Below are 72,089 nucleotides of genomic sequence, written 5' to 3'. Positions count from 1 at the left end.
AGCATTAGCCAGATGACGTGGCACTCCTTTGTCAGGTATTCTTAGCCTGTATTTTCCCCCTTTTCAAAAGAAATCTGTTCTTTATTTCCAATTTCTCTGCCAGTGTTTCACTCTGTTTTCTCTGTTGATACTCACAGCCTGTGCATTATGAAGAGAAGAACTGGACCATGGAGCAATATTCAGGGGGCTGCTACACAGCCTACTTCCCACCAGGCATAATGCATTCCTATGGAAGGTAAAACAGAGAAAGCTTTGCTTTCTAATTCACATTTCTTAGCTCACATACAATGCCTGTATACCTGATGTAACACACCTGTGGCATATATTGAATACTGGGGGAGCCTCAACCCTCATTCCACTCTCCTACTCCCTGGCTAACAAGGATCTTGCTATTTACTTTATTAAGAGCAGAGTTTCTCTTGTGGCTTTCAAGGAAACAAAACACAGTCACAAAGGGACCTGCTAAAGCCACAAAACTTTTCCCCACTGGACTATTTACGATTGTTTGTGCTATGCAGTATTTGCAATGGATCCCTCTAGAGACACCCAAGCCCTTGAGAACACACATCTTGGACAGAGGAAGACTGTGTAGGTGGAGCATCAGGTTCAGGAGATGCCCAGGAGCTCTTCAACATGTCCAGCATGGGGTTACACCCTGTCTGAGCCAAGATCATGTGGGGAGGAGTCATCCCATGCACAGTCTCTTCTCTTGTCCTTTATCCAAACACTTGGGCAGTGATGGGTGAGGTATATGGCCCAGGGAAGCTGCTGTCAGGCAGACTGGGAAAACCTAATGGGGGACTAAGTGGGAGCCATTACACCAGGCACATTCCCAGGGGGAGAGGGAGCTCATTACCTACAGCTGGGTTGGCTGGGATGCTTGTGCAGCACTGCAGGGCTGAGGGAATGGATTTATGACCCTACAGGGTGAATGCAGCTCCCTGAATGCCAGGCCTTCAGCAGCCAGGCAAGTAAGTCCAGCCTCCAAATAGAAGCTGATATTAGTGATCCATCACTGCAAAAATGTCATTCACATTCCAGTTAATGGAAGGATAATAGCAAAGCTGCCCTGCAGAAGACATAAATCTATCAGCTGCGCGGCATTGCTGGAGGCTGTTAGGATTATCCCTTATCCCAGCACTAAAATAAGGCCTGTATTACTTTGCATGGAAGCTGGGAACACTGATTTATGCCTTAGATTTTTCTCTCTCTCTGATGTTGAGTTTTGTGTACAGAAGCAAGCAGGTGGTCCTGCAGGGACAGCTTATGGCACCTCAGCCCAGGTCTGCGGGGATTCTGGAGAACTGAAGCCACGCGCTCCATCAAAGCCATAAATTGCTTTTAGAAGGATCATCGCCTTCCTGTCACTTGTCATCTGACATTCTCCACTTGTTTTGAAGGATCATTCGCCACCCTGTTGACAGAATCTACTTTGCTGGCACGGAGACAGCAACCCAGTGGAGCGGATACATGGAGGGGGCCGTGCAGGCGGGAGAGAGAGCAGCCAGAGAGGTACAGACCGTTGCTCTGCTTTCAACATCTCTATCAAAAGGCTAGAAAGGATTAAGTACAGCTTGGAGGGTCTGATTTTGTGCAAAGGCTCCTAGAATTGCCAGGGAGGGATCCCATAAAAGAGCAGGAACCAAAGTATTTTTATTTTTTTAAACTTGCTTAGTTTGTTATTGAATAAAGTGAAGCCAAGAATCTCAACCAAATCAGAATATTACTGCACTGGAGACTTAAAATAAAGCTTATGCCACGTACTGCATGTCTAGAGGAAAAAAACCCCCAACCTGATGCTGCTTGTAGATATACTACCTCAATTTCTAACAGATTAATCACTGCGTGTTTTAAAACTACTCTAAGTCATTTCAAATGCTCACAGCTATTTCCTGTGCAGCAATCTGGAAATCTGAACATTGTTCTTGTGTTTGATCTATCCCTTCTGCTTCTCCTTTTACAAGACAGTCCTGTTAGCTGAGCTTTATGAATTGGTAATGTGCAGCTCTGATAATGTCTAAATCTCCTCAGAAGGACACACATTGGGCTGGGCTCCCAGTCACAGTGAAATCCCTTTACAACAATCTAGGGGGAGGGGAAAAAAGCATGAAAGGGTGCACATTACAGTTACAACTGCTGCATGGCAAAGCCACAGAGTTGTTACTTAGGGAAAATCAGTCTTTTACTTCCATTTGGCACAATGTCATATTCACCTTATAATCCTTATTACTTGCTTTGTTTCAAGTCACCTAATTTCTCTTTTCTCCATGCCTGTGAGCAGTAGTTACAGAGACAGTTAGCTGTCTCTTCTGGAGGCATTCTTTTGCCCCCTGGAACCTCCATGATTGTTACAATCAGTTTATTCTCAAGAAAAATCCTTGATGAGCTTTGTACTGCCTGAATAGGCGAGGGATGACTGCATAGTTCTGTGCTGTGAGAGCCTCAGGGTTGTATCTTTCCTGTTTCTATATCCCAGCAGCATCACTCCTAACAGGTTTTGTGTCCCAAGTGCGTGGCAGTAACCTCACCTTGGTATTTCTCAAACTGCCTTGAGAAAAAACATTTTTACTTTTATTTAGGAAAAAAAACCCAACAAAACAAAACAACAAAAAAAAACATAACTAAAAATCCCCCCCCCCCAAAATATTTAGAGAAGCTCTAGTAGAAATCACTGTATTTTCTGGTTCAAAATTTTCTGGTTCAAGAGACTTTCAACTACTCACAGTTACGCTTTTTATCAGTCACCTTGCTCTGATTTCCTCTGTTTTTCCAAAACTGGAAGTAGTGTGGGTTATAATTTTTTCATGTGGTACAAACAATTTTTCCTTCCAGGTACTGCACAGTATGGGGAAGATCTCCAAGAGTGAAATTTGGGTGCCAGAGCCAGAGTCAAAGGTAAGCCAGTCAGGCACACACCCCTCAGTCCCACGTGTCCCTATTTCAGTGATGCCTATGCACCCTGCTCCCAGGCAAGGCTTTGGTCACCTCACATGCTGATGGTATTAATTTTTGTGACTTGTCCAAGGAATATCATTACCCATGTCTGAAGGGTGGATGGCTAAGAGCCAAGGACAATGATCTCAGGGCCTGGGGGACTGAAAAATGCAGCCTAATTCTGCCCAGTCCCAGGCCATGGTTTAAAGCCAAATATAACCTCCTTCCAATCACAAGTAACTCCATCTTCACTGTCCTGTGGCTGTTCAGGATGACAGAAAATACTTCTCACAGCCATGACTCTTCTTCCCTGCACAATCCAGCCCTTGGGAAAAACCTGTGACATCCCCAGCCTCGTGGGGGACGTTTGCCACCTCCCTGCTCACGTGGTGAGGAGGGACCCTGCAGTTACCATCTCCTCTCTCCCCCAGGATGTCCCAGCCCGACCATTCACCACCACCTTCTGGGAGAGGAACCTGCCCTCAGCGCCAGGGCTGCTGTGCCTGCTGAGCTGCACCCTGTGTCTCACCTCTGTGGCTGCTGCAGGGCTCTTTGCCTGTAAAAAGGGACTTGTCGCTCGAAATTAGTGGGGACCACACGCCCAGTGGAAGCTGCATACCCCCTCTCCTTCCCTTTTACCAGATGAGTGTTATTTGGAGAAAAGTGGCATGGACAGCTGGAAAGAGCATAAGTTATTCTCCTTGTGATTTTTCTTTTTAGTCCCATAATTAATGCATCAAATCTACTGCAGTTGCTACCAGCTAAACAGAAATAAATCAACTGTGGGGGCATTTTTCAGATTTGCCTTATTCTTGTCCATTTGTTTTTGATTGGACATGGTAATATCAGTATATATCAGTAATATCAGAATATATTCCTAATAAAGGCAAGGCAAAATGCAGATCACACCTTTTCTGAGTTGCAAAGAGGTCTCGGAGAATGCTTTTGTTTCCACTCAGTGTTTTATTTTTCTCCACATGAGATAGTAAATGCTCTCATGCCTTCACCTCAGTCAGCAGCTCAGAACATCCAAGGTTATTCCCATAACGTGCCTGCTGCATAGAAGAGATTAGCATGCCAATCAGTCATAGAATTGCCAAATTAATTTTCAAATGCATTTGATTAATTATTAATCATTGCAACGTGAAACTTAACCCGAGCTGGATGAAAGGAGGGAATTAGCACGAAGCACAGCACTGAACAGAGAGAGAGGAGGCATGGGTGGACTTTATTCTGCCCACTGCCAAGGAAACATCTGTGCACATCTGCTCTGCGGGGTGCCTGCCCCGAGAGCACCCATCCAGCCCAGCCTTGTGCTGTGCAGCACAGTGAAATGAATTAGCAAAGTTAAATCCCCCCAGCTTGCAGCAGGTGGTGGCTGTTATTTTCCAAGTAACAGCCAGCAGCTTCCTGGCTCCCTGTCAATTCGCTGCCCCTCATTTCACTCCTAATCCGTAGCCCCTTCTTCCAATAAGGAGAAATGTATTTGAGGCTCGAATTACTGCCTTGTAAATTACAGTAATTGGATGCATCTGCCTGTGCTGCTCTTATTATGTACATGATACACTTAAAATAATCACTTTAGTGTTTTACTGAAGTCAGGAATGTATGTTTCACGATGTACCATCATTATGTGGTCTTTTTGCTATGAATTTTGAGCATTGTACTTGTCCATGAACTCAACTGTTGTTCAACATGGGTGAAATGTGCCTTTCAATAGTTCTGAAACCTTGATCTTCTTATAAACTTTTCCTCAGATTCTTTCTTGCTTGGTTTTTTGTGAGTTACATGAATTGCTGATTGACTCGAGGGCTCCCTGCTGAATGTGCTCTCCCCAGCTCCAGCCATTACTGAGCGGGGATTCCTGTGCCCAAGGACTAGCCCATGCATGCAGCTTGGCACAGCCACGGTGTCTCCTCAGGGAGGGAGGACAGGCTTGCTACTGCTGAGCCTTTTGTGGTGTGAAACAGTTCTACACCACTGCATGCTTCCTCCAGGGGGATATTTCCACCACCTGAAAAACACTGCCCATATTTGTTCAAAAATAATTTATCCATAGGTGTATTTGTAGCAATCAGAGCCATTCATTTTCAGGCTTACTTTAAACTTGACATCAGAACTTCTGTGTGCACATAGAAAGGGACCCCAAATCATTTGGAATACACTCATGAGCCAGCACTGTCCAGCTTCACTTTTCACCTTATTCACGCACATGTATATTGCAATTAGTTTGGGGTTTGGAATACCAGTTCAATTCAGCTGAACTCATCTCAAACTGTTAAACAGGGCCAGGTACAATGTTCTCCCCTTCCCAGGGAAAGGCACATCTCACCACCATGGGATTGGCAGGCGGCAAGTGAAATGAGAGAGATTGATTAAAATTGGCATTTCTGAAACTCCTGCAGCTCCCAGGCACCAGGCTGCTGCCGAGAAAGGGCAGCATTAGTCAGAGATTATAGACCCGTTCCCATCCTGCTTTAATGCCCTTTCTGACAATCAGACCAATTCCCCTGTTTAAACATTAAACATTTAGCTTAAATATTAACCAGCCAGGCATCTTTCTTAAACCAATTTTGAAACAGAATGGAACCGAGTTTATCACTACTGACAACTCCTCAAGCGAGCTGCTGCTGTGGTATTAAAGCCATGAGGATGAAGCACCAGGGAAACACCTCTTTCTTCTGGGGACCAAGCAGAGTCCTCACCCAGGCTGGGGAGTGGGAAAGCCTTAGGACACCTTCCCTAACCAGGAGTGCTCAGTGCCCCAGGTTTTGGAGGAAGAGCCCTGCACTCCCTTGGCAGAAGTGGAAATGTTCTGTCCTCTCCTAAGTGAAGGGTGGGATGGGAGAGGTAAAATTCTACACCATCAGCACCAGTGTGGGAAGTAAATTGCAATTCCCTGGAAAATGGGAAAACATTAGGTGAAAGGGCTGCTGGAAGTAAAACAAAGACCAGAGCAAGCACTGGCAGAAGGAGTAGCAGAGGGGAAAGAGAGAGAAAAGACCCTAACCCTCCACAGTAGCAGTGAAATAAGAAGCACCACAGAGCACATAGATCAGGCGGTCCAAAATAAGCAAGCAGGGATGATACATGTGAGAAAATCTGCCTCTTTTTAATCAAGTTGCTGGGTTTGCTTACAGACAGCATAGCAGCTTTGCCCAAGCCCTGGGGATGGAAGAACACTCCTTTGAGACTCTCCCTGCTTCCCACCTCCTTTCTGGCCCACTCCCCTTGGCTGCAGCTCCTGCCTGTAAAGGGTGACATGCTTGGTCCCTCCCTTGCTGCCATCAACCAGCCCATGGGGACAGGGACGCTGAAACGGGATGGGCTGCTGGGCCAGCAGGAGCTGGACAGGCAGGAGGGGCAGGAGGAGAGCCACTGGCTTGATTTTAGCACCATCAGCCCAGCGAGGCTTTCCTTCCCTCGTTACCTGACCAGCCCACAACCTCCTGACACAGGAACTGACAACCCAAACCTCTCAGGTTGGAAACCCACTATGTGACAGGTCTGGGAAGGGGCCACCACCCCAAGGAAGCTGTGCCAGGTCGCAGGGGCTCCATGTTGTGGAGCAGTGAACATGGATGTTCCCCAGGGCAGGCAGTGGCCCTCCAGTTGTCCTCCTTGTGCAGGACAAGGGGGAGGTCTGACAACACACACAGTTTGCTAAAAAGGTACATGCAGCCTCGAAATGGTGAGGGACAGGGTGCCCAGAGAACTCAGGCATGTCCCATCCCTGGAAGTGTTCAAGGTTTTCTGGATGGAGCTCCGAGAACTTGTTTTTGTCAAACAGGGATTGGAATGAGATGATCTTTGAGGTCCCTTCCAACCCAAAGCATTCTATTACTCTATGAAAATCCACTCTGGGGAAGCAAGAAGTTGCTGTCTTCCCTTGGTCTCTTTGTTAGTCCTTCAACAGCAGTACTTTTCAACTCACATTTCATTCAGCCCCCAGGTTCACACTTGATCTCTTTTCCCAGGATCAAACATATCCCCCAACTACTGGCAAAATTAGCTTTATATATTAGAATAAAAATATCACCCAGGGTGATGTGCCAACATTGCACAGTCTGGCACATCTAAACATCCAGGTTTTCCACCTGGATTCCCATGTCCCACTGATCAGGTTCTGATGCCTGACAACAAGGGTTTTCCCCAGCCAAAAACCACGCCAGGATCAAGCTGGGGACTGGTTTTATGCTCTCCGCACAGAGTTCAGCTCCCAGCTCCAAAAATAGAAAAATAGACAAACCAGAGAGTCCTCTTCTGTGGAAATGTGGCCATAGTGGGTTCTCTTCCTCGTGGGCTGTTTGTCCCCTGCAGCAATTGCTTTTCACACACACAGAGAAAGGAAATTTCATCTTGGTGAAAATCCAGGAGGAGAAATCAAATGTGCTCTTTGTGAGTGAACTGTAACTTTTTCTTTTCCCACTCAGCTCCTGCACTTGGCAACAAATGCTTTGGGCTCCAGCTGCAATTCCTATTTTGCTCTTTATTTGTAGCACTTGGCTTTCCAGTTTCTGTTCCCTGTTTCTTGCTCTCTTTGTTTTGTTTTTTTTGACTCATCTTACATAACAGAGACAGAATAACCCAGGACACATAGAAGGAACAGGGAAAAAGTTTCCCAAGTGAGAGCCCATTGCTGATGATAGGAGAGGGAAGCTTTAGCAGAGTGGTGCTGGCACCTTGCTGGGTACCAAAGGAGGTCAGCAGTGCCTTCAAGCCGCACATCTCTTCTTCCAGAGTCCCAGGGGTGTGGTGATCCCTGGCCTATAATGAACAGATCCAACAGAGGCATGAATTTGCACGGCCTATGACCTTACCAAACACAAGAGAATATAAGACAGATGCCCTTTGCCATCTGTGTCTTCCCACGGTTGTTCTTTATGAAATGTGCCTGACACTCACAGTACAAGAGGACAGCTGCCACTTGAGATGGGGTTGAAAATGAAGCAAAGGATGTAATTAGTGCTTGTGTTGGCATTTGGACTTCCATGGCCAGTCCATTCACTTGAAAACTCCTTGGATTATAGCCTGAGTCCCATCATTTTCATCAAAACCTTGGTTAAATGCAGGACACCTGGCTGAATTCCAAAAGGCAGAGGCTAGCATTTGAGGAGGACTTCTGTCAGCAGACACCAGCTGCAGACAGCTGAGCTGAAGCCCGGCCAGCTCAGCAGCATGGCACAGCAGGGCTCAATGCTGAAATAAAGGCTGTCATCTTCTGGGCTACCTCATAGCAGTATTTTATCACCTCACAAAAAAAAATGTGGCAGAAGCTTAACACTTTGGTTTGCAGAAAGGTCTCTGTGGGTATTTCTGGGCTGGTGCTTAACATTCCTGCCAGCTACCCAAAATATTGATCTCTGTAAGGAAAGCACACTAAAGGAAAGGATGTAAGTCCCCAGCTTTCAACACCACTCCTCACCCATCTCCAAGCTCTGATGTGCCACAGTGGAGGAAGCAGAGAAAGGCAGGCTCCATCCCTGTGGCCTCTGCCTCCTGGCTTTGGCCAGTCCCTGGCAGAAACCAGGGCAGTGAAATGGCTGAGGCACCACCCCTCTGCCAGCATTGCAAAACTTCCTGCAAAGGGCAGCTCAAGTCCCTTCTCCTGCTTGGCAGCATAAAGGAGCTGGAACAAAAGCGTGAGCACAGATCCTAAATGCACCTGGACACTCCCCTCCTCCAAGAAGGGGGTTTCTGTGGGGGCAATTTTCTTGGCAGAGATGGATAAAGGTGCTGGCTCAAATATGCACACTATGAAAAATTGTTCTGGCCAAACTCCATCTCATAAAGAATTATTGGGAAATAATATGGTTTCTAATTTAGTTAAATATTCTTGTTCCACTTTGGACTGAATTGGCAAGTGGAGGCTGGAGTAATGTCTTCCCTTGATTTTGATTAACTACAAGCATGCATTTCAATTGTTTAAGATAATGACTACACAGCCCAATGGGACACCTCCCTGCCTCAGACCTGGAATAGAAGTTTCCACATCTGAAATTATAATGTAATTTCTGCTAAATGCAACACTGCTGTGCAAAGTGTTTTCTTACAGCTTGGAGCGTATGCAAATTGGGCACAGCCTGAGGGCTGACAAGGATGCCTCAGTGCATTATTGATATGTTTCCTTTTCCCTGCTCCTTCCCAGCCAAGCACTGGAGCACATTCGAGTGCAGTGTTGAATCCCATTAGACAGAGGGGCAGGAGCAAACAGAGCCACTTGAGAAACCAAATCATCCAAAGGCTGGTGTTTCTGCTGGGTACCACTTCCTCAAGTGCTTCTTGGAGTCTCTGCTGCTGCAGGGAAATGGCACTCAGAGACACTCCCTCTCTCAAAGATACCACTGAAGTTCAATGACATTATGCCCTTGGGCAGATGGGGCTGGTCCGTGTTTGCTCAGCCCCTTTCTGCTGCAGGTCGGATGAATGGATCACTTAGATTTGGATGAGGTTTTTTCTCCCCCACAAAGCTGGAGGGATGGTGGGAAGGAGTCTACAGAGCCTGTAGATGTCAGAGTAAATGGAGCTGGATGGATATGGATTATTTTGTTAGGGCCATTCTGCTAAGAAAGGATTAGAAACATTGCTATCAGAAAATTCACTGTGCACCCAGCAAAAGCCAGCCCTGGAAGAAAGCTAATACCCTTTGCTTCTAAATTAGAAACAGTGTCTCACCTTCTGTCAAAACACAGAGTGAGACACGCTTGGACTCAAACCAACTTGGTTTGCCTCTTTCAGCAGTGCCAGGAAGAATGGAAAACTGGGATGGGCCAGCATGGCACTGGGTACAGTCCCAGTGGATGAGACCGTGTGTGTTTCGCAGGTATTTTGACAACAGGAAAGACATGGACCTGTTGGAGTGGGTCCAGAGGAGGGTCACTGAGCTGATCTCAGCACTGGAGCACCTCTCCTACAACAACAGGTTGAGAGAGTCGGGGCTGTTCAGCATGGGGAAGAGAAGGCTCTGGGGAGATCTCAGAGAACCTTCCAGTACCTAAAAGGGTTGGAGAGGGACTTTTTAGGAGGGCTTGTTGTAATAGAACAAAGGAGTTAAAACTAAAAGAAGATAGATTTAGACTAGATATAAGGGGAAACAATGGAACAGGTTGCCCAAAGAAGTTGGGGATGCCCCATTCCTGGAAATATTCAAGACCAGTTTGGATGGGGCTCTGAGCACCATGGTCTAGTTGAAGATGTCCCTGCCCATGGCAAGGGGTTTGGACTAGATGATGTAGAAAGATCCCCTTTCTAGATCCCCTCCAACCCAAACTATTCTATGATTTTTTTTTTAATTCTTTTTTGAGCTTTTTCTAGCCTAGCTTCAGAATAGCTTCTTGCTACCGACTGTACAAATTCATGCACACTAAAATCAACTTACAAAGCCTCTTAGTCAGGTGTATTTTTTTACAGCTTATCTTGGCACTCAGCTGCTAACTGAAGGCTTTTCTAGCAAACACTGTTAATATTATGACTAGAATATCATGGCTCTGTTTCCAATGACAAACAAAATTCATCTACAGCCTGCCTGGCTAAAGGACAGCTGTGTATTAACATATTAAATATGCAGCTACCTAGTAACACGCAACACATTAACTTGCAATGTGTTAGATCCACAGAGCCCACATCATCCCTGTTGGCATTTCTTCAAAACTAAATGCCCCAAGAAGTACCTAATTGCCATCAGCAGTCGGTGGGAGTAGAACCTCCCCAGTTTGGTACCCAAAGAGCATCTGTGCCACCAGGCAGGGCTGGTTTAGGACACACATTCCGTCGGGCCTCCGGAAGAGGTGCCTCCTTTTGGGGCAGCAGCTGGAGGCTGAGCAATGTGTCTTCAAATGTCTGAGAGGCACAAGGCTTTGGCTCATGAATTGCTCTCTAGGTGGGTAAATATGTGCTCTTTGCAGAAAAAGTGAGATGCAAGTAAATTCCATCTGATAACTGAATTTAAAAACCCATCCATCCCTCCTGCCGGGACACAGAGAGAGAAGGACATATCTGTAGGAGTCCTACAGTACCTGCATGGGTTAAAATGAGGAGTCCCCCTCCACACCCACACCACAGAGCAGAACCAACCTGAAGAAAATGTCTTGTTTCCAGCAGATACCAAACTGTACTTTGGTTCTACCATCTGAGGTCACTTTTGCCTATCATTCTTGCATGTTTTGTTTTTTTTTCTTCTGAGGCAATTCCACAGGCTCAGGGGGAATTTATCCTGTCTTGAGCCAAAAGGCAAAACTCATCAGTCCCTCCGACATTTTGGGATTTGCTCCAGATGAGCAATTGATATAATTACACAAGACGAGGAAAAAATGATCCTCAGCTCTCATAGTAGCAGTGAGTTTTGCATGATTTAGCCAAATAATTTGCACACACATCCTATCCTCTTCTGAACAATGAGTGGGATTTCTAATTGGTTTCTTGGGAAATCATATTTGTATCTTCTATAGATGTTAAACAAAATAGATTTCTTCTGTATTAATCTGTCCACATTAATTTTCTGTACTCTGGACTGATGGAAATAATGAAGTGCCCCTTGGCTGACACAGTCTCTTAGAAATGCACACTGAAAGCTTTGTAAATAACTAAATTAATAACAATACCATTTCAGTTGTGTCCTCTGGGATTCTCCAGGATATGTCTGAACAAAGGATTAAAGAAGGTAGGTCAAATCTGACTCCACTTTCCACCCCTCACCCGTGTAAATCATATATTTAAGCATTTAAGAATTATCATTAAAATCCACATCTATCACACAATCTGCACTCACATCAACAAAACCAACCAAACAAAGCAAGACAAAAATTCCCCACACAAAAATCAAAGTAACTCCGTCACAACACAGAGCAAAAATGGGAAATTTACACAAAATCTACCCCTTGTCCCTTCACCATAATTACAACAAAAATTCCCCACAACCATTCTACTCTCTAACATTGTTCAGTTCATGTTTTGCCCAACCTTTCCCAATTACCATCCTTATCTCAAAATCCTCATGATCCCAGGTTTCGGCACCAAAAAGGCTGTGAGGGGTTGACCCTGGCTGGATGCCAGGCATCCACCAAAGTCACTCTGTCACTCCCCTCCTCAGCTGGACAGGAGAGAGAAAATACAACAAAGGGTTCATGAGTCCAGATAAGGACAGGGAGAGATCTCTCACCAAAAACCATCACAGGCAAAACAGACTCAGCTTGGGGATATTAACTGAATGTATTAGTAACAAAATCAGAGCAGGATAAAGAGAAGTAAAAATAAATTGTAAAAACAACTTCCTCCCACCCCTCCCTCCTTCCCAGCTCTTCCTCCTCCCCCCCCAGTGTCACAGGGAGATGGGGAATGGAGGTTATGGTCAGTGCATCACACGCTGTTTCTGCCACTGCTCAGGGAGAGGAGTCCTTCCCCTGCTCCAGTGTGGGATCCCTCCCAGGGGAGATACTGCTCCATGAACTTCTCCAATGTCAGTCCATCCCATGTGTTCTCCACAGATCACTCCAGTGTGGGTTATTCTTCCCTGGGGTCAGTCCTTCAGGCACAGCCTGCTCCAGCCTGGGTCCCCACAGGGTCACAGGTCCTACCAGGAAACCTGTTCCAGGGTGGGCTCCTCTCTCCATGGGTCTGCAGGTCCCTGCCAGGACCCTGCTTCAGCACAGGCTTCCCACAGGGTCACAACCTCCTCTCAGCATCCCCTGCTCTGGTGTGGGTTCCTCCACAGGCTGCAGGTGGATCTCTGCATCCCTGTGCCCTCCATGGGCTGCAGGGGTGCAGCTGCCTCACCACGGTCTCACCAGGGGCTGCAGGGGAATCTCAGCTCCGGCACCTGGAGCAGCTCCTGCCCCTCCTTCTGCACTGACCTTGGTGTCTGCAGGGCTGCTCCTCTCACATATTCTCACCTTGCTCTTCTCTGGCTGCAATTACATCTGCACAATAACTTTTTTCCCTTCTTGAATTTGTTATCACAGAGGTGTCACCACCATTTCTGACTGGCCCAGCCGTGCCCAGCAGTGGGTCTGTCCTGGAGCTGTCAGGGATTGGCTCTGCTGGACACAGGGGAAGCTTCCAGCAGCTTCTCACAGAAACCACCCCTGTAGCACCAAAATTGGCAGCACTCCTCTACCAAAATCAGGCCATGCAAACCCAGTACAGCAGCAATGTTTTAGAGTCATAACCACTCGCTGGCTGCTTTGAGGGCTGTGAAATGCATTGCTGGTTCTGACACATTTCTTAGGGGACAGATGCTTTATAGAGCGTGTGAAGGATTAGTTGTGGGTATTTGCTTTCATTGTATTTGTGCTCCTTTGTAACTTCTAATGCTGAAAGTTAAGCCTATACAAAGAGCACTGCACACTTTAGATGGTTTTCACATGGATGGTTACACTTTCTCCAGTATTCGCGGCCAACAGTTTTGTGCAACACAGGTCCCTTCCCAGGAGCAAATTTGTTCTTCAGTTGCATTATCTTGCTAGCACTGACACTGAGCCAGTGGGTGAAATTAAGTGATTTTTGTCTCCCTTTTCTTCCAGGGTTTTTATGTTTACATCCCACAGGATTTGGTATAAGGTCTGCTTCTTCTTATGTTCAGTTTGAGCCACTTGCCCTACCGTAATAAAAACTAATTCTTAAGTGTAAGACAGTCAGTCATCTATACTACTACCAACTGTGGTTTGATTTTTTTTTAATTGTGTATTGGAGGGGTTGACTGGGATTTTTTGCACTGTTTCGGGAGGTTGCTTGAGTGGTTTTGTGTTATATTTTCTTTTATCCTCTCCTTTTCTTTACAGAGCTTTCTTTACTAAGAAAAGCTGAAGGTATCTCACAGGTTTCAGTATGAAATACAAAATGCTCTGTCAGTTAAGTAATACCACTACAACCAAGTCAAAAGGGGCTTCCACGAAAGAAAAACCTCAAACAACACATGTGACATGACAATATTTATTGATTCTAATTAAGGTTAAAAAAATTTCACAGCTGTCAGATAAAAATATCTGCAGAGCCTATTGAAAAGGGAGCTGAAGAAGGAAACCAAGGGAGACAGTCACCACAGAGGCACTTTAGAAAATGCTACGGTTATAAAAGGCACAAATTCATCACACACACAGCATATATATTCCTGCAAAGTGAAGTCACTCTTTTTTTTTTTTTCCCAAAACACAGAGGCAGGCACCACTGAGCACTGACCTGCACATGAGCACAGCAGACACGCTATAAGCGGCAGTCTATGACAACACCTAAACGAATTCACTGGAGAGACACTTGGAAAGCAAGGCTGCTTTGGCTGTCTCATTTTTACAACCTGTTCTTCAACAGAAGGAAGATCAAGGTGATCTTAAGGTGGTGGAGATGGGAGAGGGAATGTTAGTTCATTTGAACACAGGTCAGGTTTATTTGTGAGCATTTGTAATCTGTGATTTGACGGGGTTTGCTTCTTGCCCAAGTGGCAGATCTGCAACTTAATCTTGACTCCCTAGTACTTCTGGGGGTCATACAATTCCTTCTTCCTCAAAAATATTTCTTTTTCATGTCTCAAAAAAGGGGAAAAATCTTAAAATTTCTGCACATCTGTAAAGCCTACTTCAGTGAAACAACAGTCCCACTGTGGACACAGAAAGATTTCTTTAAGCCCCATAGCTTCTTGTCCAGGCCATGGGTTCCAGTGATGGATAATGCTCAGACATATACTTAATTACTTGATTAATGTCTTCATATTGAGAGCAGATGTGCTATTTGGAATCAAGATCTGCACCGGGTAAAAAAATGCACAAATTAAAGGGAAGACAAGGGGGCTGCCTCAGGTTGTTCACATCCTTGTTATTGTTGAGTAGTTTACACAATTAGATTTCAAGTACTTTGGTTAACACAGATTTTTATGCCATGACCTGTCATTCCTTGCAATGTATGGTGGCTATCAGGACAGAGTATAAGAAAGTAAATCTCTTTTTTTTTTTTTGTAAACTCTTAAGAGCATTACAAAATATGCATGGTAACACAGTTCAGTTCGTAAGAGACAAATACAATTATTTCCATAGTTGTTCCTATAGTACATTTTACAAAGCTGGTAAACTGTTGGAACTTTCATGATAGCAGTTGTCTCATCAAGTGTGTTAATAAATTGAGAATACAGCACGACTGGTTATCCATTAAAACAGACTTCATTCCTCTCTTCAAAGAGTTAGCATGAATTTTAGTTTCAAAAACATAAGCCAGTGCTAACAGTTCCCTCTACCCATAGGGAAGCAGCTTGATTCTCTACCTACATTTGTCAATTCACTCATCCTGCTGGCATCCACGTACACAAGGTGCCATGTATTCCTTTTGTGTTGAAAATGTTGAGAAAACAGCAGCAAATCCTTTTTTTAATCCCATAGTGGTGGTAAGGTCCACAGCACAATCATAGCAAGACACGGCTTTAAAGACAAAGAGAGCTTTCCCAAAGCTTTGGCAGTCTGAAAGGAAGAACACAGAGACTTTAGAGTGCTAATACAGATGTCACAATTCAGACCTCCCAGCTCCAACCAGATTTGATTAGAAAATTTCAGGGAATCCAAATTTAATTTGACATTCCAAGTCTCACCTACTTCAGTTGTGGCAGAATAAGATGAGAAATGCTTTGTGGGATTGCTTTATTTTTTTTTTCCTTTTTTTTTTTTTCACTTTGAAATGAAGAATATAAAAGGTTTGTAAGTATAGAAACTTTTCAATATTTTTTTAATTGGTCAATCTCATGAAAAGGTTAGGTTATAAATCAGTTCAGTTCTAACTACCTAATTTCTGGTTTTGATTGGAATTTCTGCCCCTGTGGCACACAGCAAGATCTTGTTAAATGGGGAAAAACTTCTGCCAGATTCAGGAGTAAAGAAGAGAGAAATACATTTTGGATGTGAATAAAACTGATTTATCCTCATTAATTTCATGAATCTGCTCCTCTTTAGAGAATGTGGAGTATTTCTAGGGCAGAAGCAGGACCCGAATTCCAAATAGTTCTGGCAGAAAAATCATCTGCAAATGCAGTAGTTCTTTATATGTAAAGTATGTATTCACTGTCTAGCACTTACAAATATTGGGGCCAAGACTTTAAAAATGTCTTCCCAAATTTAGGTTCCTGTGTTTATTTCTGGCCTGAGAATTGTGTGAGTTGCAAAAACTCTGAACTTCCCATTCAGCTTTCAGTTCCTAATTCATTTAGTAAATAAATCACAGGGACAGAAAGCCATGTAGAAGCTCTCTGCAGTAGGCAAATGTCCCAGCAAATTAGAGCTCGATGTGATACAACGAGAGAGGCCATATGTACACTGCTGCACTCTTCTTCTGCCTTAAAGATCTTTATGCCTGAAAAGTTCCCCCATGCATTTTAAAAGGCTGTTATGAGGATATTCATTTGTGATAAAATCCAAGCTGCTGCTACAAGATGATGTTTAACTGGCACATCAAGTTAAAAAGAACAAAACCTAAGGGCCGGAAAGCGAGGTGCTGCTCACAAATATTACAGCTTTCCAAGCAGTTTGGTAAATTTCCATGGGACTATTTGGAGAACAAAGTACTGCTCTACACAAGCAAGATCAGATGCTAGCCAAAAAAGTCTGCCTGAGACTGGTGATACAGTTCCTCCACCTTCTGCTCGCACCAGTTGCTGGATTTATTATTATACTTCCTTCCATGGCTCTTTACTGCAATCCATTTTCTTTACATATAAATTGGTACTCAGTGAAGGGAGAAGTGCAGCAAACAGACTCTGAAAAATTCCAGACATCTCCAGCTTCATGTGCACCAGATCTTGTTCTCAGCCATACCTATGTCTTCCTGTTTTGTCTTGTGCACAGGTAACACAGCAGAAATATCTAGAGCAAGGTACCAACAGGCTGACAAGTAGGCACTGAGATCTTGGTGAGTGGATTTTCTTTTTACTTCCCCCCCACCCCTGCATCCTGCCTTCTTTATATCTTCTTTTTCTCCACTGTTTGAACAGCACTAACCTGTGAAGGGCAGAAGCACTTGCATGTGACTCTCCTATCCACGGCTGTCTTTGAGCTCACTATCATTTAGATCATTAGTTACCAAAAGTGTATAATCAGTACAACACAGCACAGCAGGCAGAAGTGGAAGTGCTAATCCCATGAATATGGTTGTTAGGAGAGACCAAAGCTCTGGATCAGCAAATCTGTGCTCGGCATGAAGCAAGAGTTTGGGCGCAGATAAGTTGGTGGGTTTTGTTGGTAGTTTTTTAGTTTTTTGTTTGTTTTGGGGGGGTTTTGTCTTGGTTTTGGGGTTTTTTTTTGGGGGGGTGGGGTTTTTGTTTGTTTGGGTTTTTTGTTGTTATTGGGTGGGGGGTGCTGTTGTTGTTGTTGTTGTTATATTTTGCTTGTTTAATGCTAACACTACATTTTCAAGCCCATTTTGCCCTACCAGGCAAGAGACAGCCTCAAAGCACCCACAGGGACAGACTGGACTGGACCACATGAGCTCTGCTGTGCCAGGCAGTCGTGAACACAGCTGGGGATCCTGAAATCAACCACACTGCCAAACACAGCAAAATATTGTCCTTTAACTCACTGTAGGACACATAAGCCACTGGAAATGCCAGCATCCTATGGCTGCACTTGCATAGTTCAGGTGGATAAATTCAGCCTGACTCGTCCCTTAGGTGCTCCCCGGGCTCTGGACATCTGGGCAAAAAATAAAAATACTAACAGTTTTTTACCAGTAATTTGCATGAACTATTTAATTATCCTGTAAGTTGTGGATTTCTTTTCTCAGTCTACCACACAGAAAGGCAGAAATCCTTTGTTTACAGCTAGAGATTTTGTTGTACAATACAAATAGGGCCTGTGGAGACTTGGAGTTCAGGGTCTGGTTCAGACGTAAGAGTAAAACCAACTAGAAACCTCAAGGTGATAACACCTGATACCTCAGAAATTCAACAACCAGACAGTTACTGCTAGAAGTAGGCCTGGACTCTAGGGGCTCTTTTTCAATATGGGTCCCCTTTCTATATCCCTTCCCTCCAACCTATTTCTCTACTGTTTTCACCTCTTCCTCAGATTTTGGAGACAGGAAAGTACATGACAAAAGAAAACCTCTGAATAAAAAAAGAAAATCCCTCAGTTGGGAGGCTTTGAGTTGGCACCTTTTTTTAGTTTCGAAGTCCCTTTTTGTAGGCAAATAACCCAGCTGCAGCCACAGAGGTGAAGAAAGTGGAAAATCCAATCAGCTTTAGCAGTCCTGGCACAGATGGCAAGTTCCTCTCCCAGAAGGTTGTAGTGATGGGCAAAGCTGGCACATCCTGTGGGGAGAGCATCCATTATCCACAGAACATCTCCACTGTGAGAGGCAGGATATAAATGGAGAGATTCTTGCAGCAGGAACAGAACTGGGTTGAAGCAGTTATATCTTATCAAGAAGCAGTATATCCAGATTTTCTCTCAGTTAAAGGGAAGAACACACACATGGAAAGGATTCACAGCCCAGTTAAAAAGCGCAGCTCTTTCCAATCCTGCCTTACAGACTTGTCGGATGGGTGCCCTCTCTGAGTTTCTATCCTCTTCCTTTTTTAGGGAAGGGCAATTTTGGTGAGTAAGGGAAAGTTTATTGTGGCTTTGATTTAGTGAACTTATATAAAAACAGCCAACAAAATTTTACCTCATCAACAAAACAGCAGAAAAAAAACCCAATCCATTTTATCTACATAAATACTTACAACTGATTCAGGTTCTGGCTTCCAAATTTCACTGTCTGGGATTTTCCTCATAGCAAACAGTATCTGAAAATAAGTAACACTCTCAATAAGTGCAATTGATTCTTCAGAATGGAAAAAAAAATCTGGCTTCAATTCTTGTTTATAAACGGCGTGATGACTGAGTGCATAAATCAAAATGTATTCAAATTTTAGAAGAAAACTCAACCTTTTACGATGCATTTCTGGAGGCTTGATATTAATAAGACACTCCTCCTACTGGAACACAGAAACAGTAACAGAAAAATCTCTTTATGCTTAGTCCATGCAGGATATTGGAATTTGGCTAGTCCCACGGGAACAAGGTAATGTGATTATGACTAAGAGTTAAGCAGACACTCATGGCACAGTGAGGCATGAAGACACCAGCTACAAGGAGTCACTTGTTTTGCAAATTTTATCATGATGTAGGAAGAGGAACAGCATCCTGGGAGTGATGACAGACCACTACTTCCAGACAAAGAAAAGCAAAACTAAAATGAAAACTTTCTCAATGGGAAAGTTACCAATTTAAAGTATCAAAGCTAGCAGAGATCAGAAGGATAGCAAAGGCTATTTGAAGTGATAGTCAGGGAAGATAGCAAGATTAGCTTCTTCTACAGTGAAATAAAATGGAGATGGTTATATTAATGTTTTTCCTATTCCAGGCACTTGTAGATTTAAGATTTAATATCTTTTACAATGGGCTTTTACTGTAGACAAGATTCATGGACCCTGTCAACCCTTCAATGCAGAAGAGTGAGAAGCACTAAATTTTCAACACATTTTCCTCTCTTAAGTAAATGAGGAAAGGAAAACATCAAAATTTTTACCAGTCAAGTGCACTTACCAGCTCTTCTGCTGACGCCTATGGAGGCTCTGCTGTAATGTCCTTAAATTAGAGAGGTCATGAGGCACTGCCTCTGGAGCCTTTCAGGAGCAGTTCAGGTATAACTTTCCCAAATGACAATTTAGGAACAGTTAATCCCTGTTTCTAGGGGCAGGGGTATGGGCTAGATGAACTCTCCACATCCCTTCCAGGACAATTTGTGTTCCATGACTGTAGCTTTTAGCCACAAGGTTCCCTTCACCTCAGAAAACAAAAATTAAATTTCTTTTGCTGTTCCCTAAACTGTAATGTTCCTGAAAATACTTGGGGAATTGGCATTTTCTCAGAAGAAAAATATCTATGTCCTTGTTTAGTGACTTTATGTTAAGGCTGTCTCGATGGAATAGCACTGCATTGGAAACACTGAGGAAGGGAGTGGCTTGGTGTGCAGAGCTGCAGGACTGAGCTGTTCCCATGCTCTAACAGCCAGGATCTCTCACTGTGATGATTAACACATTTGGGAGAAAAATTACTAGGGGAGAATTTGGCATTTCTGCAAAAGAAGAAAGAATTTAATCCTAGAAACAAGGGGAGAGTTTGACAAAATAGCCAGAGCCCTTCCTAACATTCCAGATCTAAGTGCAGAACCTTTATCCTTTATGAAGTCTGCCCCCTTTGCAGGGATTTGCATCAAGATGCAGAACACCCAAAGTTGTCAACACTCGGTTTTCATTTCCCCTCCAACCACAAGATCTTTCATTTTCCACAGGACATTTGACAGTGCTCCCTGAGCATCTTCTGTACCTCTCTGGCTGCTCTTTCTCCAGCCTGGACAGCCCCCTCCATGTATCCACTCCACTCTGTGGCTGTCTCTGTGCCAGCAAAATAGATCCTGCCAACAGGTTGCCGAATTATCCTGGAAGGGACCAAGCAAAAAGTCACGTCAGTGTCAGGAAAGAACTGAAATAGTTGGGTTAATGTTGGAATAAAGTGTTTTAAATGACAGCAGGAACTTGAAGATAATTGCACTGGGTGAGTGGAGCTGGAGGAGGAGTCTGGGTTGCATTTAACTTACTACAGTGAACACACATTTTCTAAATGTTTACACTGTTCATAGGTGAAAAGGACTAGTTTGAGATGAGACTTACACTACCTCACAATTCCAGCCTGTGGCATAAATACCAATGCCAGGCATTACTGGCACAGTGTAGTATTCTGAAATTGCTCCATAATATTTGAAGCAATAAGTAAATAAACAAAAAGCATTGTTTAAACTCTATTTTTTGCCAGAATCTGCAATAATTATCATTTTAATTACTTTAAATACTAAGGCCTCCGTAAGCTCTTTGTTACAACTGCTTTATTGCCCTAAGTTACTTTTAAATTGTAAGAACTTAAGCTTCAAAAGTAGGGCTATTCCAGCACATTAAAACCTGTGTATCTAAATCCAGTCACCAGTCTGAAGTAAATCTTTCCCTTCTCAGTAAATCTTATTTTCATGCAAAAACTGAAGTGGGAGAGGACTGTATACAATGGCACACTGTATTAGGCTTTCACTGCTAAAAAGAAGGAATGGTCCAAAGAAATCTCTCATTACTATCAATGTTGGCAAGAATTAACTCTGTCAGTATTTTTAAAACATCACCTAAAGATGTGCTTGAAATGGTTACACTGATCTCAAATACCCAAAGCCTGTTTTGTAAGCAGACTGTGAAAGCTTCCCAGCTCCCTTCCCAGAACCTACTCAGCTGTACTCACCAAATAACAGGAGTGGATAAAAGGCCCTAATGATACTGTACTCATCCATCATAAAGCCCAATGGAGACAAGTGGAAGGTTGTATTGTCTGTTTAAAACATCCCCCAGTGATCTTAAAGGTGTAAAGCGAACAGTGACAGAGGATTTATGACCCTTTCTGAGGATATTTATTAACTTGGTCTTATCTTACCACTCCAAAGCCCTCTATAAATAGGCACTGTACCTTCCATACTGAGTCATTACGCCTGGTGGGAAGTAGGCTGTGTAGCAGCCCCCAGAATACTGCTCTTCACACCAGTTCTTCTCTTCATAATGCACTGGCTGTAAAACAGAGATTAATTCACTCAAGGAAAGGACAGAGTCTCGAGGAAGTTAATAACAGAACTGAGGAGAGAGCAGAGAAGAACAGCTTATCATTTGTTGCATGTCAACGTGTGACAAAATGAGCACATTTAACAAGTCTCTTAATGCAACACAAACCCAACACAATAAGCCCTAATTTTTTAAAAATAGGAATACACTGTCTAAAAAACTGGTTAATCTGGCCATTGTAGAACACAATCCCCTTAATCTGTCAACATTAATTTATGCTTTGTGCACAAATTTATGCTTTGAGCCATGTAAAGCAAAATTAACCTCCGGTGTATACAGTTGTAATACTTGTAATGTGTACATTGGGTACAAACATACACTGTTAAAAGTGCAAAGTGTGGCACTTGTATGGTTCTGTGTTGAAAATCATGTGTTCTCCAGATTGGTGTCTACAATTTTTAACCTTGTAAAATTGTCCTTAGAAGTATAAGCAGTGTTAGTCCCATAATCTAAGTGTGAGATCACACCAACCCTAACAGTCATTTACCTTTACAGGGAAGAGAAGGCAAGGGGAAGGCAAAAGAAAAACAACCCAACATGTGCAGCAGTGGATCTTAACAACCAGTAAGAGAGAAGATACAGGATGGACAGAGGGGGAAAGCAAGCCTGTCACGTGTGACAGCAGCTGAGCTTTAGGGTGGCAAGCACTGAAAATTCCACCCATGGAGCTGGACAAGAACATACTAACAACATCTTTTAATGTTTCATTAATGTTCATAAAGCTTGTTCTTATCCTCACTGTCAAATCCAGCCCAAGACTTGCCATAATCTTCTCTCCATTCCTCTACCGAGGGCAGCAAGTGCTCCCGTAGCAGGTACCTTTTCCAAAGGTATCTTTTCCAGAGATTTTGTGCTTACATGTAAAGCTTCCTCTGATCCCAGAACCTTTGCATAGAGCTCACATAGCCTCATCTTCCTGCAAGAGAAAAGCAACAGAAGACTTCAGTGTGGGGGAAGAGAAAAAAAACCCACCTCTAATTTACTCTACTTCCAGGAGAACAAGTATTGTACCTGCTTGAATTTGAGGTTCCAGCTTCTTGGGATCTATCTTAATTCATCACCCTCTGGATCACTAGAAACAACCCAAGCTCCTGTGCTGCATAAATGCTGGTTTTCCAGCAGTTTCACAAGCTGTTTCCTTAAGATAACTCTAGCAGCCCAAACCCCGAAATTATCCAAATGTTCTCCAGGCTGTCAGGAAAGAAAGTAGTAAGGTAATGCACTTTTTTGTCTTGGCACATAGTCTAACTTAAGGTTTGTTCCTACTAAGATGCAGGTCTCGATATACTGTGGCTATGAGGGAATCAGTACTTTATTTCTGCATATATAAAATTTCCTCCTGTTTTAGTTTATGAGTCTACAAATCATTGAATATAGTTCATTCTGTAGCAAATCCCAAGTGCAATTAAGTTTGTTCCTACAAGCCCTTGGGTCTTACTCTTAGCGACGCTGCACCAATTCCCAAAAGCAAGAAGATCAGGATGAAATAACAATTATGAAAAAAACCCCTGCAAACACAGCTCTGGAAAGACATTTACTTCTGGAAGCAAATCCAGTGCTCCACAGAAAGCCATGCTGGGCACAGAAATACAGGAGTCCCAGCTCTGTAACTCTGAGGACTACACTTTCAGCTATGAAAGCACGTGAGGAAGCCACACATAATTGCTGTAAGAAGCAACCCAGCTCTACAGGAGCCCAGGTATACCCATGAGCAGCTGAACTCAAAGAATGCTATGGAAAGGGGATGAGGAGAAATAGGATGACTTGAAGGCCCTTGAAGGTGTCCTCACATTCAGGTTGGAGCTTGAGCAAGAAAGTGAAGGTTGCTACAGCTCAGGAAGAGCCATGGCCCTGGTGTGGATTTGCTGCTGGCAGGTGTCAAGCCAAGCAGCAGCAGCGGGGAGGAAACAGCCCCTTCCCTTTGCCCTGGGGCAGAGGACAATGGTCAGTCTGCTCCAGAAGCAGTGACTGGCCAGGAAGGCTCAGAGAGCTTCAGGACCTACGTATGAACATTCCTCTGCTGTCAGGGGTGACACAAATCCAGCAACAGCCATAAAGAAAAGGGTGATTTCCCAATTTCTCCGTAAGTGAGGTGAGCACTGTGCCCTGCAGACCACGAGCACCTACCCAGTGTCTGAACAGAACAAAGCCATTCCAACAGCAGGATTCAGCCAAGCCTCTGCTGAGGTCTGCCCACCACCTCTCACAAACACCATCGGCCCCAGCTCTCAGGGCAGGTCAGAAACACCACAGGGCGCCACAGGAAAGGGAGTTATCACCTTGGGACCCATCTGCTTCTGCTCCTCTCAGCACCATGGCAGGGATGAGAAGGACCCCTCTAGACCTGCCTGTGCCCTGCCTTTTTTCCACAATGACTTGCAGACCCTCCAGGGAGCCTGGAAATGGCATACCAGTGGCAGGTAGATACTGTCACTTGTGGCCAACTGCAGGGCTCCACGAAGGTGCAAGTTCACAGCTGTGTGCTGAGCACATTGCCAATATAGATTAGTTAGTTTAAGAGAGCTGTGCAAAGGAAAATATTAAGCTTCAGGTCAAGGGCATCTTCAGACTGTTAAGAAGTGTTGACATTGGAAGGAATTATTCATCGGTAATAGGGTATTATTTGATAAGAAAAACAAAACCCAAATGAGCAAACAAAAGCAAAACCAAAAGTTTCTAAAAGATTGAATTGTAGCAACAGAAATCAATCACTGAGGTCATCACCCCTAATAAGAGCAATCTTTGCATCTGTGCTGGTCTCTCTGCAAGATCTACACTTTTTGTCCTAGAGCAGTTTAAATAAATTTGTTTTAATGGACTTGTAGTTAATGCTAACATGGAACATACAGAATATACAGTGAGTAAAATATGGAATATGCAGTGAGTAAAATCCTTCTTGGCTTTGGGCTCAGCTGTGAAATTGCTATAAGCACTAAATAAGAGGAATGTTATGCCCAGAGCTACCAAGGTAGGGTCCTGTTGAGTCACACTGTGTCCAGTGTGGAAGAAGTGCACATGCAGACACTCAGCTCTTTTCCTGGTCTCTTACTCCACAGCAGTGTGTGATGCCATGGCCTTCACTGCACAGCTCTGAAAGGCAGGGCACAATCTCACTATTGGCACCTGGCCTGGGAAGACCAGCTGGAAGGCAGCAGTGATTTTTATTCCCTTCAGTCTGGCTTAGCTGTAAAAAGATTTCCATCCTCTCCCACAACTTCCAAGTCATGATTTAGGATATCTGCCACAGACTCTACATCCTACTCTTCATATCCAAGGATTACCAAAACCCTTACCCTGTCCTCAGCACAAGCCCAGCTTGTGTTGGTAGGTGAGCACAGCAAGATACACCCTCTGCAGGGAGTCACAAGAAGTTGTGCTCAAAGAGATCCCTCCCTGCAACAGCACAGCCCCCATCTAAATTATACAAACTTGCTGCACCCTGAGTGTACACTGGGAGAAGGGCTGTGTTCGTGTTCTGCCTTCTCCTGGACCTCAAATTCCACTGGAAGGAGACTTGTGCTCTTGGGGAAGACAGGAGCTGCAGTGCAAGCCCAGAAGGTTCCTGCCTTTTCTGGCTGTGGCCAAGACTACGGGAGCCAGAAGCACCCCTGCACCAGGGTACAGCCAGCAGGTACAAACCTGGGCATATTTCATAACTATTCTTTACCAAAGCAAAGTCCTAGTCTAGGGTTTATTCCTCAAAAGACAAGAGTTCAAAATTCAACAGAGTCAGATAATTGTGCCAGTGCTTTTAGTGCCCAGGGAAAAGGATGGTGCCTTGCAAACAGCCAGGACAGACCCTAATTTCATAGAAAGAAAAGCTGTTCTCAAAGACTGCAAATGCTCAGTTGTATCAAGGATATTCACACAATGTAAGACACCATTTGGTGTTTAGGATGACTCAAAATGCTGGGCACACTGGGTTTCAGAACACCTGCATGACTTTTATCATCTGGCACCTGCTGGGCCTCTATCTCAAAGCCTCAGTGCTTGTCCATTCCTGCCAAAATTAAAAGGGCTCTGTGGTACCAGGCTGTCATTTGAAAAGACTGGGACATAAACAGCTCCATTTAGAACCATTATCCACAGACTGCCAGACTATTTGAGATGACTACATCTTCTCTAGTTAGACCAGCTATTACTGTAAAAATGTTAACTTGGGCACAGTATTCCTTTTATCACAGTTTAAAATCAAATGTATTTTCTCCCCGTCAAACCAAGGTTCTCCTCATAGTCCACACTTTCTAGTTGCAGCTTTGATTTGATCAGATACAGTGAACCAGTGTGATGGAAAATAAAAAATCATTACTTTATAAATTCTATTTTAGTAATATACCAAAGAGCACTACTCTATGCAGAGATTTGTTTCAAGAAGACAGTAAAATGACGTCCATTTGTGCCTGAAGGGCATTTTTTTCCCCACACTGAGGGTGCAGAGATGGAGGCAGCTTTCTGATCCCTTCGTGATGGGATTGCTTGCTCATAGCAGCTACAGATTAAAGTTGCACTAAGTTACAGACTTCCCTCCAGGGTGAACAGAAAATAAAAGATAAAATCAAACACAGAGGCCAAGCCTTTCCCTTCTGACAAGCTCTCCAAGAGTTCAGGGCACCTGCAGGAAGCCAGGGAGGCAGCAATGGGGGGCAGGTCCTTGGCCCTTTCCAGCAGAATGTCTACACTATTTTCATATTCAGCAGCTTAGAGCTGCTCTTTAGCAAGAGTCACATAAACAGAGCAGCCCTGAGGGAAAATAAGAACCAGGACCAGAAGTTTCCAAAGGGATACCACATCTGCCACCAGGTTGTGAGAATTCTGTGGGGCCTTCATCCAAAACCAAGACAACTTCCTGCTTAAAGTGACATGTCTACCTATTGGCACAAGGTTACAGACAACTTCCTTCAAATCAGGGCATTTCTTTCCTGCTCTGGTCATTTATAAGAAAATTTTGACTTGAATTTCACACAGATCTCCCGGGTTTGTACTTACCTTTCTTCTTTCGTGAGACCCGTCAGTCTTCTGCACTTTCGAGCAAGAATGAAGCTGTAAGACCACAAACAATTTACTCCCATTATGCTGCTACATGTCCTGCATTATTTAAAATGCCAGTAACTTATGATGAGATGCCGTGATTCACAGTAATAGCTTTAGGGTCTCTAATAAAAATATCCATTTCACCTCTCTGCATAATGCTCTACCTGCTGCTTGCAGGACTCATTTAGAAAGGAACCACTCTGAAATTCATGTTAGAATATTTGCATGAGCTGTTTCCCAATTACTTTAATTTTATACAGCCTTGGGTGCAGGCATATAGCAATGACGTGAAGCCTGGGATTGAGCTGGAAATTATTTTTTAATAAAACTTCTAAGAGTGATCGTACTCTCTGATTGCTAAAAAAACCCCAGAACAAAATAAAACTTAATTCTAGAAAACAAATTTTCATTTAAAGAAGTGGAATACTTGGGAGAAAACTTTTCATTTCTGCAACCACCCTCTTTTCTCTTCTCTTTCCTTTCTTTTTCTCCAAGTTTGTACTTTGCCACACAAAAAGGCAAAAGATAACAGTGATAAAAATTAGAAAGAGAGAATTTCATTTTTTAAATTAGCAATAAAATCATAGAGGAAAATTTTGAAGTCAAACAAACATAGAGCATCACCATACACTGAGAAACTCAACCTTTAATTATTTTAAAGTATCTCCTTTCAAAAGTATCAGGTTTTCCATTTTAATTGTTGCCTCTAAGACAAAATAAAAAGCATTAACTAGACACTTTCTTTGTCCCTTACCCTATTATGGCAGGAAAGCTGCCATCAGGCTTAGTGTCATCAAGTGTCAGACCAATTGCAGCATCCTCATCTTCAATGATCATGGTACCACAATACCCTGGTAAGAACAAGGTGGAAAAGCAGTCATGATCCATGTATCAAAACACAGGAGTTTCCAAGAAGTTGTGAAATATTCAGTCACCTCCTGCTGATCCATCCCAAAAACAATAGCCAGAACATGACAGGATCCAAACCCTTAAGTTCATTAACAGAGATGGGGGTGGATGACATTTGTAGGCAAACAGATGTGGGCTCATATAGCCAAGAATGAGAAGTGGGTGTTACTACATTGCAGTTTGCCTTGGATTCAGTAAATTCCAAGAGAGAGCTGAGGAGTCATGATGGAAGCATTCAGCATGTAAGAGGAACCCAGGATGACTAGCCCAGCTGGGGATGTTTGTGTGAAGACACCTTCAATTACTGCTGCCCAGTCCATCCAGAAAGCAGAATTTTTGCAGACATTTCCATCCCACATCACCTGCACCTTTACATCCCCATACAAGTGAGAGAGACTCATCTCACACCCAGGTGCCACTCAAGGAGAGGACAACAGAGAACAACCAAGGCAATAAGCAACAGGCATGAATTCTGCCTTCATGACTACATTCTTTTCTTATTCCCTCATCCACCCTCTCCTCCCAATCAATCTCTCAAGCTTCTCTCACAGGGGAAGGCAAAAATGGCATAGAAGCACGTGAAGTCTCCTGCTAAGGTTTAGCATCCTGTGAACAAAGAGTCTGCTCTGTTGCCATGTACTCTCTTCCCTCTTTCTGTCACTACTATTCCTTTCAATTAAAATGCAATACCCTTCTTCCTCCAGAAAGTTTCCTTGTAGTACACGATGCACTTGATGACTGAGCCCATGGGGATTCTGTTGATGAGCTGGTTTCTCATTGGGGGTAAAGGTGGGTTGAAATGAATCTTCAAACCAAGAGCTGGGGGAATGGCACTGATCACGTATTTGCCCTGGAAAAGAAATTATCTGTAAGCCAAATACATTCTCCCCTACTTCAGCCTAAGTATACTGCTGAAATGGCCTTGGCAGACATCTGGGGAGGCTGCAGGGTGTATCTTGTGAAGCAATTTTGGCATTTAGCAGAAGAATTGCAAAACTAAATCCTCACAAAATCCTGCTCATTAAACAACAAACAAGCGTTACATAAACAGCCATCTGTTCAAATGATGGGCAGCTGCCCTTTCCCCTGGTGTATAAAAGAAAGCACTGTGCTCTAAGAGTCCACTGGTCTCCCTTCCATCTGGACTGCCCTGTTACAACTTGGAAGCAAAGTCTGCAGGTTTTTTCACTCAAAGTTGATTGCTAAGTTACATTTTACACCTTACAATTATCCTCTAATTCAGAAGGTAACTGAACACAAAGAAGAGATTCCAGCAAAGGAAAAGTTTGATTACACGCTTTGCTTTTAGGCATCACTTTAAGGCTCCTACATTGCAGTTACTTCAGGACAATGAGAACATGTGACTGTTTGCCATGGTCACTTCAATCTCTGCTGCACTTTTGTACAGGATTTTGGAGAAGTGAAAAAGGAAAAGCTAAAAGTTGTGTAGCCACCCATCCCACCATTAATGACTTCTTACTGGACGTGCCATTACCTCGTACAACTCATGGTCTAGGGTTTCCACGATGACGCCGTCCCCCGACTGGTCGATGCGCACGACCGGCTTCCTCAGCCTCACCCGCCCCCCCAGGCACTCCATGATCTTCTCACTGATCTGCCCAGAGCCCCCAACAAACTTCCTCTCCTGAAACACAAAAACAACAGCTCAGCAGAGCAGTGCTTGTGGAGCGTGCATCAGGACCAGCATTTCTCTTGGCATTCAAAACAAACCCCCTTCTTCCATTGTTATCAGAACATTTTTGGGAATTTTGGCAGTCTCACCTGGAAATGGACCCATTTTACTTTGTCCTTCTGTGAGCTTCTCAAATACTTCCCCTATTTGCCCACCATTTGAACTCTAGTCAAAACTAAAAGTAATAGTAACCTCATAAGAAAATCCCTTCTCCAAATGTGATCTCCTGAAAGATTTCACAGGCCTTGTGAATCAGCAGGACTTCTGAAAAGTGCTTAAACTTTCAAACCTTTCTCTGAGTTCACTCATCCCTCCAGAGCTCTGTCTATCAGAAGTAGGAAACCTGATCTTCATAATAAATAACAAGGTGTAAGAAGTAACATAGTTCACATCAAAAATGTCTGCTGCAGTACATAATCCAACCCAACTTAAACTCAAATCATCTCTAACATAGTACAGAATTCAAATAATATTTAATTAAATGTATTTAACTTAAATTACCTACAGTAATTGCTTATCTATGCATATTTATGCATTTTAATATGGTTAATGGATTTGCATTTTTATTTATGATTAAATAATTAGCATTTCTAAAAATATACCCATCTCTAATACAATTAGTGAAATTTGCACTTCTCAAGTAGAAGACCATTAAGGGAGTCTTTACTTTCTTCAATGCAGAAGCAGCTCTAACATACCAGATTGCAAACATTTCAGAACAATACCATATTTGAGCAGAGGTGTTCATTTTCTTGAGACTGATTTTAAAATTTTAATGGTGTTAATGCTTGGAAATGTGCATCTTAGGAACCCAGCTCTGGATTACATTTTCAGTATTAACTCACAGCTGACATTGCCATCTCCATTAAGTGATTCTGCAGTGCTAAGGATGGCTTCAGCCTCGTGACAGAAATAAGCATAAGTAAAATTTTCTCTTTTCAAAGTGGATAAGCAAAGCACGTGTTCAATCTGTATCCAAAAGAAAGCCAGATACAAATCTACTGATCCCTGGGGGCAATGCCTTCAGCATGGGAGCAGATTTCAACACTAGTTTGGCAAGATCCAGATTAAAGACTAAATGAATAAAGCTAGTTATCAGCATGCTACTGGATCAAAAGTCATGGATGTCTCAGTTGGCCCTCTGAACTAAAATAAACCAGCAAAAGAATGAAGTTAAAGCAGGGCCTGCCAAGAGCTGCAGGAAGTGATGGCTGACAGTACCTGTCCCCCGTTGGTTGTTGAGAATATCCTCGCTGTGCCCCCACACTGCTTCACATACCACAAAAACCAGAGGGCAGAGATCTCGTGGGGTTCAGAGGTGACATCCACATTCACAAACAGAGTTGCAAAACTCTTGGCAGCTCTGCAACAAAGACAAGAAAGTTAGCTAATTTAAAAACAGAGTAACGCCGACAGGATTGTTCTTGAGTAGGCAGGAGGCTCTCTTTGGCAACCTTTTCTTTCATGGTGCGGGCAAAGGATTCCTTAATTTCAGCTGAAGTAAGGAATTATCAACTGCTTTTATGCAACATTTTTCAAGTAATCCTGCAAAAAAATATTAATGAAACACTCCTGTATTCCATAAAAATTAGGGCATTGGGAGACACAAAAGCCCAAGATTGTATCACTTTATGCTATTAATGCAATGTTAGCTTGTCATCCTAGCCTCAGGATTAAGGAGAGCAAGCCCTCCTGTCTTCACTGGACTCCAAAACCACCCTGTACCCAGTTCCTGGGTTACAAACCAGATCTGCATCTCTGTCTGCCCCTGCTGAGTGCCTGTCCCCTCAAGAATACAGCATAGAGATTATTCAACACCTGTCACAAAAAAAAGTTAGGGGTCTTTTCTAAGCTAATTATCTAAAATCTATGGATTAGTCAGCATCCATTCACTGCCCAATCCTCTGCTCAGGGAGAGTTTTGCAGCTGGAACACAAGGAAAGAAATGTAAGTCAGAAGCCGTAGCAGAAGAGCCAGCATTCATGCCAGAGTCTGTCAAGAAAAAGGAAAGGAAAGGAAAGGATAGGATACTTTTGGTAGCTCAACTCAGTAATTTAAACAGTGCCCTGGTATCCAGTGGCAATGAACACAGAAGCAGAAAATTGAAAAGGGATCACTGCTTCATGTCCTGTAACCTGTGCTTTCATAGCAGCTCTACTGTAAATTACTGTATAAGCCTGTACAAGGTTTTGTGGTACACTAAAACAGAGTTAATTAAGGCTCAGGGAAATATTCCTCCTGCTAAAAGTAAATACTTCCCTCTGCCTTCACTCTGAGGAGGAATTTAAAGAGACATGGACAGGACCAGGAGGTGCTCAGTTTAAGTGCACTGTAACAGATAGGGATGAAGATTCTATAGATACTTCATATGCAAGACATCAAAGACAGTACAGAATCCACTTCTGGTTGCTTCTTTATATTTTTCAGTCTTCAAACTTTCAAAAAAAAAAAAAAAGTAACTCTAACATGCTATTTCAAAGAGCTCTAGATCTACATAGAGAAAGGCATCTTCTTTCTTGTCTAAAAATGCAAAGTCCCACTCAAGTACAAAGCTGATCCATTTTCTGAAAATATTTTGAGAAATTTTTTGTAAGTTTTTCATCTGTATAAATACATACTGTAAAATATGATCAACTCTCTAAGAGATTTTGCCTAATATATATGTATTTATTAACATTTTATAAGCATATGCTATTAGAAGGTGGTTACATTCTACTGGTTTCTGCCACCTTCTCCCATTGCTTTTCAGTTCCTGATGCTTTATCTAGACATGGCAGTATGATTTCAACCAAGAGCACTCAGGATATTTCCAGCACACAGTTCTAGCCAAAAGCAAACCTGTACAGTCTGTTGGATAAGAGGAAACAGTAGAAGATTGCCCTTCTGGATCATTACCTTCCTGGGTAGGAAGTTTCTGCAGTATGTTACCTAAATCTTGAACAAACCAAGCAAATCAAGCCAAGATGCACATATAAAATCTGAAAAGCATCTTCCAAGTTATACCAATATTCAGGTAAAATGTCAAGTCCTATTCTATCAGAGTTGGAAAAACGTGACTGTAGTCACATGAGCTATTGGAGATTGAGTGACCACTGGTGTGTGGTGTTTTGGTCACTTGGACAGCTCCTCACCCTGTCCGAGGCTCAGACAGCCAGCACAGCTGTCTGCACACATTTCCATCTGGTTTTACTGAATATGGACCACGGTGCAAATGAGAAAGGCTTTCCATATGCTTCTGTGCCATTGTCACTCTCGATAAAGCAAAACTATGACCCAGAAGATTCCAAGTTTTTGGACAAGAGGCTGTTGTCCATTAACAATCTTAGAACTATAGAATGGTGAAAGACCTTAACGTGTTCTTTATCACTTCCAGTTCCAACCTCCCTGTCATGGGCAGAGATACCTTCCACTAGACCAGGTGGCTTCAAAGCTCCATCCAGCCTGCCCTTGAACACTTCCAGGGATGGGCCATCCACAGCTTCTCTGGGCAACCTTTGCCAGTGCCTCACCACCCTTGAGGTAAAAAAGCTATTCCTATTATTTAATCCAACCCTTCCCTCTTTCAGTGTAAAGCCATTCCCCCTTATCCTATTACTAATGTCCTTGTTCACAGTCCCTCTCCAGCTCTTTTGTAGCCCCTTTAGGCACTGGAAGGTGCTCTAAAGCCTCCCTGTAGCCATCTCTTCTCCAGGCTGAAAAACCCCAGCTCTTTCATCCTGTCTTCATAGCAGACGTGCTCCAGCCCTTGGATCATCTTTGTGGCCTCCTCTGGACTCACTCCAACAGGCTCAACACAAACAGCAAAGGCCATGCTGCTCTCTAGAGACTGCCTGAAGCCATAAAAATGACCCATAAAAATGTCAATGACAGCACCAGCTTTAGCGGGCACTAACAGGCTTCTTCACCAAGCTCCAGCTCATGGCAGCCACGTGTCAGGTGCTCAGCAATTCTGAAGAGGTTGCAGGAGAAATCAATCTGCTCTACAGCAACCAGGATTAATGGGCGCTGTTTTTTTCCCCCTTCAAGGAGAAGAAAAACAATCAAACTGCTGTTGAATGGCAAGTAAAGAAAAATTACTTTGATGTATACATAAAAACAGGACACGTTTTCAGTTTCCCTGGGTGGTACATAGTGCAACAGCTAAACAATAAAATGATGAGTGCTAAAGTGATTTAGTGTTACTGCAAGACAAATGTTATCTTTATAGCACTTTGGTCAAATCAGCTAGTCCAGCACAGAATAAATGTGTATTGTTCCATCAAGAGTTTGATTCAAAAACCTGCTGTAACCATAACATTTTTCTCTTAAAGGCTAAAATACAGTAAAGAGCAGGAAGTAACCTTTCACAAAAATATTTTCCTTTATTTTAGTCTAAAAAGTTAGGGGAATATAAGAGAATCTACTGAGTGTGCTGACAAGTGTCATGGTCCATTATGACAGGACTTTCTCATCCCTTTTCTTTAAAAGGGCTGTATTTTAGTGACAGTTATATCTGTTTGAAAAGCAGTAATGCTTATTTGGAACCCTAAAGTATATAAATATAAGCCACTATATTTCATATTAAAAAGTTTCTTACTTTGTCCAGCATATTTTATCTATGAAATCTTGCATAGTCATTTTGTCCCATTCTTCTGCACGTGGAGCCTTCCATGGAGCTTCATTGGGAATCTAAGGAGACATGAAGAAAAGCATTTATCAGCAAGTGAATGAGTGACCAAGAAATACAAATAATCTTGTCTTTAAATGCTAATTCAACCTGCAAATCTCTGGCAGGTAACACAGTGAGCTTAATAGAGAATGCTTTTGGGGGAGGGGGGTTGTTTGTTAGCTTGTTTTAGCATTCTTCTTTTTTTTTTAAGATTGAAAAAATAGAGAAGTAGTTTAGAGTTAAGGACTGTCTCTAAGTTATTCCATATCTCTCACATTTATTGATACAAGAGCAACCTCTTCTCAAATTTTGTAGCTCGTTCAATGGAAAACTGGTAACAAACTAGAACAGACAAGTTGAATTTGCGGGTAGAAAAGAGCAAATGTTTGTGGTCTGCAAGCCTCTTAAAATATTACCTACCAAATCATCAGGAAAAGTGCTAAAAAAACTAAGGCATAAACCTTGACATTCCCATAAACAGAAAAATGAAGGGATGAGTGCAGACAGCCTCAGCAGCACAGGACTCAGAAGAGCTTGCCAGGATGCCACTCGCAGATGTGGCTCTGGCCATCAGTGTGTACCAAAATGTGTGGCTGCTCTTGCCAGCAGTGGGTTTGTTCAAGCCAGAGCAGCTTTACCTGTCTGCATCCTAATCCCTTCCCTCTGCCCCTCATGAAGCCGAGCTCAGCTGAGACAGTCAGCTGCAATGCCTCATGCCATACCTCCTTTCCCATTTCATCCATGGTCCTCCACAGGTTGTTGTAGTCCAGGTAGGCCAATGGATTCCACATAGGAGGGAATGGCCCTTTAAAGGGGTAAGATTTACCCTGCAAGATGAAAACAACCCAAAAACATCATTAAAAACCCCTAAAGATGACCATAATCACAGCTTCCATGTGTGGGAAGCTGCACCAAAAGGTTAAGTGTTCAAAAAAAGCACAGATTTAATCAATCCATGTGACAGTTTCTGACAGGTCGTGGCTGTGTGTGCAGGACACAGGACAAGAGGCAACAGGGACAAGCTGAAACACAGGAGGTTCCTTCTGAACATCGGGAAATGCTTTTTCACTGTGAGGGCACCTGAGCGTGGGCACTGATTGTCCAGAGAAGTTGTGGAGTCTTCCATCCTCAGAGACACTCAAAGGTTACCTGAACATGCTCCTGGGAAACCAGCTCTAGGTGGTTATTCTGTCATTCCTGTTGTTCTGCATGTGCAATTCAGGTGTCATACACAGCTGAATTAGCAAGTCAGATGTGCAGAACTGATACTTTACCTTCAAAGCTTTACATTTGGCACTTATGGGCAACCAAACTAACACCCTGCAGTAGAGTCACTAAGATCAAACCAAAACAATGAGATGAAACAGCATTGTTTGAGTTGAAAAATTGGTTATTCACTACTGAAGATATATATATATATATAAAACTTTTTTCCCTCCTAATTGTTCATGAAAAGACTGAACTGTTAATTGCATTTAGCAGTTTGGGGTTTTTTTCTTTCAAAGTCAGACAAGAGTAGTTGTGGTAAGCTTTATTATAAACTAAATCACAGCTCAGAGATCTTCCTGGGGGGAAAAAAAATGTTTCAACTTACCCGCCCTGCAGGAACTGTAGCATTTACTAATTAGACTTATTCTTTCAGCCCAACACCACTAGCTGTAAATTACAGTGGGACAGGGTGACCAATACCAATGTCCTAATTACATCATTACATACTTAAAAGTCAGATTTTTTGTATCTCTATCTCCACTACTAGATGTTCAAAAATTCTAGCTTAATTAAGAGTGGAAGACAATGGGTCATTTGCAGATCTATTTTATTTACATGGGATTTCCCTGGCTACTGTATGGACAGCAGCCTAATATCTTTAAAAATTCACAAAGAAAGGCTCATTACCATTATGCGGATACTTGTTTTTTCACAGTGCATTCTGGAGTCCATAAGATAGAAAAATAACAAAGGCTATATTGCATGCCACAGCTGATTTTTCAAAATTTATATTAAATTATGTATTTAAGCATGCATTGCCTGAGCATGAATGTCGAACAGTAGAAGTACTAACTTTTAATAGATACTTGATGTAGTGCCACACCAATACATCACTAAAAGAAGTATTTACACTGGCTTAACAAAATCATACTGCACCAAGATTTAATATTTATAACCAGGCAACAAAAACAACACTGTGTCTTTTTGAAGAAAGTATCCAAAGACAACTTACTCAAGAAATGTCAGGCCTGATTTGATTTAGCCTCTTTATTAATACTGTGAAAGAAGGGACAGAGGGCACATTATTCAAATCTGCAGGTGTCTGCAAGCACCAGAAGAGACAATAAAAGGGCACAAAGGGATCCTGCAAGACTCAAAACTTGGTCTGGAAATAACAAAATGAGATATATAACCTTGAAAAGAGCTTTGAGGACTTTTAATTCAAAGAGAAAGTTACTCAGAAATCAGTAAGGAAAAAAATCAAACCTATGAATAAGAGAAAATTAGTTTACAAAATTCCCAAACAGGTTAGAGGAAGTGAAGAAGAAACTGGTTTTTCACCTACTCTTTATGTACAGAAGACTCTAATGGAATCCTTGTCAAAAACACCAAGGCAGTGAAAGTTAGGAAGAAAGCAAAATGGAGAGGAAAGGATTTAATTCTTCGGTAAATGAACAAGAAGTAGCTACAAGACAACAATTTAACTCCACAGTGCTTTTGAGGATAAATTGTGGTTTTTACAATACCAAAACAAAATTTTTAGAAGTTTTCAATCAGAAGTTCTGTCACAGCCAGAGTAGATCTCCAGTCATTTTATGTGCCAGAGGCACCAAGGTTGAAAACCTAGCACTTCCAGTTTGAGGATGGACATTATGGCACATGTTTACCCAGAAAATGGAAGGTTGTCTTTTTTTTTCGTTCTGCATGAAACAGAAGTGCATTTCTACATCTTTTGTGCTCAACCATATGAAAATATTGGAATCAGAAAACAAAACCTGAAATTAGGAAAACACACCCCTGTAGATGGAGATGAAGGGCTCAAGTTTGCTTCATCAGAGGCATTTGGTCCCAGCATGAACATTTGGGTATTATTATAGAATCTCTTAACATGGAATCAATTTATACTGGGGCACATATCAATTCATACCTGGCTGCCAAAGGGCTGTGTGAGAAGAGCAAAACCTCTCAGACCAAATGCCTTCCTGTCCCAGGTGATAACACCTGAACCATGTAGGAAATTACCTTTCAGGTATTTGGGGCACATTAAAATTCCATAACTGGCTCTAGGGCCTCAAGAAGTCAGTTTTACTGTACTTTCTTCTGAACTCTGGAGCCTTCACTAGTGTCAGCACCATGTAAGTATTCCAAAGCCAGAGCTTATCAGTTTGGTTTCAAGTACTACTGCTATTTCCCAAATTTAGGTTTACGAAACAAGCACACTGCTGTGCTCAAGAAAACCAGGACAGCATCAGAATAAGTTATTCTAATTATTGATTTTGTTCTGAGCTTCCTGCTCTGCCAGAGGCAACCCTAACCCAGTTATCCCCTCTGAGCTAACTGAAGTCTTATGAATTCCCAGAGGTGCTTCCTCATGAGTGCACAGCTGAGAGACACACAAACCATATTTCTGTTTTACTGTTCTTCTATTTCACTGCATTTGAACTGCCAGAAGGAAAATCTTGGGTACATCTCTTGTGTAGGAATCTGGGGCGGTAAGTCTCACAAAGAACAAGAACAAACTTCTACCTGAAAAAAATAAAAACAGTCATCAAAGTTGGTGAGTTTCCTGTGAAAGTTACTTTCAAGAGCCCCTAAGCCATCTCCTACGGCCTGATCCTTATTTCTTGCACAAACAAAACTCCAGGAGCTGTCAATCAGAATTTTGTTTGAGAAGAGACTGCCAGACTAGGCTCTACACAGAAACAAAAACAGCAGCAGCAAAGAGAGACTACAGATGGCTCTAAGTAGTCACCAACAAACCCAAACATTTCAGCTTTACTGGTGCTGAATTTGCATTTTTGCAAACACGAAAACCTTTTTGATATTTAGACAAAATTTGCTTATTTGCTGGGAATAGTATTCTCTGTGCCTCCTGGTGGTGTGTAAACTCTAAAGAATAACAAGGCACTTGCCTGCCCCAAGATGCATGAAACATTCCCTTTCCAAATATTTTTATACCTAAATCAGAGCTGTATAAAACCACCAACAATAACCACCCCTTCCAATCATTTGACATGGTATTTCAACACCAGTTCTATGATGCTCAGAAGTGTTTCTTATCCTTTTAAAATTTATATATATACAATTTTGGGAATGGTTTCATGAAGCTACTTGCAATACTTCAAAAAACACAACAGCAGCATCAGCACTTGCAGGTCTACCTGCCACTGTGTGGATCACTTGCTGCTCACAAAGCCTGTTGCTGCAGTGGGGGCTAAAGCTCGCTGAAGAAGCTGAAACTCAAGGGAGGAAACTCGTGCAACCCAGCTATCCCAGGAATAAACCAGCAGGGAAATGAGAAATCCAGTGTTTGTCACAAACTTTACAATTCCTAAGAGATTTTTCTCAGCCATCTGTTCCACGTCAACCAACATTTGGCTGCGTTATGACGGACCCGCGTAAGTCGTGCAGAAATAAGCTTTCTTTATACATCAGGTCTATTTCAGGTCAAGTAGCTGATAGAAGAAATGTGCTATTACAGGGAAAAAAAACCCCACAACATGACAAGTGAATATCAGTAGCCCCTTGAATATCAGCCCCAGCACTCAGGAGGGCACAGGGACCAGGTCTCACGCACTTTCTCCTGTGAGGGTGACAGTGAGTGACTGCTTAGCTGAGAAAGGACTGCTAGGAAATATCAGGATCTCAATGCAAAGCAGGATTCTCAGGAGAAAACCTGCTTTTTCAGGCCCAGGACAACTTCATGCTCCCCTAAACATTATGTACCCAGGTAGTGCCACAGTGAGATGCAGTACTGTGAACTGAAGCCCCTGGTGACAATGATCCATGCATTTTTCATAGCACAGGATAAACATCTTATAAATAAAGTCAGCTCTCATTGGAAGATACGAGAAGGCATGCATTCCCTGCATCTCTGAACAAGCACAAATATTCCCTCAGCTAAACCATCCAAACCTTGGACTAACTGATGCTCACTTCACCAAGACTGTCACTCTGCATGTTAATTCACAGCCACACAGGTTTATTGGCACGTAGTGCCCTCTGCTGATTCACAGCACTGGTATGTCACACACACCCTGTTCTCTCAGCTTAAAATCCCAGTAATGTCATTCATACAAAGCTCAGGAACCGTAAGACCACAAGCTGTGACAAGGAAAAGCAAAACCAGAAAAGCATCACCTCAGGCTGCAACTCTGTACCTGTCTCAGATGCTGTTTCTCATCTGATGCCTTGTGGAAAAGTATCACTTTGTTTTTGTTTTTTTGTGGCTGCTTTTTGGGGTTTTTTGGGGGCTGTGTGTGTTTGTTCGTTGTTTTTGGGGGGTTTTTTGTTTGGTTGATAGAGGTTTTTTTGTTTTTAATTTATAACATCTAACAAGACATTTTTGAGACTAAGCCTCTTGTATAATCACAATTCTCAATTAAAAAATGGCAAGTAGCTGGACCAAAATGAGAGATTATACAATCTACTTCAAATCTGTAACAGTGCTGAGCTTCACTGAAACTCCCTTCATTGCAAAACTGTTCAGTATCTCAAACACTCAGCTGGTTACTATACTGACAGATACTCTAAAGGTAAGAAGATCTATATGTTAGAAAATAAAAATGCAAAAAAAAAAAAGCATAACTAATGCTGCAAAGCTACAACATTAAGACCTGCCAAAATGTCCTCCAAATATCTTTCAATATTTAATTTGATTTCATCAGCTGTGCATGCCAACACATCTTGGGAATTTCATTACGAAAACTAATTCCCTTTTGAGTGTTGCACAGCCAGACATGGTGGCTTGAAATGTGCATTCTGATAAGGAAAAGAGTGAATTGGGAACAATTTGTTTCTGTTGTATTATGGAAATAAAGTCCATCTTCACTCTGCCACACCGGTCATGCAATCTGTTAAATACTTGTCATGCTTGAAAAAAAAGGAGAATGAGAGAAACACGACTGAAGTGATTTAGAAAGTAAAATTGAGGATCTTGAGAATCTGCTCCGAATTTAAAAGCTATATAACTATTTGTTCCAATCAGCTGTGAAAATAATTAACCAAGTGTCCTTCCTGCTAGAATGAGACTTTTTTGTTTTCAGACACCAAGAAACACCTTTAGAAAAAGCCTTAAGGTATCTTATGAAGCACAGATTCATAGGGACTTTGTTTCTAAATACTCTGATACTGGCCCTGCATGTGGCTTTCAACACCTGAATTAAATCAGTCAATGAAGTGGATAAAAGCAGTTGAAAACTTGTCATTATTTCTAGAGCAAGTCTTAAGAAAAATCTTCCTTCCCTTCTACAAAGCAGATAAATGGGGCATAAATAAGTGAAAACAAAAGAAAAGTGGAGCTTCATTTGGAAGAAAGCCTTTAAAAGAGCATCTGCCCACAGTATAACTGAGTAGGCACACTGTCCCACAACTAGAACACTGGGTTTAAGTAGAACATGACTTTGGGGTCACTAAAAATATGAAAACGTACATAAAATTTTACAAATATGTGAAACCCAGTATGCTCATTCAGTTGTTCCTGTATTAAATACACATTTCTCTAATTCTGTTTTCTCATAGACATTAATCAGCTTCTCAAGGGAATCAAAAATCAGTTCTACAATCAGATGCAATTGAAGCTTTTCTCCCAGCAGCCTCAATTAAATAATCCAGGTGGGAGCACAACTCCTTTTCCTTGTCTCCTCAGGAACAGACTGTGGAGTCTGGGAAAGCTAAGACTCAGGAAGATTTTTTTCCCCTCAAATTTAATTAAGAAATGCATACTTTATCTACAGTTCATTTTTCTTACTACTTTCATCCTCATGCTACCATTAGGTCACAGCTTCCAGCCTTCCAATCAGTCTTCCTGATCAATAAACACCCTTTGCAAGACCTTGCTTTACAGCCTCCCTTGACAGAGATCACTTTTATGGATTTGCTGTCCATAATTGCTTCTTTTAAGCTGCTGTAATACAAATATCCACATTTTAATTTAAAAAGCTCTAATTGGGAAATTTCTTCTTGCAAATACTGCTGGCTGGTTAGCATGGAAAAAAGGGAAGATGCCCCTCTATTTACAGGGCAGGTCCAGTGAGACCAAACAAGTCCAGCTTTTCCTATACTCCTGCCAAAAGCTGCTCTTCATTCACAGACTAAAGGATATCCCTTCTGGGGGTCTGGAAGATGCTTTCACCAACTTCAGCCTGGTCAACCTCAGACTCACTTTGAAGCTACAAGTGAGTGTGATAATGATACAGCATCTTGTGGCCAGAATGTCTGCATCCTCATCTCCAGTAAAGAGTTAAAATAACACAGATCTCTGTTCCAGTAATGACAGTGAAACTATCACGGCCCTGTAGCAATTTAAGTGTCTTTGAATTTACTTAGCTTCCCTTTCAAGACACCAGACACCCAGCTTCTTCAAGATTCAGATGAATTCTCAGCTCCCCAAGTTCTTGTTTACAAATTGTCAGCGAAAAGGGGAAAAAAGACATGAGGCTATTTCACCTCACTTCAACTGAGAGCTACTGAGAGTCTCAGAGTCTTTTAATTCTCTGACTGCACTCTAATTGAGATATACAAAGAACAATGAAAGCACTTTTATCTAGTCATTCAAAAATCCATTTAAGCAGTTATGCTCTATACTACAGACTATGCCAGGAGATACTGCTCTTAGACTTGCAGGTGAAAAGCTTAAATAAATCATATTTCTTAGCTTCTCTGCATATATCATGGATATCACAGAAGAAACACCACTAAACTCTGTAACTTCAGATACAGCAGTCACTTATCCAGCTGCTAATTAAATCCCAATACAACACAACCATCATATTTCTAATTCATGAACAAGACCACTGCAAACTGCATTTTAATAAGCACAATAGTGATGAAAATGAATGACACCCAAGAGGGCTGTAAAATTTTGTGCTGCAAGTCTGCTGTAGATCAGTATGTAACCTGGCAAAATCAGTGCAGATTTGGGGTCCTGGTTAAAAGCACTGTGTGCATAAGGATTAAATATTCACCTTCATGAGGTGCTGCAGGCAGGGTTCCCATTATCACTCTCCCCAGAGCTGTCAATTACTTGTCCTTGTTTGAAAGTGGTACCAAACTTCAAGTGGGCATGGCACACACTCAGACACCCCCAGGCAGTGCTGCTGGCAGAGAGATGAGCAGGAGAAAACTCCATTTTCACACAGGGAACTTCACTGAGGTAATGATGTAGTGGTAAGTGGCTGTCAAGAACTTATCCAGTCACTAGGGAAGAGATGCTTCATGTTTCCCCCAACATCTTAACCTGAAAGACCCCCCCAGTATGGGCACCATGCCCATGGAGCCTTTTCATGCTAAAGAAACAACTCAATTATAACCACATGAGGAAGTTTCAGGTGCAACAGGCTGTGAAAATAGCCAGCTACCTCAGCCAGCTGTTAGCACTATGCACAGCCTGCACTGAGACAACCCAGAGATTAGAAGGAATAAGTGTTACCACCATTTTTTATAATAAGGAATTTCCAGGAAGCCTCATGGCATTATCCCATAAAGAGATCTGATAGAAAATGGGACCAGAGGATGTTCAGTGGGCACCACAGCTGGACAAAGAGTAGGTCATCCCCACAGTATATAAAGGAATCAAGTTCTAAAAAGATTAACTGGGCAAACCATTCATATAAAGAAGTGTTTCCTCACAGAGATGCAGGATAGCAGAGCAAACCAGTTCCACAGTTATCCTGGACAAGGAACCCACCTTACAACTGAAAATATGGTAAATTTGTGTTTTAAAATGAAAGTTTAAAAAAGAAAGTTTGTGTGGCTAAGGAAACTGCACAGAAGTGAAGTACAGATTGAATTAACCGGGAAAATTTGTTAATTAAACCCTCACAATAGCTGGCATGTTTTCATATTTCAGCACTTCTTTCCAGGGACTCTTACATGGCGAAGGTAAAAATTGCCTGGACTATATGCACTTAGCTTTCTTTGCTTTTTTAAAAGACAAAAGCTGTCATTCTGGTGAGGAAAATAAACAGCACTAGTCAAAAGTTGTAAATCTGCCTATCTAAGGTAGGACCCTGAATCCTCTCTTGGGCAGCTAAGGAGAAGTTAGCTCATTTTAAGAAGCATTTTTACACATTTTACATCTGCCTACCAGTCCCGTGGGAGAACTGTTAGGAGAGGATGATTTCTCATACATTTCTGCTTTTGCTTCTTAAATCTGGATTTATGAACCTAATTTCAGTTAGGCTATTGAAAAATCAATGGTGTTCAGGCAGCAATTTGCCTACCAAATACTACTTACAGAGCTATACTAATTTTCTCACTAAGGCTGATGAACCAGTATTTACAAAAATGAAAAGGACATACTAATCTCTTTTCAAAGACCATGAAAAAGGCTGCTTAACAAGTGGAGGGAAAAGAAAAAAAAATGTAGGGCAAGAAACATAATTTTGAGTTTCTCTGAAGATATCACATGCAATATAAGCAAGACCAAAAATAATCTCACAATAGAACCTGACATTAAAAAAGATTAAAGGAGAAAAAGAACACACAACCCAATCAAGTTGGTAAAGCCTAATTAGCAGAGACCCACCCAGAGATCAACAAAATGCATTCTTTTCATTTTGCAGTACAAAGAAGCTGCATATATTACTTGTATTAAAAAGCCTCTAAAATGAATTTAATTAACTATGAAAGGCTTGATTTTGCCTTTGGGTATAAGTAAAAACAGCGGCTGATTTTACAAGACACACTGTGATGCCTGATTGTGTAGCAAGAGAAGAATTAAAACCTTTAGGTTTCATTGCCTCTCTGGGCTCAGATAATTCTGTGGTCCAGAATTTAATTACATTTGGCCACGGTCACAAAGCTTGGGCCAGCATGTGAATTCAAATCCACACAGGGGACACAGCCCTTTGGGTACTTTGGAATGTACACAGCCCTTTGGTACTTTGGAATGCTTGGGAGCACTGCTTAGATTTCAAGGAGCACATGAGCATTGTCCATTTTCAAGGAAACCATGGACAAGCCACATGGCTCAGGAACCTGTGAGGAATGTGTTGAAGGTACACATTTCACTGTGATGGAATGCTGAAGATTTGGCCACAAGACAGTGCATATGTTTATTATATAGTGCTCACGTGCCAATTATTTAACTGTAATTCTTCAACTATGTTAATACTTTCCCACAGCTGTATAAACACAGAAGGAAAAAGGAAATAAAGGATTTAAAAATGAATTAAATCAGGAGATGCAAAGGATGTCCTACTGACTGTGGAATTACCTCCTCTCTTTACCTCTTGCTTGGCTACCAGGGAGTTCTGGCACACAATTCTCCCCTTCTTCTCTTCAGGAACTCCTACAGGCAGTTGAGCCTACAAACTGTTTCCATACAACCTGTAGGCTCTTAGCATAGCTTGGGAGCACTCAGCCAGCAGCTGGGATCTCTCTTCTTGGAGACTTTCAACACTTGACTGTGAACAACCACAAGAAACAGAGACTTCTGGAGGTATTTTGGACAGCCACCATGCTAGGACAGCAGGCTGCCCTGAAAAGCTGGGCATCCTGACTGACCATGTCAAGGGTTTCCCCTCGTGGCATGACCTCCTATCACTGTTGGGGAGATTTGAAGGCTAAATATGGTGAAGAAACAAAAAACTTGGCTTTGAGGATGATGCCAGAGGCACACAAAACAGAGCAGTGTGGATGTATCCATTAGTTCTACCACAGAAATGGTAATTACAGGCAATCACCATAGCAAGTCATTTTGAGAACACTCTTTTATAACAATTGAGCAGAAAAAATAATGGAAAACATGACAGGACATCCATTCTCTATTGCTGTTTTTAAATCTGTCAGTGTCTTCTTAAACCTTTGATCAAACACCAACTACAAATATTTTGCTGGTCACTGCACAATGGCTTTTCCTAAGCATATAATGAAACCCAGAATTAACTTACTTGGGTCTAACAAGGAAAGTTTCCTTTCTGTGGGAGTGCAACACTGGTCTATATCAGGGAAGGAGAAAGGAGGCTCTTTTGGAGAATGACTAGTGAGAATAAGTGGGCTTTTTAACAGCTTTGCCATAGCTGTTCTATTTCAGACCATGAATAGATCACTTAAATCTACCTCCACAAGACTGTCTGATTCCCAGAGCCTTTTTCAGACACTATTTTGCTACTCTGCATGTTGAGTTGCCCCCATCAGCAAAACCAGACATAACCTTTCACGTTTCTTTCTGTCAGCACAATAATTGTCACTGGTTTAGGAAGCCCATCCTTAGAAACTTTCAGCCTGCTTGGAGATACAGCCAGGAATTCTGAAAGGGATTTTCAGTGCATGTCAGAGCTGACCTGCACAGAAGAGTCACAGGTGCCCTGTTCACAAACAAGGAAGACTTTTGAGAGCTTCCAGCTAAGAGGTGAGACCTGAACCAAGGCATCAGCTGGCAGGATGCACCTACAGCGTACACACATAAATATGTGTGCATGTCATAATTTGTACTAGTATAGTAATTTGTTGGTGATTTCATTAACAACACACTTATTTTTTTAATCAACGAACTCAGATGCTGCACACTCAAACAGGTATTCTCCACTGCAGCAAGAGTGGAAAACAATGAGAAAGGGTATCACTACAACTTGCCTGTTTACAACAGCAGCTTGAGAGCATCTCTTACCTTGACATGATGTATCAGGTGCTCAACTTCATTCACTTTGTATGTCTCTATTCCCAACTCTTTAGAGAGTCGCAGGAGACGATTCTGGGTTGGCCCCACGTAAGCCCCTCCAAGGTCCACATATTTAACTTGCTTGTTCTGGTTTATCACACACAACACACAAAAGGGAAGGAAAAAAAAAACAAACCCAAAAGAGATAAGCTCTTTGTAAATAGCACACAAAAGAGCAATCCAGAGGAATGAAATTAAATTAAACACTCCCAGAGCTTTTTGGCTAAGATTCTTCTCCCCATGGAAAACAAATTCTTTGGTAGAGTTGTGGTATGGTGATCACAGAGCTCAAAACCAGAATGCTGGTTATAATCTGGAGTTCATAACCAGAATAGCTAGCCCATTGTTACATTACAGCCTTAACAAGAACAAGAGGAAAGAGCCTGACAGGCAGGAAGAGGACAGAGACAGAGACATCTGGGCTGCTCTTGCCCAGTCAGGCATCTCACCAATAACCAGTTTAAATCACACTGTCCTAGGAAGCAACATGGGCAAGATTCTCTAATGGGCAGAGTATGAGGGGGTGTCCCAAGTCAAGACAGAGCAGAAGGGAAAGGAGTGAAGGGAGACGTGGTAATTCTAGTTGTCAGCTACCCCTGACACTCCTCTGCCCTACACCACTTGGTATGGGCCATGTTCCAGTTCAGCTCAAGGCTCTTCACACCATGGGTGGCCTCATGGGTGTTTTTTCCACAGGCATTTCTACAGTGTCTTTCCCCAGGAAATGATTTTGAAACTTAGCTCATCACGTTCTCCTTCCCACATGGATGACTCCAGAGCCTGCAGATCACACAGAAATATTCTGTCCCCACCATCATGCCAGTCTTTCCCTTCCTCTCCTGGTACAATATCAGGAAACTTCCCACCTGCTGGTACTCTAGACATTTTCCCCCATATGTATGGCATGTACTGTAAGTATGAATATGCAGTATACAAATGGGTTTGGGGATAATTACCCTCACAGTGAAAGTTCTTCCACCAACCCTGTCATTGGCTTCCAGCAACACCACATTCAAGCCTGACTCAGTCAGTAGCTTGGCTGCTGAGAGACCTAAAAGATAAAAAGAAAAGCAGTTAAAGAATACTTCTGTATGTGCACTGCACAGCTTTTGTGACTTGATATTCTCATAAATAAATATTCTCATAACTGTCCATCCAAATCCTGATTCTTTCAAACACTATGCCAGAGTGGTGAGGTGGTGGAATTAAAACCCTCAAAACCCAATAATCGTTAAATGGAACAGAAGCCAGCTATTAAAACAGTCTGTGGTCCAATTTTACATGTGCTGAGCAAGTTTTGCACCACCTGCTCAGGAATTCTGATGCATAAGCCAGCATTTGCTGTGATGGTCATCCAGCCAGGCAGAGAACTTACAAACTTTACTGTTTGTAAACAGAAAGCTGTCCTCCCCAACATTTCATCTTTTATAACTCCAACAACAACAAAAAAGGAAGTTTTATTAGCACTGCCCTACATTTCAAAAGCTTTCCTGACACTTATTCTATCTCTCTGCTTTCCAGTTCTCAATATCTTAAAGTACAGTAGCAAAGTTCCCACAGAGTCAGGTCACAGGTTGCACCTCTAAAAGAACACATGGCCTGACTAAGAAGAGACAGAATGTGCAGATGTGTGTGGCAACCAGAATTAAAAATATGGGCAAGTCTACCCCAAAAAATTGGTTCCTCATCCATTTTTTAATACATTTTATTTCCATCTTGCAACTCTTGAAGCTGAGACACCTAAGTGAAGGAACTGTAAAAATAGAGGAGGCAATATCTCTTTTTAGTCCTGATGTCATGAATTCTCAAAACTACAGTGGAAAATATCAGTGTCAAGCCCTGCAGCCAGTGTGTAAAGCTGCTGTGGGAATGAAGGGAACTGGAAAGGGTGCACATGGAGGGAATCCAGCCCACAACCTCTCAACGTCCTAAGATCATCTCTGCCTTTTACTTCAGCACACAAACTGAGATTTAAATAAACCAAGGTGCTTACTTTGGCCACATGTGAATTTCTAGTAGGACACGAGTTATATTCTAGCAGGTTGTATCATCCTTTTGAACCAACAGGATGTGTTGAATAAAGTTCAGCAAGAGGCCAGGCTGGAAGCCACACTCATACATCATAATTCATCTATCCTTTCTGGCTCTCTGCCTTGTTACCATGAGAATGCAATCAGCTCCCTCTGTGTGTCCTAGTACATGCAGTTTTTGAGTTGTCATCCAAGCAGATTGTTCCAGGCAGAAGGCAGCCGTGGAAGAAATGGCAAAAAGCACTGGCAGCAAAAACAGATGGCCCAAGCTAATGTGGCAGGACTGAATGAAATTAAAATGAAGAAAATATAGCAGTCCTGGGGAGAGGCTACAGAACATTCTGGTCACCAACTCATGGATCAGGAGTAGGAGAACATGGTCCTCCAGCCCTGTAGTGAAACTGCTGCACTGTGCTGGGTAAACCATTTAAGCTCTATCTGTCCCTGTCTGAAAAAAAAATGAAAGAAAGAAAGAAAAAAAAGATACAATATTGTAGACCTATCTATCTAAAAAATTTGAGATTTTCTGAAAAAAAGCTGCGGATGTTTCCATTAAAACATCATACCCTCCTGCTTTTTTTTTTTTCCTAGCTTCATTGGCTTATTTATCTTGGGTTTTCACATAAGCGTTGGTGAGAAGACCAGTAATGAAACTGACAAAGGTCTTTCCATACTTCCTACTGAGGAAATTATATTGCAAAAACATCTGGCTGGATTGGTGGCCTTGACTACACTCAAAAACATTTGTAGATACCAAGGAAGAACATAATACAGAAATAGCCATGGTATGTAAACATGGACAACCCCTTCAAACAACTTGCAAAGAGAGATTGGCTCCTGGAGGAAAAATAGGCAACAAAACTCCTACATAAATCTGGCTTATCTGTTAAAAAAAAAAAAAAGAAGTTACTTCTCAAAAAAGACAAATATTTCATCAGTTGGGAGAGGATCAATAGTAGTTATTAATAATTTACAGAACAAATGCATAAACTGAAGGCTGTTGTCACTGAAGGTCTCTGCTGGCTTATCATGATAACAGGTATTGAGTAATCAATTAATAGCATTCAGTTACCAACACTGATTAAGGGATATGAGATTTGACTTTATTAAAATCTAATGAATAAACCTTTCAGTACAGCTGGGAACAAAGGCAGTTTATTCCCAGGAGCTGAACCAACAGAGAAGTTTGTGAAAGGGTAACTCTCTAGACTCCACTGAAACGCAGCTGATTCGCAGCCCAGGTACAACCTCCTTGTTTGCTCCCTCACCCTTCATCCACCTGATTGCACCTACCTGATATTTATTCTCCAGTGTTTATTTTGGGGCATGTGCCACCTTTCCCCACCCCCACACATTCACACATGGACCTGTGAGAGATAGGTAAGGGTTTACTCTTTCCTGAAGCAAAAACAAAAAACCAAAACAGTGCTGAGGGAAGGATCAGGCTCATTAATATCTCACTGCCCCATCCATGCCCATCCTCCAGCAGATCTGATCTCTGCAGGGGGAGGGATGTGTCCTTGGGGCTTGGAAGATGCAGTCTGCAGGGTTCCCAAACTAAGCATCACCTGATCAGTTCAAGGGCTAGTGGTCCACCCCTCCTCTCCCCCACATCACAGCTCTTTTCTGGTCCCAAGTTGGCTGCAGAAATCATCACAAACACGTGACAGGAAAAAGCTGGAAGAAGCAAAGGCAGAGGCCCAGGAGGGTCAGAGGGCACAGCAAAGGACCAGAATAGGCCTCTCAGCACACACAGTGCAGGATAACTCAAGGCTGCTGCTGACAGATACCATATTATAGTGCAAGTGCCAGGTGGGAATGTTGCTGGTTTTGGTATCTCACACATTTGGAATCACAGTACTGCCACATCACTCCATACCTGGTCCCCAGAGCTGGACTCAAGGCCCCAAATGGGCTCTTGGGCTGTCACTATAATAACAGTGAGGGGACTGGATGTTGTGGAGGGAGAGCTCTGAGCCAAAGTGGTACAAGGACAGATAAGGCACCAGGAACAGCAACCAAAGCATATTAAAATGCATATTAAGCATTAATATGCATATTAAAGCATATTAAATACTAGCATGTGAATATTGGGGCATGAGGTTGAATTTTGCTTTTCACAAACAACTGCTGCAGGAAACCCCCACAAACCACAACCTCTTTCCTGGGCAAGAGTCAGAGTGGTCTCTCTGTGCCCCAATTGCTCCAAACAGAGCACACACGATATCTGTGAAGCAAAGCTTGGAAAAATCAGTCATACATGATGTAAGGTCTCCTCTTGAGAAGTGTAACCCTTCTCACGTTTCACATTCCAGCACTGCCTCTGGCTTACCTGTCACTCCTGCACATCACTAACAAAAGGCAGATCTTTGATATTGCCCCCATTCCTCACAAGCGAGAGGCAAAGAGCCACATTCAAATGCAAAAGTCACCCAAAAACGTGACTGGTGTTATTATTACTCCTATTTTGTGCACAGTGTTTTGTCAGCCAGTGGCAGTTCTCCCTCCTCCCCAGGAGCATTTCAGTAGAATCAGATCTCCATTATAATTTAAGTGCTCAGCCACTTTTGCCACCACTTCACAGAAGACAGAAACTGGGTCCAGTTTCCAGTGCAGGTCGGTTTTCTCCAAGGAGCCACTGAGATCCATATATAAATAGATATAGATATAGATATGGCAGAAATCATGCAGTTAAGCAGCCTCAGCTGCAGTTCTGCTCAAAGAACTGAAAGGCAGGTAATTAATGCAAACAACAAAGAAGAAAAGATGATTATTTGAAGCCCCAGACTGAAAATACCACTGTGTTTAGAGGTTGCTTAACCGGGCAAGCCTCCATCTGTTACCACAGCAACCCGGTACCCAACGGCAGCCACCCAGAGATCCTGGTGGGAGATTGCCTCCCCCAGAATCTTACAATGCAAGTTCAAGTCATGAAAATAATTTCTTTCCCCATCGTGCAGCACTCTGCATTCACACAGATTGGACTCAAATGTAATCATCACAGTAATTATTTCATCTTCAGTTCCAACTTGTTTCTTCTTTGATGTCTCTATACCTACTAAACACCTTAAATTGCATCATTTCACTAAACAGCTTCATTACAACCTCACTTCCTAATATCAACAGTTTTCTTATCCTGAGAGAACAAATAATACAAATTTTTTTTTTTTAATAGAAAATCTTAGATATTTATGCTAGGGTAAGATCCAAACTGCTATTTCATAGAATCATAGAGTCATTAAGGTTGGAAAGATCTCCAAGACTATAGAGTCCAACCTTTACTATATAGATATTAGGATTATATATACTTGGCTAACACGTACTTGGATCATATATAACATATATATAGTTTTATATATTTATTACATATATATTTGAATTGAAAAATATGAGAAGAGTCACATTTTTCAACTGACCCCCATGTACACTACAGTGCAGCCCTATGAGCAAATATATTTGGCTATCTAAAGAGTATTTTAAAGTATATTTTCTAAAAAAGCTGATTGCAGTTTAATAACACCATTCTGATTCTGCCTAGAATCAGCCATTTCACTGACATACCCTTTAATCTTAGCATTTCAACAAAAAATCTGCTAGAAAAGACATGACTGGAAGTTGCATCTCTGAAAAGCAGTACATTTATGAAGGCTTTCCTGTTGTACTTTCTCTGTATTACTCACTACTTTATCATGTTCCTCCATATTTATTATCTCCTTTCTAGGAAAAAAAAATTGCTTCTCTCATTTATCTAATTATAAAAAGCATCTACGAATTCTAAATTTTAATTCATGTAAGGAGCAAAGAAAATTCTAAGCCACAGGGATTCAACTAATAGCTTCTAAAATGGCTGGCAAAAAAAAAAATGTTCACTTTACAATCTTAAAAATTTCTCCCTTTGACTAAAACTGTACACTGAGCAGGAAGAAATGCTGCCATCGGATTTGTGCTGTATTAACTTGCAGGTCTTTCTGCAGAACTTCTTTCAATTCATGGAATTTGCCAGCATTTTTCTCCCTGTATTTATTTTGACACAAAAGATATGTTCGCAAAGGATTTGTTTCCCCTGGTTGTCAACCTGTCCAGCCACATCTAAAGCACTGAGTCTGCAGAGATGTCAGGCAGCAGATGCTGCTTTCCACAGAGCTACTGGGCAGAGCAGCCTTGGTGGAGTCAAGGGCAGTAAACAAACATTGCACCAGGCTCAGCATGAGGATGTGTCCAAAAATGCACCTTGGAAATGGGATAACACTCACCCTGCAGAACAAGCAAGGTCCTCTGCCCTGGGGTTAATGGAGAAATTGTGGGATGCAAAAAGGTTTCACAAGACTGACAGCAAAACAAGGAAACCTATGGTAATTCATTATATATTATACAAGTAAGACCTCAGTTCAGGGTTGTCAAGGTAGATGAACTCAATTATTTTTTAACAGAATTACTCAATTATTTGGCAGATGGACATCCATGGGTATTTAACACACTGAAGCTGTTATTTTAGTAATCTTTGTATTCTTCTTCTTGATCTTGAATATAAGTTTCATTTTGACCAGAGAGGCCATGAATTTAATTTCTTTTCTTAATTTAAGTGATAAGTCTCAAAAAAAAAACCAAAAAACCAACCAAACAAACAACCAAAATACCAACAACAACAACAAACCAAAAAAACCAAATAAACAAATGAAAAAATGCCCACCTGAGGTATCTAAAATGTTAAGAAAAAACCAGGAAATCTGTCAAAACCTACAAAAAGTTATAGAAGCTGATATTGCTGTGGCATCACATGGGAAATACAACTTTCCTCACTATTAGATCTCTTTGTCCAGTATCCCTGACCTACCACCTCTGATGCTCAGGAATACTTGCAAAATACTTGCAAAATACATACAGAATGAGTTTGGCCAAAACTGCTGCACTGTACCCAAAGAAATAAAATCCATCTGTTAACACTGCAGAAGGACATTTGGGGAGAACACCATCGTTAGTGGTCAACACAGCTGCAGTGAATGAAGCCAGTAAGAAGAAACTCAGAGGAATATGCCCCAAGCAGCTGAGGTAAATTGTGGGGGAAAGAGAAAAAACCACTCCCTTTATGAGGAATTCAGTTTCTTGCTTGTAAAAATTAGATCAGTTAGCAGAAGAATCTGGTTTGCTGTTTCTTAGGCCTATTTACTCTAAAATTCAAATAAAACCCCTCCTTGTTTATACTCAGGGCCGTCTGACCTCCTTCCAAGAAATGTCCCCACAACATCCTGTAATTCAGTGCCATCAGCATTAGTTACAGTTTCCATGTCACTGTGACCCTGGAGGGATGGAGGGCAGGACCAGAGAAAAGACTTTGTCCTCACCCACAGCTAAGCAGCTATTTCGCACCAGTGGGATTTCTCCTTCATCCTCCACAGCTTCTTTATTGCATTGCTGTGCTAGAAACTGCAATTTAATAGCACTGGTCTTGTTTGTGCTCTAATGAACACAATCCGATTACTGCTCTGCCACTGAGAGATTGAACCTGGCGCTGGTCACCTTTACCTCTGTCACTCATCATTAGCCAGCTAAAATGTTTTAATTGAAATAATGGCTTGAGACAGTAATGCCTGTAAGGCATTATAGATAAGGATTGTAAATAAAACAAAAAGCAAGACAACAACAGCAACAAAAAAAGCAAAACCAACACTGGCCCAAGGATCTGGGTGAGTTAAGGTGGTACAGGATTGTTTTGTAACATTCCTCACATTATGGAAAGGTCAAGGAATTTTGCTCTTGTGAAGAACACTGTGCTTTCAGAGTGAAGGTAACCTTTTAACTTCTCTTATTTGGGCCATCTGAATAATGGTGCTTTAGATATCTGACTCAATCTTACGGAAGAAAGATACAAAAATCATAGTTCAGAATCTAAAACCATGGTAGAGCTGGGCCCCTGTAAATTGTCACTCCTGGTCATGCCTCACCTTCACGTGCTAAACAGTACAGTGAAAAGTATCACAGCAATTCTTTTTTGATCCAAGTATCTTGGCCATGGGGGGAGATACTCTGTCTTCCTAAACTGTTTTACCATGCTGCAATTAATGCCATCAAACTGAATATCATTAATGTAGAACATTCCGGAACTTCGGAAAACAACAAAATTACAGTTTCAGAAACACCAAGGAGCAAAAAAAGACATTATCAACCTATCTGCTTAAAATGTACATTTGCTTGAAATATTTGTGCATTTGGACCTAACTAACATTTTTGCCTAAGATACGGCACTCTAAGAGCAAATATAATTTATTTCTGTTGGCATTTCATTGTCTAGCCAAGACAATGAGTTTTTCTTCCTGAGCTCCAATTCTGTAATCTTGTCACTGAGGTCAGTATGAGCACCCCATGAGTTAATGGGACTTCATGGGAGCATAAACTCTAGTCCCAACTTTCTGTGATCCCTTCTCCCTGCAAGAGCTCCTGGATGATTCATCCATGGTGCAGGGAGCAGCATTTGTTAAGCAGAGTTCTTAAAACCAGCATTACAAACATTCAGCCTACATTTGTCCCAGGCATTGCAGCTGGTTGAGTGATACAGAGCCTGGGCAGATATGAGTGAGATGACCAAAGTTGTGGGGTGTTAAGCTCAAGCCCTGCCAAGCATAGGATGAAGACAATTAGTGGCATTTGGGTGGAAATCCAACACCTTTGGTACAGTGGTACCCAGGCTTAAGCACTGAAGGCAGAGCTGTTCTGCCCAAGGCTTCCCACATTTCCACTTCACATGAAGTTCCCCATGAAACTTAATATTGACAAAACTCAGCACTCCAGCTTTTCAAAGGTTGAGTATTTCTAATATCAATCATTTACTCAGTGTTCTCTTCATTTTATGGACTTGCCACGTTTTACACACGGAGCAGAACAGCCAGGCATCACACTTCAAAAGCATGTCAGAAGTCTTCCTCTAGGCTCCAGTCAGGTAAAAAAACCAAACCCAAACACATTCTGCATGTCCTTTGTTATGGACCCAGGATATACTGAAGAGTTAAAGTTAGTAATAATAATAATAATGTAATTATCATTTTTACTCCAATACTATCACATGCCTTCAATCCCAGGGCCTCCTTTAGCTTAGGTCATCCCTTTCTGCTAGTTTACAATCTGGGCTGCCTCAAAACACAACAGATAGGGGGGAAAAAAGGACAGAGAGAACTGAAAGTGCTACAACAAACAGATCATAGCACTGGATTAAATAAAGCTGAGCACAGTGAACTGGCTGAGGGTCTATACAGGCAGTTTCCTAGAAGCATCCTTTTAGGCATTATGAAGAGATTATACTATGAAGAGATCTTCAAGCAAATAAAATGCCAGCCAGATTTACTCTGAAGAATAGTTTTGCTTTCCATACACAGCAATGTGGGGAAAAAAAGGCCAGGCTGCATCTGGAAAATTTTGCAAAATTGGGCAACAGTTGCCTCAGAAGAGAAATGCTTATCTGTTTCACCAAGTCTTGCTTGTTCTCAAGCAAAGAATACATTTTTTTTAGTCCTCTGAGAAAAGTAAATGCTCAAAAAGTAAATGCTCAAAAGTAAATGCTCAAAAACCACGATCAACTAGAAGAAGTGAACTTTAAAAATAAACAGACTATCATTCTCATATCTTGACATTAAAGAATAAGATGTAACTTCCCAGATTTGTCAGTATCTGATCACTCCCAGGTGTTCACCTAGGCCAGGCTGGGCAACGGCAAAGCCCAGCAGAGCCATCACGTCCTCATTCCATGGCCATCCACTTTGTTTCATGCTTTAACTGATCTTCTGCTAACAATTTTCACCCAAATAGCACATAATAATTACAGATTTAAATCAAGCACCTCTCAATGACACTTCCAAACAGCCACGCCCCAGTGACTCCTTGGAAATTCCTACCATCATCAGAGCCCACATATACAAGTAGCTGTGTACACACACACACACACACACACAGAGGCTAAAGTATAAAGCCTATAAGGATTTGTGAACATTTTATCTATTTGAACAACTGAAAAATTAAGATGAACACTGCTGAAAGTCCAAACCATTCCCTGGCTGAGATACCAAAGGCTGAGAACCTACACGTCATCCAGAGAAGCCCAAAAGGGAACTACTAAGTAAGATGACTTGGAAGTGACTTCCATCCATCCATCTTTAAGTGCAGGCAGAAGGAAGTTTGAGCCAAAATGTTAATAAAAACATCACTGCCATCCAAAAAAAAAAAGCTACCACTAGAATTGTACCATTCTGATAGATGTGTAGGGGCAAAAATGGTGAAGGAAGAATCAAAGAAAAGATAAGTATCCAAAGTGGAAAATAAAAGCATTTACACCCTTTCCTTTCCTCATTTGTGCTCATTATTTAGCATAACTCACTGATTCAGCTTCTGGCCAAGCTGCCTCATAAAAAATTAATTCATATTGGAACAGAAGAGGTGTCTTGCTCCAATATTTAATACATTCAAACACAGATTTATCACTCAAGCACAAATGAGACCAGTTTGTACTCAAGCTATCCTTGTAATCCAGGCAATCATGGTGCGCAGGATGAACCTGCTGTTTGATCAGCTGTTGCTGTGTGCAGTCAACTGAACAGACTGAATTCAATGTTTTATATATGAATTATACCATCAAGATAAAGACCAGCTGCCTGGGAGGCAGGAGGCTACAGAGGTGTCTTTCCTTCCCACCCACCTCACTTCCAGCTGCGTGGAAATTGAAAAATATGAAGTTGGATAGTACAAAGTAGTATCTGTAAGATGAACAGGGAACTTTGTAACCACCTGAAATATGAAGTGCCAACAGAAACCAGGTCACCACCTGTCTTGGGGTGACTTTATGATGTTGTATCCCATATTGCCTGCCCTACGCCCAGACATGAATCTTGTGCCTTTTTGTGTCTTTAAACTGAGCCCAAGAGGGAGAAGAGAAAAAACTGAGTGAATTTTTCAAAGCAGTTGTGCAAGGACACAGATACACACTCCTCTGCGTTCTCCTGCTGTGGGGAGAAGAGCAGAGGAAGCACCCTTCTTGCTTTTCAGCCAGCTTTCAGCTCCTTTTCTCCAGAGGGAGACGGAGAGTGGAACTTTGTTTTCCTGCGACTTCGGTTTTTCCCTTCTTCTCTTCTGGACTGTTTCAACATCGGGAGAATTTTCCACCGAGGCCCCGGAGGTGGGCCCACATCGACCCAGCTCTGAGGAGGAGAGAGACCACACCTACAGAAGGACTCTCAAATCTTCCCAGGTTTCTCTCCACAGTGAGAGGTTTTATTTTCAGCATTTATTATTCTTTTCCTGTGTGTTTGTTAAATAAGTAGTGTTTATCTCTTTCACTTTCCTCCGAGGAAGATTTTTTTTTTCCCAAACCTGGTGGGGGGAGGGATGGCTGTAACCCGCCCTCTATCACAGGATGTTCAAATTTGGACTTTCCTCCAAATTTGTCTCAAACTGGCACACCACCATAACTTAATCTTTGCAAGATGCCCAAGACTCTAAAGAGCCACAGCCAGACTCTTCATTGTTAAAAATTAGTGCATCTGTGATTTACTTTGCCATATATGCCAGTCACTAGAAGCAGCCCACAAGGTGTCAGACTTTCTAGACTGGACCACTCATTCTTCCAGGGATGGTTCTCACTTTGCATTCCCCCATCCTATCCCTTGCTCTCCTTTTCCCTGACCTCCCTTCCTCTACACAATCTCACACAGACCCCTACAAAAATCCCGATGCCCACCATTTCCTTGGGCAGTTCCCTGCCCTCCATCCATTGCTGCTGCTGCTGCTCCTGATGCCATTGAGAACCCACAAAATGCACACAGTTGAGTCCTGTGGGGCTGTGGGTGGCATAGGAACAGGGGCCTGCTCTTCCCATAAATAATATTATCACTGTTTCTTGACTAGGTCAGTGCAACTCCTCTGTGGCTTGACAGGCACTTTTCAGCATTACTAATTTATCCAGAACTCAGGGTCTCCCCAAATGAGGCACTGATAACCATTCTTCTTTCTCCTCCGTTCCAGCCCCAAACCAAATGATGGTTTGTGTAGAAAATAATTTTCCAAGTGACTTTCTGCTGATTCTTCTTCTAAGCAAGCTGTTTGAATATAACACTGACAGGACAGAGAAAGTTGTGCAAAATACAAGAGAATGGGGTGGGTTGTTTAAGAGAATGATAGGCATTCATGGTTTAAACACCAATGGCCTGTAGTGCAGCCACACTGACTACTGAAAACAGCAAAAAAAAAATGTTAAACAAGAATTATGCAGCATTACAAAATTATAAACCTTAGACACAAAACAGTCCATAAGGAAAAAAAGCTAGTGGATTAGAAGAATGATCACATTTTGACCATCTTGAAAGGCAGCAATTGTAATAATATCTGACATAAATTTACAAGGATGAAATAGGTTATCAGCCCAGAAGAAAAATCATGTTAAATTCAAAAATGGCTATATAAAAATTAAATGGTTGAAACTTTAATGAGATTAACATAATTTCCTCAAGAAACCAAAGCCTGGCTAAAGCTCTGGAGTCCTCAGCACAAAAAAGACATGGACCTACTGCAGCAGGTCCAGAGGAGGCCCACAAAGATGATCCAAGGGATGGAACACCTTTTCTATGAGGAAAGGCTGAGAAAACTTGGGTTGTTCAGCCTGGAGAAGAGAAGGCTCCGGGAAGACCTTATAACACCTTCCAGTGCCTAAAGGGGCTTATCAGAAAGATGCGGATTTTTACTAAATTTTTAGTAGGGCCTGTCACAATAAGACAAGGGATAATGATTTTAGACTAAAAGAGGGTACATTCAGATTAGATGTAAAGAAAGTAATTTCTTACAATGAGCGCGGTGAAACGCTGGAACAGGTTAGACAGGAGAGGTGGTGGAAACATTCAAGGCCAGGTTGGACAGGGTTCTGAGCAACCTGATGTAGTTGAAGATGTCCCTGCTCATTGCAGGGCAGTTGGAATAGATGACCTTTAGAGGTCCCTTCCAACCCAAACTGTTCTCTGACTACAATTCCCCAGGAATGATGACTGATTTTAGAATCATCCCTGAGTGCTTTGTAAGTACATCAAGACACCTTCTCAGCAAAGGAAATCCAAAGGAAGGTCTTCAATACCATAGGGGCCTGCTCAGTAAACTTTTATAACCATGATAAACTTCACTGCTGTATCAGTGCACTCTGTGAAATAACTGCTACAGAACAGAGACAGAACACAAAGGCAAACAACTCCTGTTTTGGGAAGGGGCAGCAAGACAACATGGCTTTTTATCATGAGATAACATAACTATTTAATTACAGTTGTCAGTTGTGCTACGGAGAAGGAAACTGTGCCAGTGGGAAATGTGCCAAAATCCCCCAGATTGTTTACATACAGAATAGTAACTTCTGGAGAAAAAAAAGCCTTCTCAGTTGATCAAATTAAGTGTAAGGCCTAATTCATTGTCATTAGCTGCTGTGGAAGCCATGTAAATATAGAGCAAACTTCCTGCTGGTTTATAATAATACAAGCAGCACTGGAAGTTTACCTCTGGGACTATCAGAGCTGTGTAAGCCCACATTGCTCAGGCTGCCTACTTAGGCAGTGCAAACATGAACACTTAGCTTTATGGCACAGCTCTCCAGCTTTGGATAAAACTACATACACACACCAGTTGCTAAGAGTACCTCCAGTAGTCAACAGTATCCTTGTCAACACACTCATAAGATCATCTTAGACAGCCTGAATACTCCAGGATGGAGCCAGAGCAGTGGGCTGCTCATCACAGCCACTGGGACCACAGGCACCAGTGTTTGACCCAGAGTTGTGTCACTGTGGTGTCTGACATCGTGTTATGTGCTGGACACTGACACTAATCACTCACTACAGCAGGGGAAGCACAATGAATTGCGCTTCTCTAAAATTACTCCTGAACTTGATGGTGCCAAGGAGTAAAATGAGCAAATCATAATTCACAAGTACACAGAACGTGATCTTTTGGCAACCTCTTGACACTACAAGAAAATTAAAGAAAGAAAAGTAGCCGAGGAGAAAACAGAGAGGATGAAGATAGAGGATGCAGGTGCACATCTGTGGTCAAGATGAACAAGTAAATAATTTTTAACAGGGTCTTCGTGGAAGGAAGAAGAGCACAAAATTGAAATATTTACTCTTTCCATGTCACTACTTTTGATCAGGAAAACTAAAAGTTTCCCAAGACAACAAGCTGGCAGTGTCTATGTTAGCAAATAGTGCAGAACATCACACACTTGATCTGAACCAAGTCCCTAGTGCAGATGAACACCAATCACCACCTCCAGTGTGACTACATTCTAGTCAAGTGCTAGACCAAACTCTGACAAATCTCACCAACTAGAAGCACTCCTGCAGGTGGTTGTCCAAGAAAACAATGAGCAGAACTTGCTTACTAAGAACTTTCAGTCTCTCCTGTTTCTAATCTTCCTTGCCAAAAAATGTATGCAATTCAGCAGTACAGATAAGAAAATCCTGTGGACTTTCCAGTTTGTAACTTTAACACCAACTGCTACACAGAAATTTTGGTTCCCAATCAGTTATTTCCCACAGCAGCTACACAGCAATTCTTTCCCAAATTTTTGCCATCCTAACTTAGCTATTTTCCCCTTCCATAGTAATTTTCACATTTTGCTGATCACACTGAATGAACTTTTCCTAACAACAACCTTTCATAATGGTTAAATAAGCTAATGGAAAAGCTTTCCTTAATGATGCATCACCCTGAGCCTTGTGAGATGAGATGGCTCCTGCAGGTAGACTGGAAAGCTTCTTATCAAATCAACTCTCAGACTAATTAGGAGGTCTCAGACAGTGAATTACAAGAGCTGTCCCTGCTGCCTAGGCTACTAAACTATTTCACAACATTATGCAGCTGCTTTCTGTTCTGTTTACTGTGCATTGCCAAGTTTTTTTCTGTGAAATGTCTAGAAGTAAAATGCAGGTTCCATCTAACTGCCTCACACGGCTTTGCAACAGCCATGAGAGTGGTTGGGTACAAGAAGAATAACTCCCTGCTGTCAGATACAGAGACAGGTGATGGAAAATGTGAACCAAGAGCTTCGTCATGTCAACTGGCAGGAAAATGTCCCAGCTTCCCTTTGCCAGAGTGCATTCCAGAGAAGGTGATATCCTCTGGAGAGGGTCAGAGTCCTCCCACTGACCAATCCATTCTTGTTCATCATCCACACCTCTTTCATCCATGCCCTCATTTTGGCTGTGTGGGGGTTTTTCTTCTCAAAATGGGCATCTAGCATAGGACTCCCGGATTAGTAATGTTCTGCAAAAACAGTGTCTTGTTTGGTAAACCATGTTTTCAAAGGAGGAGCATTGAGACATTGTAATTTACTACCAGAGGGCAAAAAGAAACAAGTATCTACTGAATATTATGCACTTCAACTATTGTTTTCTTACAACGTGTCCCAGATTTGTTTTAAAAAATAATTTTTCCCTCTGCATCAATCTATTTTTAAACAGAGAGAATACCTTCAGATAACAGCCCTCAAAATACCTGGTCTGTTTTAGGATGTTTTGATTTTGTTTCTATTTTTAAAGTAACTTGACAGTGGCTGACAGATGCAGCGAGAGCTACTGTAATTATACAGCACATTAAATTGTCACACAAATTAAAAGTGAGACTTAAGAAGAGCAGAGAGCACAATGACACCTCAATAATGCATAAATAGGTATGGAAATATTTTTAAAACCCAACATAACAATAGAATTACTTTATCTTACAGTATGTTTTGGTTATAAAATTACAGGAACATGAGAGGTTGCTTGTGAACAGCAAAACACCAAGCATACTTCAACTAACACCATAATTAAGAAAAGACTTCACCTTTAAGGAAAAGAAAAAATCAATTAACCTCGCTTTGATTGTAAAATCTGTGCCCTAGAGATTTAAGAGAAGCATATTCTTAAGTAGGACTGGCATAAGATTAGGATAAAATCCGATAATTTACCTGAAAACAATGCAAGAAAAGCAGTTCCCGTGGCAAAAGCAGGGATAGGAAGACACTTTTGAAAACAAAAGGAGAAAGTCTTCAAATAAAATCTCTGAACAGAATCCAAGATTTTATTTGAGGAAAATTTCTGTCATCTGTGTCTCAATTAAGATAAACAAGTTTGATGACATCACTGCATAATTTTCTCATAGTTTTGACCCTCATGCTTGAGGAGTCCTTCAAAGTAAAAGAGAGGACTCTAAGCAAAGAGAAGAACCTGCCATGATGCACATTCCAGCTCTAAGAGGGTCTGTTACACCTCATATCTAAATATTCTTTAGTATCAGACACACTACACACAGTGTGTGGCTAAGTGTTTTCATATATGCTTTCTTACTCTGGGAAATTTTCTTCTAAAATATTTTTTTTAATCTACACCATTCACAAAACAATTTCAAGGACTTCTGCTGAAGTTTCACCTGTAAAGTAGAATCTACCCTTAGTAAATCCTTCTGTTCCTCAAAGGTCTTCACTATCATCAACTGTACTGAGATCACCTGACATCTTCAGAAAAGCCACCAACCATTTCTTTGACTTGAAAGAAATGAAGACCAATTTTGAGTAGATTTTCATTACATAAAATATAAATTAGACAGTTCCTTAGTTTTATTCTTCCCTTTTATCAAACCTGCAATAAAGGACACTAAAAATGATTCAGCAAAGGAAGTGGCATCTTCAGATAAAAGAACAGTGACCACTGAAGGCCTCTGCACTGTTACTTCATTATCAGGTTTTCACTCTTTAAATTTTAGATCCTACTAATTACATCTGGATAAAAAGACAGGCAGAGATGCTGCCAGAGGGTCTGAGCCTGCAAATGGACAGCTTGCATTACCAAAAGAAAAAGACAGAAAAGAGATAGCCAAGTGGCAGCTCTGTGACACTTGCTTGTTTGCATCCTCCTGCTGGCACAGCAGGTCTTTGTTTGCTCTGCAATTACCTGCTTTGCTGAGGGCTGTAGCGGGTGGCTCGGGCACACCTCAACGTGACAAGAGCCTTCTGCTGTTTTACAGGCAGCAACCGTGGAGCCTCAGTCAGCTGAGCCTCAGGCAGCTCAAAACCAGAGACTTTCCGAAGGAATGCACATCGGTTGTGGAGCAGCAACAAACCCGGTCTCCACGGAGTGCCTCATTTTAAAAATCATACACTCCCCTCTCTGGTGGACAAGACAAGAGATCTCTGCAGCAGCTGTGCATGTTAGCAGGGGTTTTCAATCAGTGTGAGGAGATCTAAACCCATAGTTTCATCACTTGGCTGCAAGTTCAATGATTTACAGGCAAGTGTGAATCAGAGGTGAAGCAGGAGTGGTACAAAACAGCTAAAGGAAAGTGACTGAAGAGGGGTACTTAGTCAATAGTAATTTTTGTGCCTGTATATTTTTCCAGCCTTTGTGGGAAGACAGGAGAAAAGTTGCAACCACATGAAACAGGAGCATTTTGGCGGGTATTTAGTGTAAAAATAAGTAAATAGAAAACTGGTTCCCCCTGGCACTTGTTGCTGTCTACAGGTGGCAAAGCACACTCTTCACCACGGCTTATGATGCTCTTCCAGAAAAATGTAAGTGGGCTGTGCAGGCCTGCCATGAAAATATTCCCATGGCAACCATGAAAAACAAGGGTATTTTAAAAGCTGTTACACTGGCTCTTTCACTCCAACTCATTCAACAGAGGGAATGTAGCACTACTGCTGTACAAAACCATGCCAGTGGAAATGTTTCTGTTTACAAGGCACGAACAGACAGTTACCACTGCCTGATTACTTTAATTGAGCTTCTGTTTCTCTGTGACACACGGTGTAAGTTAAAAATGAGCCATAACACCGTGTTCAGAATCAACTGTGCTTTATAGAAAACCAGTGGTTAATTTTTGCTGTTTGTGTAAACATACTTGAAACATTCAAACATTATTCAGCAGTTTGTTATCAGAGTCCTTAGGAAATAATGCCAATGATTTTGTCTCTGCATTTTGTAAATCATTCAAATTTCATGCTACACACCTTAACATGATGGTTCAATAGACACCTAGAATTATATATAAGTAAATAGTGGAAATTAAAAGCTGTGTGAAAAATGGAAGGACAAAATCACATTTTGTAACAGATCTCAAGTAATTTGTTTGTGGTTTGGCAGGAGATACGAATTGGATCTGTGGACGTATACACACTCATTATGCTCTGAGGAGATTACCACATGGAACAGGAGCTATCACTCCATACCTCCCAATGCTAAGGCACCAAAAACCAATTGTTTGGTATGCCAAAGGCACGGGGGAAAAAAATCTACTGCACATGCACAATTTATTTGGTGTATCTCAGAACAAAATGCACAGGGGAGAGATTCACCATGGGCAGGCACAGAGGTCTTCTAGCCCTGATTGGGTTAAAAACAGCTGATCATTACTCAAGAGCAAAAAGGCTCAAGGCCCCCCGTGCTGTCTGTCCATTTCTGCCAGGCTGCTCACACTCTCAAATCCATACCTGCGCTGAAAGGGGAGCTAGAAACTTCCTAATCATCCAGCTGATTTCAGTCATTTTTCCTTTATGCCTCTACCTGCGCTAAACAAAAGGCAGCCAAGGATTTAAATTAATCATGTGTGACCGAGGGCCTCTGCCTAACACCCCTGGACTGGGTGCAGAGGATTAAGAGTGCTTCTAGGCTCGCTTGTCCAAAAGATACAGGGGTACTGGAAGAATTGCACAGGTTCAGGGGATGCCAGGACTGGACAGTGGAAGAGCCACAAAAATAGAATGTAAATCTATAGAATTAAATTGAATTTTTAAAAAAAATAGTAAAATGAAAAATAATAGTAAAAATAGATTACAATGGATATAAACAATAAATAAATTATAATGAAAATAAATAAAAAAATGAAAATCAATAACAATACAAATAAATGGTAATAAAAGTAAATCACAATAGAAACAAATGGTAATAAAAATAAATAATAATAAAATAAAGAAGAATAGAAATAAATAATAATAAAACCAATAATAAAGTAATTTATAAAATAACAATAAGACAAGAATAACTAAAATAACAATACAATTGAAATTAACAACAGCTTAGAATAATAAAATACTGCCTGCACCATACGGCACGCCGCCCGAACGACGGGGGCTCTACCGAGCCGCTGGGGATGCTCTCGCCCCGGCGGACCCGCTCGGCCCGGGCGGGGGTCGCGCATCCCCCCGCCGCGCTGCCCCGTCCCCGCCCCGCCGTCCCCGCCGCCCGCACCTACCTGAGATGCCGCCCCCGACCACGACCACGTCGCATCTCTCGGCCATGGCGCTGCCCGCTCCGGGCGCTCGGTGCTCCCGCGGCGGCTCCGGCCGGGCTGTGGCGTCCCCGCCCCGCCCTGGCACCGCCCCCACTGCGGGCCCGGCCGGCAGGGACGGGGCTGCCGGTGCCGGGCGCTGGGCCACCGCGAGGGACCGGCGTGCTGCTGGGGCTCTCCTGCCTCCCGCACGGCTCGGGGAGGGAATTTGCCCCTGGTTGAGGAGCGCAGCTCCCAAGGCGCAGCAAACGCGGGGTCTCTGCTTGGGTAGTCTGGAATCCACTTCTGCACCCTCTGCAGCCACTCTGGGCTGCCAGAGGGGACCGCTGGCTGCCGAGGTAGGACTCTGGAAGACCAGCTCGTGTTTTCCTTGTGAGAGCCCCCCGAAATAAGAGTTGGCACCTGGTGCCGGCTGCAGTGTGTGCTGTGTGACAGTGCCATGTGTCAGTGCCCCTCCAGACCGGCCTCCAAGCACAGAGCTGTCTGTGAGAACCCCCAAGAGACTCACCCACAGCACTGGCTCATCCAGAAGCAGCAGTGTCATCAAATTCACCGGGATGCTTTTGGCTGGTCCCCTGCACACCCAGCTGGGCTTTCCATTGCCCAGGTTTTTACTGTGAGGGTGGCACCAGCAGAACTGGCTTTGGGGATGGTCAAAGCATGGAAATGTGTTTGGTCTGGTGTATTTGTACAGATCCCATCCAGCCATCATGTCAGTCATACCTGACCTCCCACACTTGGCAGGCTCAAGGCAGAAGATTCCCAGCTCCAGGGCATCCTCTGAGCCAAAGACACTCGTTCAGTCCCTGTCATTCTCCATTTCCTGGGGCTGTACATTGGACAAAGCAGGCCATGAGAGTCTGGAGAGGGTTCCCTGTCCCTCCTCCGTAACACCACAAGGGACAGCTTATGGGGTTCAGAGACAGGGGCATTTGGATGGAAGTCACAAATATTGGCTACAATGGGTACAGTCCTGAGCTTTTAGGGAAAATGGGAGGGAAGAAAATTAAAGGACCAGGAAATAGAATAAAATTAAAATACATCTTCTTAGTCTGATTAAAAGAATCTGTCTGATTCAAGGGTGGTTAAATCAAACTCCAAGACCTCTTTTTCCTGAGAGACACAATTATCAAATTGGCAGAAATAATGGTTGCAGAGACATTTCAAATCCCATATGAAACACTGAAAACTGGGGAAGGCTGTTCCAAAAGCAGAAGTGAGGGATTTTATAGACCATTGTCAAGGACAGCTGTGGCTGTATCTATGTACCTAATGCCAAGTGCCACAGCTTCGGAATGTTCACAATATGTACAACTTATTCCTGGGATTCTTCTGGTTCCCATTTTTCTCTTGTGGCTCTAAGAATTAATATCTTTTTTTTTTGCTTTAATGTGACTGTTTGAAACAAGGCTGCATTTCCTGCATTGGAGGGTATGTGGTACATGTCCTAGAGTCACATGAAGGTCCATGGGAGTGTTGGAAGGCAGAAAGCCCTAAAAGGACTCCTATTAAGATTCATCTGTGTCATTAAGTCTGTGTTTGTATGTTCATGGACATATTATATAATCCTTCTAATGAATAAATCTGGCACTGTTTAGAGCAGGCCAAACCTCTCCCAAAACCAGGTTGGTGGTTTTTCCCTCCTCTGTCCTGCAATAAGTCTGGTTCAAAGGTTCATTTTTTTTCATCTCAGTAGCTTCTGCTTCCGAAATGTTTGCACCATGTGTGATGGCTTAACCCCAGCCAGTACCAAAACCAGCACACCATGGTACATTTAAACTGGTGCTGTATTCCCCTCTTTGCTTTTTTGTTTGCAATGTTGTGATGCTTGTCAAGCACTTTAGGATCCTCATATATTGGGATACACACTTACTGATCCTAATAACTCTTTTATACACAGGTCTCAGTCCAAAAGTATCTGTCTTCAACAGGTATGAGCAGAATGGTGTGCATAATCCTAATAAAGCCTCTTTGATGGCATAAAGATGATTTTTTTTCCTGGAAATCTCATATCTAATCACATTAGGATTCAGTTTCTGATTTTTATGGTGCCATAACTTCTCTCATCCCATGTAGTTCTAACTAATTAAACAGGTAAAGTGTGTTCTGCCTGGATTTTGGTGCATTATCCTTTGAATGCATGATGTTAAAAGCAAAGCAAACTTTCAGTGAAAACACAGCGTCTGAGAGCCTCCGCATTTTCTCGCCTCAGACTAGAACTTGTCTGAGACAAAATATATTGTTTTCATAAATTTTCTTAGGCTTTCTGACACTGTGACAATGAAATGGCATAATAGCTATGCTGTCTGGTAGGAAATGTACTGACAGCCATGGACTAAATTTTGAGGACTTAGTGGAAAGTTGTTGGAATAGGGGTCAAAGCCAAAGATCTCCACATTTACAAACTGTAAGAAGTAGAATTTAGGCACATGATTCATCACTGTCTGGTCAGTACCTGGTAAAAGCACAGTACAGCATTTTAAATTACACATCCTCTCATTTTCTACTCTTTAAATAGTAGTGCATTTAAAAAAACAGTTATTCATTGTTTTTTATATGTTACAGTTGTTCCTTAGCATGTTCGGGGGGAAAGTCTCTTCTTTAGAAAGAGACTGGTTCACATCTCTGAAATTTCCTGCTGGCAAGGAATAGGTTTTGACATCACCTTTAGTCAAAACATCAGAATAGAATAGAATCTCTGTCACCTGCAGACTATATTAGCACCTGCTTCAGGTGCAGGGATGTGGCTGAAGCCAGGAATCTTTCTCAGTTCCTGGGTCTGGATGCAAACTCCCACTGTACGGGCTCACCCAGTGACCCCTGGGTGTTCATTCTCCTCCCACCCTTTTCCAGCGCTGTCCTGACAGACCCTGAGCATGCCCTGAGCCTTGGTGCTTTCAGGCACCCAGTAAATCTAGTGCTTGCACTTCATCCCTTGTGGAGAATCCCTCGAAGGAGGAGTGAACTTGGCTTGACACCTCCCTAATCTGCGACCAGGCCATGCTGTTCTCCTGCTAGTACCTTTGTGCTTGCTGAATACTGATGTTGCAGAAGACACGCAGGTTTAAATACATTTTTAAACATATATTTTACACAGTTTAAAATTTCTCTCCTGTCATCAGTGCAGAAACTGTGAAAGCACTTCAGTGCTTTTGAAATACTGCATGATGAAAGGAGCATAAGCTGCATGCCAGGCTTTCCACTAGGGGAAAACTGCTGCAAGGTGTCTCAGCAGGTTGTCTAGTCTGTCCCTGCACTCTACAGTGGCGTTAGCCATGACTGAAACGTATCTTCATTAGCAGTGAGTGTTAACTGGAGAGGCAAAATGCTAATAGCCAAGAGTTTTAATCCAACATACACAGTCTGACATTTATCAAGAGCTAATAAGCAAAAATTGAATATTTTATCAATCAGATTCCATTCAAAGTAGGACTGATCACTAAATGTAAAATGTACAACATTAGGCCTGTTAGTAGAAGCGATGAGTGAATGTAAACATTCACATTCTGAGCACACACAGAGCCACAGCACAAGAACAGAACAAGGGTCTGAGTGCCACGGTGCAGCCAGGCCAGCAACTGCCTGGGATGGGGGCAAGGATCATGGGGACCCCCAAGGGAGGGTAACAGCCCAGGCCTGTCCCACCCCCAGGCAGGAGCAGCACCCAAAATTAGGTCCCTACTGATGTCATAACCATTTAAGTGCACAAGCTTTTAGGAAAAAAAAAAAACAACTTTCTTGTTATTATCTGTCTATTTGGACTTAAGGGTTTTCCTGGTCTAAAGGGTATAGAGGCACTCTCCCATTCAGTGGAGAGAGGCCATGTAGGCTCTAACACAGCAAGGAGTCAGTCACATGTCTCCTCATTCGGTCTCACAGAGAAGCCATTCATCAAGACTGTTTGTGTGATGAAACCCCAAGTAGGAGTGGAAGAAAACTGATGTGATGTCTCAAACAATTCCAGCTATCTTACTTCATAGTCTCTAGTTTCTTTTCCATCTATTTGTCCTAATGAGCCCACTTTTACAAATCTGTGACTGGTGTAACCACCATGCTGATGGAAAGATTAAAAACAATGATGGTAATCATGCAAATATATGCATACTTACTAATAACCAATGAAGAAAAAGCAGGGAAAAACCCTTAAACTAACATAAATTAATTCCCCGATGTCAAGCTCATCCTTGCACTATGCTAATCTCTTTCTGACAATTAGCTACAGCTCAGGCTGATCCAATTTCCTATTGCTTCTCTTTTTTTGCAAAATTTTCCTCCAAAAGAAATCCACTTTCAGGTTTGTGGTGGTGTTTGCTATTGTTATTAGCATGAATACCTGCATCCAGAGGTGCCTGGCACCACAATGGCATCTGTTTTGTGGACTTATGCCAATTTCTAAAGATACTTCGCATTCATGCACAGTCAATGCTGGTTCCTGCCAGGCAGAATTCCTAGGGGATGGATCCACAGGTCCCATACAGGCAAGGATAATGACAGAATGCAAAGCAAGGTTTTATGTGGATGTAAAGCAGTTAGAAAAGTTAAAGTAGCTTAGTAGGTACCATATTACTGCTTCAGGAAAAGACAGACTTAAGGACAGACTTAATCAAAGTGTCTTGCTTAAAAATAATCAGCGTTTTTTAATAGTGGCCAGAAGACATATTCTGAACTGAAAACCAACAGTCTTTGCTATGTAATGCCTATTTTTTTACTGACCCTTGTTTAGAGTCTATTTGAGCTCAGGTTTTTTCACTTGAACTAGATGAGCAAAAGCTAAAGATGCAAAGCAGATGAGAGCAGTGAAATTCCATCTCCTACCTCTAACCAGACAGTCCTGTGCAAATTCACTTGCATACCTCAGAGCACATGAGGAAATAAAACACTTGAACCTCTTTAACAAAAAAGTCTACCATGTCCTTCACTGATAACCTAATTTGAAGAGTTCCTGAAGAGACAAGTTATGCCTCTCACTCATGCCAAATGTTTTCTTGTGAATAATGGCTGGTGACATTTTATTTTCTCTTGATCATGATGGTCCTGCTGCTTTGCATCTATGGAAGTCACAGCACACTGTTTCCATCTGTCACTTGAAAGATAGCCCCCTTCCAGTCTGTCCACTACCAGCCTTCATTATTAATTCATTGCTGATTTATTTCACCTTTCTTGGAGTCAAAAGAAGCTCCTAGGTTTGCATTCCTCTGGTTCCTCATTATCTTTCCCCCCGTGTTTCTTCTGCCTCATTCCTGTGGTGAAACAGCCCATCATCAGTAGCAAACCTCATGCTATCCTGAAGGAAAAAGTATCCAGGAAGATATTCCAGAAGCTCCTCCAGTGCAAGCTTGGGAAATAATTAAAGTAATGAACAACAGGACACAGGCTCTCACGTATTGATAAGGGGGTTACTGTGCATGTATTAGGTATTACTGTGTGTGTACATGGTAATGCTAATGTGACTCCTGGGGGGATGTTGTTCCCTGCACACTTCCACAGTCCAAGATGGCCCTGTATAAATTGAGATGGCTTCAGTGAAAAGCCCTGAACATCATTAATAGATTCAGAAATATGCTTGCTAGTGAAAAAAAAATCTAAATTTAAAGAAGAGAAAGTTAAGAGGTTATGGTTGTTACAGGTGGGATTAATTTCATCTTATGCTGCTCATCTGCACTGTCTCACAAGATCCCTTCTCTGGGCCATGGGAGGGACAGGTAGTTTGGAGACTGATTTATACTTTACTAGAGTAGTTGATCAAGACAGGCAAGACAAGTTTCCTCCTGGGATTCCTGGCTCTCTCAAAGGACACTTGATTGACTTGGACTAAATAAACTTTCAGATGATTAGAACTAGTGAACTCAGTCCCCCTACAGGTATGTGCTTGGGGAGGAAAGAGCTGTTCATACTGTTCTCCAGTGAAGCTGACAGAAGTGCTAACTAATACTTCTAACCTGGGAGAAAAGGACAAATCAACACAAAACTTCCCTGGAAACTTACCACTGGGTTTATTTTGTACTGACCACAGGATCTCGTCTTTGCTGCTAAGAAGCAGCAGGAGGTTGTGAGTTTAATATGACTTGGCTCCTTGCTCCTCCAGGAAGGTTGGGACTACCTTGCAAAGGCCTGTGTTGTCCTGCTCATCCTCAGTGCCCCTCAGTGCCCTGGAACAAAGCTGATACCTTTGGGGTGGGCATGAAGAACCCTCTAGCATGGGAAGGCTGGGGCCTTGCACATTTTTAACATCATTGCACAGATTTTAAGCACCCACAGGCACAAAGAACATGAGCTGTGCGCTGGACCAGAATCAAGTTTTTAATCTTATAATTGCCCTTTGCTCTCTGTGTTTTCTGAACACTCAAAATCCCGGCATTGCCAAGTGCTGATTTTAATCCAAATCTTTCTGTGCTAAATCTTCTGAGGTCAGGACTTGATCTCATTCTCTGAGGCTTGGATTAGATTTTCCATGCACATGTTATTTTTCCTTTCTATTCTATATACTGTTTTCGTTCTTTTGAAGACTAAACTTTCTCCAAAATCTTTAATTACCCTATAAATTCCAAAGTCCAGCTCCTCATCAATTTTTTCCTTGTGTTCCTCTCCCTTTAACCCATTTCCATAAACACAAACCTCTTTGAAACAATTAAAAAATGCATATGTATCCACTTACTAGATGTACAATAGTTTAAAATTCATTGAGTCTGGATCTGACAATAAGAAGGGCTTTACATATTCATGCTATTTTTTGTTTCTCAAGGTATATAGGGCTATCTTTGCTTATTGTCTTCCATTTTATGAGTGTCTCCTTTTGAAGTGCTTGGTTATTTTGATAAGCTTAACTTGCAATGGTGTTTTGTTTATATTAGCACTTCTGTATTGGGCAGCTAGGATTACACATAAGTCCGTTTTCTGCAAAATGAGGCTGCTGTACCCATTTTTTGTTTACAGATCTCCTGTTGAAGCCAATCTTCTAATTTCAATAAATTAAAAATGAGTTTAGATACATCAGAATTTTAACTACTGTCACATGCAGACACTGAACAATAGTTTTCAGA

The 72,089-nt window shown here is 42.1% G+C and overlaps 2 protein-coding genes across 2 annotated transcripts in view; one reads left to right on the top strand and one right to left on the bottom strand.

The window, feature by feature from the left end:
- LOC121667687 (amine oxidase [flavin-containing] A-like) overlaps positions 1 to 4,695 on the top strand; it is a 34,158-nt gene extending 29,463 nt beyond the window's left edge. The window contains exons 12-15 of the mRNA XM_042034627.1: positions 138 to 235; positions 1,401 to 1,512; positions 2,833 to 2,895; positions 3,366 to 4,695. Coding sequence (XP_041890561.1) covers positions 138 to 235; positions 1,401 to 1,512; positions 2,833 to 2,895; positions 3,366 to 3,521 — 429 coding nt within the window. The 3' untranslated portion in view covers positions 3,522 to 4,695. The remainder of the gene's footprint in view (positions 1 to 137; positions 236 to 1,400; positions 1,513 to 2,832; positions 2,896 to 3,365) is intronic.
- A 9,151-nt stretch (positions 4,696 to 13,846) lies between these two features.
- Positions 13,847 to 65,126, bottom strand: MAOB (monoamine oxidase B). Its single transcript, XM_042034612.1, has 16 exons — positions 65,014 to 65,126; positions 46,702 to 46,796; positions 45,695 to 45,832; positions 34,596 to 34,700; positions 33,802 to 33,893; positions 30,447 to 30,588; positions 29,028 to 29,177; positions 28,223 to 28,382; positions 27,378 to 27,474; positions 26,579 to 26,632; positions 22,451 to 22,508; positions 21,444 to 21,541; positions 20,268 to 20,379; positions 18,620 to 18,682; positions 18,050 to 18,205; positions 13,847 to 15,371 (listed from the first exon to the last, which is right to left on the bottom strand). The coding sequence occupies exons 1-15, from the start codon at positions 65,057 to 65,059 to the stop codon at positions 18,056 to 18,058; spliced, it is 1,560 nt and encodes a 519-aa protein (XP_041890546.1). The 5' UTR covers positions 65,060 to 65,126; the 3' UTR covers positions 13,847 to 15,371; positions 18,050 to 18,055.
- Between the last annotated feature and the right edge of the window lie 6,963 nt (positions 65,127 to 72,089).

This window comes from Corvus kubaryi, unplaced genomic scaffold (genome assembly GCF_017639235.1).
Source record: "Corvus kubaryi isolate FWS band 111438036 unplaced genomic scaffold, C.kubaryi_AGA036_p1.0 133, whole genome shotgun sequence".
NCBI classification, from domain to species: domain Eukaryota; kingdom Metazoa; phylum Chordata; class Aves; order Passeriformes; family Corvidae; genus Corvus; species Corvus kubaryi.
This window is presented reverse-complemented; position numbering and strand designations above follow the sequence as displayed.

Coding starts and splice junctions, on each gene's coding strand:
- MAOB (XM_042034612.1), bottom strand. CDS start 65,059: ATGGCCGAGAGATGCGACGTGGTCGTGGTCGGGGGCGGCATCTCAG. Junction 22,509..26,578: donor GGTCTCACGAAAGAAGAAAG/GTAAGTACAAAC, acceptor TTTCTCTTGCAG/GAAGATGAGGCTATGTGAGC. Junction 21,542..22,450: donor GATCAGAGGAAGCTTTACAT/GTAAGCACAAAA, acceptor TCTGTTTTACAG/CCAGTGCATTATGAAGAGAA.